General features: G+C 42.7%; 1 protein-coding gene and 1 pseudogene across 3 annotated transcripts; one reads left to right on the plus strand and one right to left on the minus strand.

Moving 5' to 3' along the window:
• Positions 1-1,699: 1,699 nt before the first annotated feature.
• Positions 1,700-3,789, minus strand: LOC147889547 (putative aldo-keto reductase 1; annotated as a pseudogene). Its single transcript, XR_015542862.1, has 7 exons — positions 3,775-3,789; positions 3,378-3,629; positions 3,059-3,262; positions 2,678-2,855; positions 2,351-2,440; positions 2,025-2,179; positions 1,700-1,889 (listed from the first exon to the last, which is right to left on the minus strand). The product of XR_015542862.1 is annotated as a putative aldo-keto reductase 1 (transcript).
• Positions 3,790-24,271: 20,482 nt separating this feature from the next.
• On the plus strand, positions 24,272-44,184 carry LOC147889548 (uncharacterized). 2 transcript variants are annotated; one of them, XM_087391749.1, is made up of 6 exons: positions 24,272-24,633; positions 24,711-24,786; positions 24,875-24,999; positions 25,113-25,183; positions 43,613-43,694; positions 43,876-44,184. In XM_087391749.1, the coding sequence occupies exons 1-6, from the start codon at positions 24,280-24,282 to the stop codon at positions 43,894-43,896; spliced, it is 729 nt and encodes a 242-aa protein (XP_087247875.1). In that variant the 5' UTR covers positions 24,272-24,279; the 3' UTR covers positions 43,897-44,184. The 2 variants fall into 2 exon arrangements, with proteins under 2 accessions (XP_087247875.1, XP_087247876.1); XM_087391750.1 differs by having other exon boundaries at positions 24,917-24,999.
• The last annotated feature ends 27,905 nt before the right edge of the window (positions 44,185-72,089 follow it).

Consider the following 72,089-nt stretch of genomic DNA (forward strand, 5'->3'; position numbering starts at 1 on the left):
CTTCAAGCTACAACTACAATGGGGCCCAGACGATTAAGACAATAATCCATCTCCCCGAGTCCCCAATCTAATACAATTAAGTTGGCCATCCCCAATCAAAAGTCCACAATAGCAACATAGGGCAAAACATCCACCGACTCTAAACAAATAGCACCAACCAAGGGAGGGAAGAAAGAGGTGGCAACTCCGAGCCACATTTCAAGCTTATAGGTCCCCAACTGCCATCATCCTCTCAAAGAGTGGCCAAAAATGGGCACAAGGGTGCACAAATTTTCTTCAAGGTTCATCCAAAGCCACACAATCTAGAGTGCCACCTACTGTCACTAGTGGCACAAACAAAGCTCAAAGGGGCTGGCCAGCCAACACCAAGGCCAAGCTTGCAAGGCCACCATAGCCATCACCCTTGCACCAAAACAACACCATAGCCTTGCCTTTTCCACAACCCACCACATCCTTGCCTGTCCCCATGGCAATGCTAGCCTCACCTCTTCACCATCTAATAGAGGTGGTGCTTGAGGTCAAGCCCCCCCTTCTCATGGCCTTAGCGATCATACTAGTAGCCATTTCTCTTTCCACCACATGACTATGAGCGATTCAAGGGCAGGAGATCTTGCACATAAAGTATCAAACATTAGAGGTAAGGCAAGGGCATTGTCAACCACACCACTGTACCAATCTCCCAACTTTGTATCCCACTCGACTATCTCCCAGTGAAAGCGAGCCTCCCTGACAAGATGAGCCATGACCACAACCTTCACCACAAGAAGAATAGAAAGCAAGAGTAGGCACACTATCAAGAAGGAATATAGAACACCGTATTCAATAATTTGGGACTTTTTTTTAGTTTTGGACAAAGCCCAAAAATACTTTCCAAATCAAAAGTTAACTTTGTGACAATATCCTTTCCAAATCAAAAGTTAACTTTCCTACACTATCATTTTCCAATAAAAATTCTATTTGCTCACACTTTCATTTTGCACTAATCATGCAAAAATGAAGAAACATCATTCCTTCCTTAGTCTATATTTGAAATATCTCAGTTTAATTTTTGGATAAAGATAAAAATTCCTTCTCAAAATCATTGTGCCTCAAAATTTGGATTTTGAGACATAATGAAATCTTTTGCATTTGTTTTCTGTTTTGATCTCCTCGGGCGAACCTCCATCCTTACTCCCTTCAGTTCGTGTTTGTAGAGTTATCAATCCAAATATTTATTTTCTTTATTTTCTTTTTTTAAGAATTTAAAAATAAAAATAAATAAATAAATAATCAATCATCGATAATTAATGACTAATTTATTTCCCTTCCCTCTCTCCCATGTTTGCCCCTAATTTCAATCCTCCCCTTGGTGTCCCATCGTTTTCATGAGACAGCGATTTTATCATGCCAATTATTCGGTATGGGTTGGTTATTTTCTGTGACCTTACTTGTGTGGCTCAAGATTCATTAGACTCAATGGCTACAAGTATCAAAAAAGTGTGAAGTGTTTGGTTCCTAGATCAAACAAATAAGAGGCACCCATGATATTATTGTTATGAGAGAAATACAAGGGAAACCTACACTTAGGCCCTCAAATCACCATAAAACCTTGACATTAAAGGGGAATAACAAAATGCAATGTATCAATCTTACAAAAAAGGTTGTATGATATGAGACAATATTATTCCACTCAAACCTAGGCAGAATCACATCTTGTAGGTCAATCAAGCCTCAAGCTTTTAGAGGTGGGTGTTGGCATACTTATAAATCCTAGTTCAAAATCTCCCCCATATCTTTTCCCTGCAACTTCATCGAGAGGAACGCACGCTGCCACCTCCTCCACCTCCTCCTTAGATAGCTTTATTTTCAAGGAGCCAAAGTTCTCATCAAAGTTTTTAATCTTTGTTGTCCCTGTAATTAGGAAAGTGTTCCACGCAAGGAATCAGATTGACGTACCTCAATGCTGTGAATTAGTATCACAAAGCCATAAGAGAATGAAAATGTTGATGCGGGATGAGCATTTGTATTCTTGCAATGAAAACTTTCCTGGGATGGGCACAACATCTTCTCCCTGATGCAGAACCCAGGCCAAGGCCAGCTGACCAGGTGTGCATCCATGCTTCTTGGCCAGATTCGCAATCCGCTCGTAGAACACCTTATTCTTTTCCAAATTTTCTCCTTCAAACCGAGGCAATGATACCTGCTAATTATCCGAGAATCCAAAAACGGATTAATCAAGCTCGGAAATGTTACGGAATACCAGAAAATATACATTTTGAGTATGCATCATTCCGATCTACTTTCCAGTATTTCAATCTAGCTTCAAGTGAAACAGAAGCCATGAAGGAACGGAACGCTATCGAAAGGCCACGAATCGGAAATCAGTTTTGTCCAGACAGCTTTTCCTGAGAAAAAACCACGTCCAAGGGGACTGTATGCCACTATTCCAATACCTAGTTCCCTGAAAAGCAAACAACCAAGGTCAACACCAGAGAATCACGGAAGCAAGGTCAATAAGCAAGGTCAACACCAGAGAATCACGGAAGTCGACCTAACACGAAATGTCAAAGTTTGTGTGGACTTCTGGCAAGGTTTGCCAGAAGATCTTCGCTTAAATTCTGTTCAGTTGCCATCATATTTTTGCATGCGGCTTATCAAAGAGGAGGTAAGCTAGTGACCATAAATCAGCAGTAAAAACCTGCAGGTTGGAATCACGTCTTCTGCAGGAGGTAAGCTAGTGACCATAAAGACCATTCGAGCTGCACAGCAGTGATTGGATGAACAGCATGCGCTCGTCTAATGGTGTCGACACTGGCTTCAGACAGGCCGATGTACTTGATTTCCCCTTCTTCCACCAGTTTTTTCAGTTCTCCCAGCTGTGATCTCCACGAGAATCTCCACCCATGAACAGTCTAAAAGCAATTGGGGCGTCCAAAGAAATAGGGAAGTGATCTAGCGGTTGTGATCTAGCGGTTGTGCCGTCCTAAGAGATGCGATCAATAGGAAAGCTATTCATCATATGTTAAATCTTGTAATCCAAACAGTCTAATTTAGAGCAGAGATGAAAGATAGAACAAACCGTTTCCTCAATGGGGACAGTTGTGCAGTCAACACGGTGCTGATAATAGAGATCGATATAATCGACATACAACCTCTTCAAACTAGCCTCGCAGGCGCTACGCACGTACTCCCGTGACCCTTTCACAGAAAAAATGCCGTTGTCCAAGATGTTTCCAAACTTAGTGGCGAGCTGGATCTTCTCACGCGGGAAATGTTTAATGGCCTGGTAGGGAAAGCAACGTTGCCAAAGAAATGCTTCACTGCTGTCCTTCAAAGCAGGTGAAGGCATGTCTAAGAAGTAGAGTGCAGGATGAGATGAGATGATGCATGCAGCACACCTTGCCGACCTCGTTGGTGAAAGGGCCATAAGCGTGAGCAGTGTCGAGAAAACTGGCGCCGGTTTGAATAGCGTGCTGGATGACAGCGATGCCGATCTCGTGAGGCAGGCGGGGGAGCTGGGCCGTAGGCAGTGCATGGAGGGAAACAAAAATAATCAAAATGGGAAGCAAGCCTGGGAGAGAAAGGATGGCAAAATGGAGAACGGATGAAGGCGCGTTTACCTTGGGAGCCGAGGGGGAGAAGCATGGTGGCTATGGCGAAGAGAGCAATAACAAGAAAGTTGGTAACAATTGTGAGAGCCCAACACCAAAGTTGACAATATGAGAATGAACGTTGACGAGAAAGTTGACACTACGAGCATGAAATATGCTCACTTGCATTAGGGTGGGTTCACACCTTGCCCTTGGACATAAAGGCGTGCTTCACTATTGGGCCATGAAGCCTCCCTACTACCCTGTCCTCCTCGTTTTGCCCATGTACAGGTGGGTGGTCTAAACCCACCCTTAGTAATGATTGACCAAGAATCTTGTAGGTCTAATTGCTAGAAGTTCAACCCCCAACCAATGCATTTCTCACCCTATTCTTTTCTTTGACCAACTCCTTTCTTTTCTTTGGCCAAGGAGTTGGTCGACCTACTGCAATCGGACACTACTTTTTTTCCTCCATGTCTAACTTGTCTAAGCTACTACTGGTCCAAGTAGGAATAGGAACTTGTCCTCCACCTTTTCTCCATGTCCGAGTGCATGGTGTGAAATTAACCCTCCCTAAATGAGAATAGCTCTCTCCTCTCCTTAAACTAAATGAATGGATTACAAGAGGACTCCACCATGTCATTCATGACACATGTTTGTTACCCTTTTTTTTTTAAATCCTCTATGTCATCTGTGACATCTTTTTGTCACCTCACTTGATCTCCCACGATCATCCATGCTTCATAGATCGATGCTTTTAGGAATTTCTATCGATCAGATACAGTCACTTTTGCTAATAGCCTCTCCAACAAAATGATTTTTCTTAAAAACTTTAACATTTCCTTGGTTGTAATTGTTAAAATGGCAAAGTGAAAGTCAATCTAAATTTTGGGAGGTCAAAATTATTTGGCAGTCAAATCTCAGGCTGGCTCCCATTCAATGCTCATCATACATGTCACTTCCTCACACATTCACCTACCTCACACATGAAGTTATCTCTTCCCACTTCAGCTCCCATAAAACATTGCCAATTACATAAAACTTGAACCTCTTTGTTTAGAGAGAGAGAGAGAGAGAGATTTTTTTTTTTTAATGAGTGGCTTTTGGATTATTATTTTTTGTACCGCTCTTGGAAAAATGAACTAAAACAAAAAAGTAAGCTAATTTTGAAAGCTTTTCAAACCAAATAAAATTAAACATAACATTTTACATAGACTTCCATATCCTTTAGGAATAGCATGACATCAAGAGTGACATCAAAAGCACTTGTTAAATCTCAAAGTATTTAGTAATGGTGTTAATAAACACCTTCCAATAGTTACAAGAAGACTCCCAATTATAGTCATTGGAAGGCATTAATATTAGCTATATCTATCTGAGAAGCAACCAACCCTCTGCTTCCTGCATCTCTTCATTGTCAATATAATTACAACTAATGAAAAGAACCAAGGAATTAAAGATTCTTTCTCGATAAGCCCTTTGTTGGTTGTGTGTGACTCGTGCTTCATCTAGTAGAAATCGCCCATAACAAGTGCTAGCTCTTCTCTAGTTGAATCCAAAGTTCTTATTTCTTCTTTGCAATGATTTATTTTCTCTCTCTCCTCCTTCACTAGGCGCTTCTAAGACGCAAACTCATCTTTTGTCACCTTGTGTCAGTGGAGTGTGGTCTCTCTTTCTCTTATCTCGCTTTGCTTGGTTCTCGGCAATCCAATCTAAATTGGTACTTATTGAAAGCTCCACGAAAGATATGATTCTCAAAAGATCCAAACGTACATAAAAAGGATGTGAAATAATACAAAAAAAGTGTAGAACTGCAAGGCGAGATGGAAGAAGGAACGAGAGGAACTTCTTCAATAAGGACAAGGGTAGGAGAATGCTAATGAGACCAGTAGTGCAGAACTACAAGGCAAGATGGCAGAAGGAACAAGAGATAAAAAGGAAGTTTGAAACTCTGATGTGAGATGGAAGAAGGAGCAAGAGGAATGGCTTCAGCAAGGATGAGGATGGGAGAACACTAATGAGAGAAAGTGTAGAACTTCAAGGCAAGTCAAATGGAAGAAGAAACGAGAGATTAAGTTCTCAAGAAACGATGAGCAAGGGAGTCAACGATTTGAATTAAAGTGTGAAGTGAAAGATTTGGAAGAAAATGTGAAGTGAAAGATTTCAAATAAAGTGATTAAAGTGAAATCTTTTTAATAAAGTGAGTGAAAGATTTGAAATACAGTGATTTGAGATAGGATTGATATAAATATTAAAAAATGGATTGAAAGAGTTGGCATGCGGTGGTTGAGGATAGGATTGATATAATTATTATATTCCCATCATCACACATTTATTATAGTTTAAAAACCATCGTTATGAGCTCAACATTCATATAATTATATAATTTAAATATATCTTAAGTTTAACATACTTTTAAATAAATACTAATTTGAATATAACTAACCAACTAATCACATGTTGGGAGCCTTATGAAGAAATAATTTAATTTTTATTTGAAAATTCTTAATTATAAATTAAAAGTTAAATCTTGAAATTTAAAAATTTAATGCATAGTAGTACAAGAACGTATGGGAGATCATGCATCGCTAAAAGAAAGACTCTACCAATTAGAGAAGCATACAGAGACCAGATTAGTTGCCTACCATGCCATGACAACATAAAAATGAAGAAGGAAGGCATGGTTTGATAGAAACCTCAAAGACAAAGACATCAAGGGCCCACAAAAGAAATAGGCACTCTTAGCACATGGCACTATATTGGCAACTGTCAAACTGGGACCCGATTCATGTGTGCAATAAAGAGGCAGCTAAGTTTTTGGCTGACATTTTCAATCATACAGGAGTGAGGAAAAACTATATGTCAGTAAAAACTCTTACACTCCTTGGTAGAGTAAAACTACAAGACTAGGCTCAACACATATCCTTGCTGCTAACCAATCATGTATCGACTACACATAATGGCAAAAGCTGCATTGCCCATCTATTGGCCATAATAATTGGGTTTGCAATAGAGCAAGAGGATGACTCTACACCCCTCTCAACACAAGATATAGAGGACTTTGAAACATTGATATTATCGCCAGAATGAGAATTAAACCCTCCACCTACTCTCAATGCGAATAGCATGGATGGGCAATAATCTAAACATATTCTAGAGAATGACAATGTAAAACTCTGCCAAAGAATACTACAACTCAGTTCAGTCTTGTACCCGCAACAGAAGGACTCGAGAGTGGAAATTCAAGAGGATACCATGCCACATAATGACTTTGCAAGAGAGCCAAATGGCAGGCCTCTCCAAAAATCACAAGTCACCAACGTTGATGGCTCCACAACTCTAGAGTCACAACCCCCAAATGTCTCTAGTGGCACCATACAATAGACTATTGTTCAAGAAATAGATCAAAATTCCACATGGGCACATGAGAGGCAACTGTATGTCCAATACAAGCAAGGCCATAGCACATTCTAGATCATACAACATCACAGCCAACAGTTACAACAATGGTCTCAATTATTTGCTACCATGGCATCAAATGAGCAGGAAAGAGAAATGGAAAGACAGATGCTCCCATCACTCCAATCCAAGTTGCAAAGTGCCGAGACTGAAATTATGAAGCTCAAGGAAAGCATGGCAGAAAAAATGCAACAACTTGCACAAAATGCTCTAGCAGAAAGTAGAAAGGATGCCCTACAAGCCACGGTTTCTCTCCAAGAAAAACACCTACAACTATCTTATGCCTTGCACCAAAAGGAAAAGGTCAAGTTATCCCTCTCCCATATGCAAGCCACTTGTGATGATATCAAGAAGGAATTGGTGCACTTAAATGAAAGATTACTACTTAAAGAGGATCAGCTCCATGCCACATTAGACACAAACAATGAGTTGTAGAACAGCCTCAAAGAAGATAAACATCAAATTCAAGCACTTGAGAAGGAACGCATGGCATCAAGAGAGATACTTGTGCACACCTAAGCAAAATTGGATGCTCAAGAGCAAAATTGGAATGCTTAATTATCAATTTCTAGGGCATACAAAAGCAGCTCAACAATTCAATTGTCTAAAGCTTGCATACACCTCCGCATTGGGTAAGTATAAAGACAAGTGCATGGAGTGGGAAAATCAAAAGGCAATAATTTCCAAGTTGGAAATTCAACTACTAGGTCAAGCCACTGACGATGCAGAGGGGTCAGCACAAGATCTTCTACTACAAGGCATCACTACATTATACCACAATAACTTTTTGCAATCCTCCAGCAAGAGGATCACCTTGAAGGAAGAATACACATACTCTGGAAACACTTGCAAATCAAAATGTTACATGCAGTATCTGGTCTTGATTGGACCAGATTAGTAAACACCAAGACTCTTTGAGATCTGTGCCTTGCATATGGATGAAGACAAGAAGAATGTGTTCTATCTCTCAGTGCATGCAAATCTCATATGGTTAAAAGCTGATGCAATACTACTATATGAATGCTTGATGGGAAGCCCCCCTCTTCGGGTAGTAGCCAGACTCCTACCTTTACTGCAACAATCACCAGCAACTTCCATGGGATATAACTCCCATAAAAATCCAAAATTAAAGTTGTCAATGCCTACTAGAAGCGACAGGGATCTGCCAGAGGAATATGTGGTCTACCTTCAGTCTAATCTCCCCTATCTTGCCACTCTCTATTCTGATCCCCTCACATCCCTACCTAACTCCAGTACTATCCTCCATACCTTTCGAGAAATCCATGCTAATCCATATTCGTTGCCATGCCTCTTTGCCCATGCCTCTCAACACTATCGCCTAATCTAAGAATCTAACTCCTATCATCCAGTTACACCTAACTTTTTTCCAACACCCATCCCTTGAGGATTATCAAGTTGCTAAATCAATTTGCCCTACTCTCCCTCCACTTTCCACCAACATCCCTACTTCTACCTTCTCAAATTCACTACTTTCTTCGACATCAAGCTTTTCCCCTATAACCTCTTCCTCTCCCCCAAGACCACATGTTCCTCCAATCTCCCTTGAGTTTTCAATGGAAGACACCATTAATGATTCCATCAATGAGCTTCAAGAATTGGATAATCCAATTCGCACACCCACAAGGGAGTTGCAACAAGATACAAATAGGAAATTTCCCATGCCTGGTAATCCCATTGGTGATTTTTGGAGGCAATACCCAAACATGCAGTCAAGAGGAGGATGGGACCTCTCCGGGATTTCAATGAGTATCTGCCAAGCACAAATCACTCCAGACATCAGCATGAAATTAGAGCCACAGCCTGCTTGGCGTAGACCAAAGCTGCTCAAAGAGAAGTACCTCCAAGCTCCATCCTCCTTTCGCATGCATCCCACATTTGATGTGGTACCCTGTCGCTACCAATGGGATGCAAATCATCATGATCCAGATAATGCAGATGCTCCTCACAATTGGCTGTTAATCAATCGCAACTCTAAAATCAAATGGACAAGCCAAGAAACACTCATCAGAGCCTTGGACAAACATGCATCCAATTATGCAAGGCAGTTATGACAAAACACTCAAGGAAAGTGCAAAATACAGTGAATCTTTAGCAGTCATCCTAGAGGTGGCCCTCACCATTGATGACCATTTGCCCAACCTTGGCTTCAATCCAAATCAATAGATAGATGCTTAAACAATAAGTCGCCTCTTTCAAAGAGCCATATCTCTTCAAGGGCGTTATGTGTGTTTGTTTTAAGAAATGGTTGAAAATGGCTTCTTAAAAACTGAGCAATCAATCTACGGTGTTTGTGGATTACAAGTAAAAGATCGACAACAAGCTCGCTCCATCTATCACTGCCACTGCCATCTTTACCATACTCATTGGGTAAAGACAACCGCAGCACAACATCATCTGCAGACTCAACCATAACTCGAGGATGGGTAATCATATTGGTCCAGGGGAGTTAACCCTGTGGCAACAAGGGCCAGAAGTGCAGTCTAGGACAGCAACTATGAGAGCATTGTGTGTGTAGAGTAGTGGCAATGCTCCACTTGTAATATCTCGAGCCTAAAAGATGGTATGATAAATCTTAAAGGATGAGGATAGCCAAAATCCTCTCCAGGAAAGATCCAATCATAACTGCAAAATCAGGATCTAGAGAGAGAAATACTAAAAGCCTACACTTTCTAGGTCCCTCCACTTTGTGTAGAGACCCCAAAGATCCCTCCACTTTGTATAGAGACCCAAAAGGTCCCTCCACTTTGTGTAGAGACCCAAAAAGTCCCCCCACTTTGTGTAGAGACCCAAAAGGTCCCCCCCAAAAGTGGAGGGACTCCTGTCCAAAAGGTCTCCTACAAAAGAGGTCCCACCCCGGAGGTACCTACGGATTGTGTAGATACCAACATGTATAAATATATCTCAATGGAATGAAGCTCCCACTCTTTGGGGTTCAGTGTTCAAGCTCACTATTGTGTTCATGCGATTGGTCTCCATTGTGTCCATGCTCTATTACACTATCGTGTTCTAGCATGCCCTTACCCTTGCACTCTCTACCCTTGTAGTCCCCCCTCCTCCTCCTTCCTTCCTCTTCCTCCCTCCTCCTCCTCCTCCTCCCTCCTCCTCCTCCTCCTTCCTCCCTCCTTCTCCTCCCTCCTCCTCATCCTCCCTTCTCCTCCTCCTCCCTCCTCCTCCCTCCTCCCTCCCTCCTCCTCCACCCTTACCCCTCAAATCCGTGAAGGTGACTAGCTCTCCACTCCTCAACCTTGGACTCATCCTAAACCCTGCAACCCCCTCTGAACCCTAGAACTCCTAGTTAGCTCTCTCAAACCTGTCCCCCTTTCAAACCCTGAAATCCCCTTCTAAACCCTTGAACTCCCGTGGAGGCGAGAGCCTCATCAATCCTGATAATCAAGACCTCTTTATCATTCATGCACGCATGAGATCTACTTTCCACACTTTAGCCTCCACCTCTCACTGGCCGAGGACCTATGCTACACTTGTGAACACCTATGCTACAATGAGCAACGACACGACTGTAGGTGACCAACACCCTCGGAACCTGCAAAACAGTGACAACAAGCCTAAGTGGTTGTAACAAAAGAGAGAGAGTGTGTGTGTGGTACAAGGAATAGAATTGGCCCTCCCTTCAAAAGGTGACATGTATAAAAGGCCAAGTGGTTGACTTTGGTCTTCATTATTATATGCAACCTTTGAGAAATACAAGCTTTCTTCTTGCTCATGTGTGGAGATTGAGGTTTTCTTGCTCTTCTTGTTTGCCTTTGGTGTGTTTGCCACGATTCCTTTGAGAAATACAAGCTCTCTTCTTGCTCATGTGTTGAGATTGAGGTTTTCTTGCTCTCCTTGTTTGCCTTTAGTGTTTGCCACAATTCCCCTTCGCCTTTGTCTCCTTCTCCATCCCCATCTATTCTCCCCTCCCCCTCCTCTCTCTCTTTCTCACCTCCTTCTTCTTGTTGGAAACCCCATTGCAACAATCTGATAGGCACTTGAGTGACACAAGTGAAGGCTTCACTATGCAAGGCTCCCACAAGGAATAGCACGGGAGTTAGGAGCTCCATCAGCACACTTTTAGCATCCCCATGACAGTCTCCATCAGACAACATAGTTTATATTCAAGAAGGAATTTCAAGGTGATCAAAATTTACAAGGGCCTTATTCAAAGTTACTCAAACTTACAGGTTTAGGATGCATGGTTTTTAGGTTTAGAATTTAGGGTATAGGGCCTACGGTACAGCATTTAAGGTTCAAGATTTAGCATTTAAATTTGGAAATATTAATTCCTATACAAAGTATCATGTCCATCAGAGATAAACGCATAGAATAGAAGCATTGCAATGATTTTTTCACACACATGCATGATGATGGTGAGAAACAAGGAAATATGCATGCCTAATCAAGAAAAAGATATAAGATGGGTATGATACTTATCATGGTACTTAAAGTGGGTAATTTTAAGCCCCTTTCAAAGTATCATAGCAGGCAAAGATAAAGACGTAGCTAGAATCACGTCGATGCATTTTTTTCACACTAATGCATGACACGTGGTGAGAAATAAGAAAAAATGCATGTCCAACTATTTAAATGATATATGATGGGTATGATACTTTGAATGGTCCTTAAAGTGGTAAAATTTTATTTCCCTACAAAGTATTATACCCATCAAAGACACACACATAGGATAGAGGCACCTCCATGCGTATTTTTTGATGCTCATGCATGGCACATGGTTAGAAACAAGGAAATATGCATGCCCAACCATGATATCAGAGAGTTGTGATAATTTGTACAAGACTTAAATTGGGTAATATTAAGGTTAGTGCAAAGTATCATACCCATCAGAGACATGCACATATGATAGAACCACCCCCATGCATATTTTTAATATTCATGCATGATGCATTGTGAGAAACAAGGAAATATGCATGCCCAACCATGAAAATGATATCCTAATGGTATGATACTTTTTGTGGGGCTTAAAGTGGGTAATTTTAAGGCTTGTGAAAAGTTTCATACCCATCGGCAATACAACATACGATAGAAGCACCTCGATGCATATTTTTTAACACGCATGCATGACGTATGATGGGAAACAAGGAAATATGCATGCCCAACCATGAAAATGATATCTGAAGGGTATAATACCTTCCACAATTCTTAAATTAGATATTTTAAGTCACCTAAAAAGTACATCGCCTACAAGAATGGCAATGCATATTTTTTAGACTCACATATGGCACGTGTTGATAAATAGGAAAATATGCATGCATGAAAAAGATACTTGTTGGATATGACACTTTCAAAGGGTCTTAAAGTGGGTAAGAGTAAGGCCCTTGCAAAGTATCATATCCCACGAAGATAAACACGTAAGATAGAAGTACCCCAATACATGTTTTTTTCCACTCATGCATGACTCATGGTGAGAAATAAGCAAATATGCTCTCCCAACCATGAAAGTGCATCCGATGGGTATGATACTTTGTATGGTCCTAAAATTGGTAAGTATTAAGGCCAGTGCAAACTTTTATTTAGAGTATAGGATACAGTTTAAGATTTTTAGTTTGAGGAAATATGGTTTATTGTTTAAGTTTAGAGGTTTAGAATATAGGGATAAGGGTTTAGGGTTTTAAGTATAAGGTTTAGAGTATAGGGTCTATGCACTAAGCTTCTCAAGATTAGACATGAAGCTTGGAGAGGGGAGAGGATGGAAAGGGGAGAGCAAAATGGAAGGGAGAGGGGGAGGAAGGGAGGGAGAGAGGGAAGAAGAGAAGATAAGAGGGGAGAGAACATAGGGTTGTGTGTAAAAGGGAGGGAGGGAGGAAAGAAACCCTAATTCCCCCTAATTCTATAAAAGGTCTCCTCCCCTTCATTCATTCTCCCATGAATTCATTGAAGCACAAATAAGGAAGAGAGCAAGAGGATTGCTAGTTTGCCTTTCTATCAACCTACTCCCCAAACCTTTTCCAAGTATTTAGAATTCTTTTCTAATTCCTTTTCTCAAGAACTTTGAAGTTTTTTTTTTTTTTTAAGGAGAAGGAGAGAGAGAGAGAGAGAGAGAGAGAGAGAGAGAGAGGAGGGGGGGGAGAGATGAGGCACTCGAGGCCTAGCGGTTATGGTTGCCAAGCAGGAGGGAGAGGTGAGGGAGGGAGAGAGAGAGAAAAAGGAGAGGGAGAGGTGAAGGAGGGAGTGGTCGTGAGGGAGAGGTGAGGCAAGGAGCGACCACAAGAGAGAGAGAGAGAGAGAGAGAGAAGGGGGGGGAAGAGAGAGACGTGAGGGAGAGGAGGAAAGAAGGGAGAAAGAATGAGAGAGACAAGAGAAGCTAGAACAGAGAGAGATAGAAGGGAGGGAAGGGGGGAAAGCTTCAATGGGGAACAGAATGGAGAGAGGAGAGAGGAGAGAAGGGAGAATAAAAATGGAGAGGGAAGGAAAGCGTTTGTACCTAGGTAAAGAAATCTCTAGAAGATGAGGATAAGAACTTGCTAGGAGAATGTTGTGGGGAATGTCTAGGAGAATGTCATACTATTCTTTCAATTTCAATTTAATTTTGTTGCCTTTTAAAAATATTTAACATTTTATTAAAGAAAAAAAGGTACTTGTTTCTCAATCTAAATTTAAATTTCCATCCTTTTTTTTAAGTTGTAAAATTTATTTTTATTTAAATTAAATCTAGTAGTGTCTTTTTTTGAATTAAAATTAAACTTTATTTTTTCTTTTAAATTTAAATTTCAAGATTTAACTTTTAATTTATAATTAAGATTTTTCAAATAGAAATTCAATCTTCATAGGGCTCCCGACTTGTGATTAGTTAGTTAGTTCTATTTAAATTAGTCTTTATTTAAAAGTATGTTAAACTTTAAATATATTTAAATTATATAATTATATGAATGTTGAGCTCATGATGATGGTTTTTTAACTATAATAAATGTGTGATGATGGGAAAATAATAATTATATCAATCCTATCCTCAACCACCGCATGCCAAGTCTTTCAATCCATTTTTTAATATTATATCAATCCTATCTCAAATCACTGTATTTCAAATCTTTCACTGACTTTATTCAAAATATTTCACTTCAATCACTTTATTTGAAATCTTTCACTTCACATTTTCTTCCAAATCTTTCACTTCATAGTTTAATTCAAATCGTTGACTTCCCCGCTCATCATTTTGTGAGAATTTAATCTCTCGTTTCTTCTTCCATCTCACCTTGAAGTTCTACACTTTCTCTCATTAGCATTCTCCCACCCTCATCCTTGCTGAATCCATTCCTCTCGTTCCTTCTTCCACCTCACATTACAGTTTCGAACTTCCTTTTGCTCTCTTGTTTCTTTTTCCATCTTTCCTTGCAGTTCTGCACTACTGCTCTCATTAGCATTCTCCTACCCTTGTCCTTGCTGAAGTAGTTCCTCTCGTTCCTTCTTCCATCTTGCCTTGCAGTTCTACACTTTTTTTGTATTATGTCACATCCTTTTTATGTACATATGGATCTTTTCATAATCATATCTTTTGTGGAGCTTTCAATAAGTACCAATTTGGATTGGATTGCTGAGGACCAAGCAAAGCAAGATAGGAGAAAGAAAGAGCAAGCTCCACTGACACAAGGTGAGAAAGATGAGTTTGCTTCTTAGAAGCGCCAAGTGAAGGAGGAGAGAGAGAGAGAGAGAAAATAAATCATTGCAAAGAAGAAATAAGAACTTTGTATTCAACTAGAGAAGAGCTAGTATCTTATTTGAGTGATATTACTTGTTGTGGCACTCATCATGGGCGATTCGGGGGGGGGGGGAAGAGGGAGACGTGAGGGAGAGAAGGAGAGAAGGGAGAAAGAATGAAAGAGACAAGAGAAGCTAGAACAGAGAGAGATAGAAGAGAGGGAAGGGAGAGAAGCTTCAATGGAGAACAGAAAGGAGAGAGGAGAGAAGGGAGAACAAAAATGGAGAGGGAAGGAAAGTGATCGTACCTAGGTAAAGAAATGTCTAGAAGATGAGGATAAGAACTTGCTAGGAGAATGTTCTAGGGAATGTCCAGGAGAATGTCGTACTTTTCTTTCAATTTCAAATTAATTTTATTGCCTTTTAAAAAATATTCAACATTTTATTAAAGAAAAAAAGGTACTTGTTTCTCAATTTAAATTTAAATTTTCTATCCTATTTTTTTAATTTTGATTTTATTTAAATTAAATTTTAGTAGTGTCTTTTTTTGAATTAAAAGTAAACTTTATTTTATGTCCTTTCCTCTTCATAAGTTGCCCCCCCCTCCCCTCCCCCTAAAAGAAATTCACACGTCCCTCTCTCTTTAATGCCCCTCCCTCTCCCCCCTTTATTTAATTAAAGCCCTCCTTCCTTTATCCTTAAATATTTAGCCCATCATATACCACTCCGCTCTCCCCCCACACCAACTAATTAATTAAAAGGTTTTTTTTTTTGTCACTGGGGTCCCTATTAACAAAATTCTAGTGGGACCACAACTTCAAGGCCGCATACCAATTGAAAACGTGTATTTCCTGTACTGACCTTGAGTGTGGTTCTGTATGCCCATAAGGCTGCATTTAGTTTCTCTGCCCAGTCAGAATGCTTTGGTTCTACTACCTTGGTGAAGACAATACATAAAATTTTGTTGGTGAATTCAGCTTGTCCATTCCCTTGGGGGTAGTACGGTGCGCTCTTTCTATGGATCACCATAAAGCTAAACAAGAGTTCTTGGATGACCTCATTGACAAAATGTGTGCCTCTACCTGACACAATTTCAATGGGACATCCAGATCGAGTGATCACATTCTCGTACAAGAATCTTGCTGTGCTTCTGGCATCTGCCTTTCTAACGGCTTTAGCTTCAGCCCATTTGGTAAAGTAATCAGTGGCCACAATGATGTAGCGTGCCTATGTTCCCTTTGTTGCTGCTGGATGGATGGGACACACAAAATTAATCCCCCATTTTTCAAAGGTTTTTGTGCAACGATTGTTCTTAGGGGATTGAAGTCTTTGTGTTGTGGTTTAGTAGTTCGTTGGCATACATTGCAGCTTTTGACATATTCATAGGCATCTGACCAAAGTGTTGGCCGCCAGTATCCTGCGAGAAGGAATTTTCTTACTATTGCTTCCCCTTGGAAACGTCCACTTGCAATGCCTTCATGTGCTTCACTGAGGGTTGGCATGATCTCATGTGGCATCACACATCTCCTTAAAACTTGGTCCTTGCCCATCTTGTATAGTTGTCCTGCAATGAGTTGATAGGGTGCAGCTTTTAGAATTAGTTTCCTAGCATCCATTGCTTTCATTTCAGGAGGTGGTCTTCATGCCATTAAGTACCCAATAATATCTGTACACCAATCAGGCACAGTGTCTATTTGAAATAATGCGACATCTGGTAGGTCATCTTCTATTCCTTCCAGCTCTTCTCCTGTCCTCAATCATGACATGTGATCGGCAATAAAATGTTGAGCTCCTTTTCTTACCACGATTTTGAAATTGAATTCTTGTAGCAGTAGAAGCCATCGAGCGATCTGGCTTGTGGTCCATGGCCGATTGGCTTGATGATCTGTGAAGAAGATAAAGTTAGTAGCCAATAGATAGTGTTGAAATTTCTTCACATTGTAGATCATTGACAAGGCTTCTCTTTCTGTTGTGGTGTAATTCACCTTTGCATCATTTAGCTGTCTGCTTGTAAAGTATACTGGGTAGTCTTTGTTTTGTTTGCCAAGTTGACATAACACAATCCCTAATGTATAATTGGAACCGTCAGTATGTACATGAAAGTCTATGTCCCAATTTGGTGCCATTAGAACAAGGGCTATGATCAATCTCCACTTGAGGGGGGTTTCGAATGCTTGTTCACATTCGTCTGCCCAGATGAATTTGACTAGGAGCTTATATAGGGGCCTTGCAATCATGGCATACCTCAGTATGAATCTTCTATAGTATCCGGCATGTCCCATGAAGACTTGGATTCCCTGGCATTTAGTGGGGGGGGAAGTTCCATGATGATCTTTATTTTGTCCATGTCAGTTGCAATCCCATGTCGAGAGACTATGTGTCCCAAGACTACTCCATGTGTGACTAAGAATTGGCATTTTAGAGGATTCAAAGAGATTCCATACTCCCTGCATTTTTTAAGAAGCTCTTCAAGGCATTTCAAGTGATCCTTTTTTCCTAGAGTGTACGCACAAGTCATCGAGGAAGTCTTGTAGGAACTTGTTGATAAATTCCTTGAAGGCGGTGTACATTACCCTTTGAAAAGTAGATGGCGCATTGCATAAGCCAAATGGCATGACTCTGTATGCAAAAATGCCCCATTCTGTGGCAAACGTTGTCTTTGCCTGATCTTGAGGTGCAATTTGTACTTGGTTGTACCCGTTGAACCCATCCCACAAGCTATACACTTCAAATCCTGCTACCCTTTCTAAAATTGTTTCAATCAATGGTAGGGGATAATGATCTCTGATTGTTGTTGCATTGACGTTCTTGAGATTCACACATATTTTGAGCTTCTTGTTTTTCTTAGGAACAATCACAATTGGTGACACCCAATCGGTATGCTCGATCTCATAAATGAAGCCAACATCCAGTAATTTTTCTAGTTCTTCATAGACATGGGTGCCATACTTGCGATTTGTCCTGTAAGGTCCACATACCTTTGGTTTGGATCCTTCCCTTATTGGTATGGTATGTACTGCAACTTCTGGGGAAATCCCTTTCATTTCTTTGTAGGACCAAGCCATGCAATCTCTATATTCCATTAGCAATGCTTTCAATTCTTTTTCTTCTTCTAGAGTGAGCTATTCATCAATGTATACAGGCTTTTCTTCTTCTCTGTCCAAGGCAAGATTCAGTTTCCTTGATACCTTAACTGGGCCTAGGCATTGCTATTGTTGCTTCTCCTCTAGTGTAGTTTTTAAAGTAATCGAGAACTTCCCTTAGGCCTTCATGGCACTTGAGGTGCTTGCTTGGCTACTAGCTCCACTGGAAGATATTTCGTCCAATTCACATGTGTTCCCTTGTTCTTTTTTGTTACTATTCATCATTTCACTCTTCATTCTCACATTAGGTTTGAACTTTGTAAGCTTTTTGCTTTGTGAGACCAGTGATGGATTTTCAATAGGAGTCACACTCCCAAGTAGTGGTTCTTTGGCCATACAAACACCTTCAAGCCCTTTAGGATCCCATTTAAAATTTGGGGACTTAGGTGCTTTTGTGGTCTTCGTTAAGTACAATTCAACCACTTGGGTCTGCATTCTTTCAAATTGGTTGAAGTGCTCTATCTTGTCCTTTTGGCGCTGTACACCCTCCTTTTTTTTCCTAGATTGATTGCTATTGGGTTGTGTTGGAGGGTCGATCTTGGGGTATTCAATGGCCATGAGTGCCTGTAGGATTGCCAAGTCATTGTCAAATACTTGGCCTTCCAAGGTTGCATTATTAGCTTCTGTTTCCAGACCAATCTATGTCAGCACCGTAGCCTTCTATTATGGACTCTTCACGGTCACTATCCCATTCGACGCCTATCATGAAGACTGACATTTCCACTACTTCTGATTCATCGTCCCAGATTGGTGCTTCTAGTTGTATCATTTGCGCATCCACATCTGGCAACATTAGATGTGTTGTTTAACAATTATCTATTGTAGCCAACGTCTGTATCCAATTATTGATGTCACTTTGTGTATCCACTTCTATGGGCTTTAGTGCATTGGTAGGTACAAGAGATGCATGATTGGTGGCTATAGTGGAAGAAGTGTCTTCAACATTTCTAGGAATAGTGGGTTTGATTTCCCCAGTTCCCAGATTTATCTTGACAGCGGTTTCTCTATTTTGGATAGTGATCCTATTGGTGCGGAGTACCAACGCTTCCCAAAGCCATGGTCTTCCCAGCAATATCTAGTATGCTGTGGCGCCCTTGGGGAGATCCAAGATAGTAAATTGGAGCGTGAATCTTACTCCAACAATTTTTGTTGACACATTGTCAACAATACCCAATGGCTTCATTTTCATGTGGTTAGCTAGGCAGATGTTAAATGTGCCCATTTGCATTGGAGGTAGGCCCCATTCTTCATATAGCTCTCTTGTGAGAATGTTTACTCTGGCTCCACCGTCCACTAATGCCGGGTATTGACCAAAGGCTTTATGCTCCAGCGGGATGGTTACATTTTTTATGTCATCCCTAGCACCAAATTTCACTGAAATTACATTTTCCTCTTCTTCTAGTGGGGGGAAGTATTGTGAAGATTCGATCCATCCCTTGAAACTCTCCCCCCTTGTAGGGCAATTTCTTAGTAAGGCCCCAATTGGCATTGTGACAGGGCAGCTTATCAAGCTTGCTAATGCGGTGCCATCCAATTGGGGATGTTTTGCATGTTGCTCTATTACCTGTTGGAAGTTGTTGGGATCAATCACCGTGTCAATGCTGGGTGCTGATGGTGCTCTAACCTCTACTGCTGCCATCCTGTCTGCCTCAAAATTTTCTTGTTCTTGTTGAACCCATTGCTTCAAGGCTTGGTAGCGCATCTTTTTCAGTTTCAGTATTGGGGTATGCTTCCTTGGCTCCTTGGGTGGCACTTTCAGTGGATGTGTTAGGCATGGTCTCACTGTGTTGTGGGATTGGCATGGCTGGTTTTGCCAGAGGGCTCTTTGCTTTTTGAGCGGAAAGGAGTTTTTGCCATGCTCCTTCTTTCTATTGTCTTGTTACAATCAAGACTGGCTGTGATGCCACACTTTGTGTTGCCTCACTATGATTTTCCACACTTATCATTCCCAGGGGTACATCAGGTTTTACTTCCGTGGTTGGTTGAGGCTTTGTTCTTAGTGGGCAATCCATGCAAGCATGCCCAACTGCACATTCCCTGCACACAGGTTGGAATGTAATGGGGTTACCCTTGTGTGGGCATTCTACTATGTAGTGGTTTTCTCCACAACCAAAACACTTGATGGGTGTTCGATATGTGGTGGGTCTTACTTGATTTGCATACACCGGGATGAGTCCTTCAGCACCATCCATGTAGTTCTTTACCAAAAAATTTGAATTCTAGGATAATTTAAAGGAGTTCCTTGTCTTCTTCACAACACAATATCATCATTTGCAAAGCATCAAGCATACAATTGAGCTTAAAGTGGATGCTAAGCCTGTAGTGTAGTGATATATGTGGCTTGGTCCAACTCAAACCATACAAGTTGAATTGCATAGGCTAACTGAGGACAACTTCATCATTTCAATATAGAATGTTGTGTGGGTGTCTCTTGCAGTAGTCACTTTGAAGAAAAACAAGTTGAGGGTGTGCATCAACTACAAGAAGTTAAATTTGCAACCAAGAGATATCATTTCCTTGTTTTATTCCCAAACCTCATTCTTGAAAATGTGAATGGTTACAAAATATATACCTTCTATCATAGGCATTTTGGAAGAGGGACATCATGAAGACAACGTTCACCACACCCTAAGGCACTTTTGCCTTCAAAGTCATGCCTTTTGGAATCACCAATTCCCCAGCTACATTTCAATGATTCATCTAGATGGTTATTTCTTTGTGTCTAAGAAATTTTCTAAGATTTGATAAGGAAACTTTTCACCACTAGACATGAACATGTTGCTAAAGTCTGGTTGACTTTTCAATGGATGGATTAAGCACAAGTCATTCTCAAACTAGAAAAATGCACCATAGGTTCCACCCAAGTCTATACACATGAACAAATTGTTTTAGCAAAGGGAATCTTCCCTAATCTAGAAAAGTTGAAAGCAATTCTGAAGCTCCCTTCTCCAAGTGCTTCAAGGTAGGTCTATGCTTTTATGAACATAGCTAGATATTATCACTACTTTAGGGGGCTTATCATTCCATGACTGGTTGTGGGATGATGATTATGTGTATGTTCTAAGAAAATTAAGGAGTATCTTTCCTTGGCCCTAATCCTTTGGAACCCGGATTGGCAAAGACTTCTTTGTCAATCCTAGGTTTGGTACACATACTCTAGCTAGTATTCTGGCTCAAGGTTTCAAATTTGGGATTTATCAATTCAGAGTAGGGGGTTTATGGAACTTTAGTATTATAAGCACATTGGTGCAAAGTTGGGGGGAAGAAAGAGGTTAAGGAGAGAGGTAAGGGGAGGGGGGGGGGGGGGGGGAAGCAGGAAAAGAAAAAGGTGAGGTAGGGGGAAGAGGGAAGTGGGGAGGGGGAAAGAAAAAAGTAAGGGGGGAAAAGAGGTATTGTGGGAAAGAAAAATACAAGGGGGAGAGAGAAAGGAGAGAGGGGGGGCACGGTAAGAGATAAGAGAGGGGAGGGTAGGAGAGAGGGAGGGTAGGGGGGGGAGGTAAGAGGTAAGATGAGGTAAAGGAGGGGGAGGGGGGGCGAGGTAAAGAGGTAAGTGGGGGGAGGATGAGGGAGGTAAGGGGGGAGGGCCGGGGGGCGGGGAGCAAGGGGGAGAGGTAAGAGGGGTGAGGATAGGAGAGAGGGAGGTAAAGACGGGGACAAGAGAGGTAATTTGGGAGGCGGGGAAGGGCTTGGTAGCCACGGCCACAATGGGGGAGAGAGAAAGGAGAGAGGTAGGGAGGCTTTAGGAGAGACATAAAAGGTAACGGGGTTGGGGGATAGGAGAGAGTTAAGTGGGGTGGGGGAGGAGGGTGGGGCTTTTAGGTGAGGGGGGTGGGGGAGTTTAGGAGGTTTGGGGGGCAAAAAGGGACATGGCAGCCGCTAAGGGGGAGGGGGGTTGTCTTGCAATGATTCTTTATGGGCTCTTCAAAGGGAGCTACCATCATGCCTCACGTACAACTCCTAGTATATCCCCCCTCTCCCCTCCCTCCTACCCTCTCCCCCCCCATCCTCTCTCGCTCTTGCCCCCATCCCTTACCTCATACCCTTCCCTACCTCCCAGCCCCCTTAACATAAACCTGCCTAGGTCAAACTTCATGTTAACTTTATAATGTTTTATAATGTTGAATCTAACAGTGAAGGTGATGCATTTTCAACAGATAGTTGAGCCAACACATGGGAAACATATGTGTCGTCTTGGCAATGGTTCAGGTTGGGCTGATAAAATTGTTGGACACACCATGAAGGTGGATGGACCTTTCCATGCCTACGTAGACATTATAGGAGCCCATTGACGTCATTGGTCAAATCACACGTTGTCACAAAGCTTTCATGTGCACTGGCTTGTGGCAACACGGTGGTCATGAAACCTGCAAAGTAGACTCCCCTGACTGCTCTCTTCTATGCACACCTTACTGTAGAGGTCAGTCAGCTGGTTTTTTTAAATTCTTCGGCCCTTCAAATTTGATATCCAGAGCTTCGAGCTAACGAAGTATTGATGAAATGGCAAAGCCCTAGAAAAAAGAGAATCTCCCCAACACCAAATCGATTTCGTCAAATGAACTAGAAAAAACCATTTCCCCATAGACGCAATGCATTGTGCCACATGAAACACCCAACTCGAGATTAAGCTAGCATATGAGCTTTTAAGTGAACAAAGAAAGTCTTGAAGAATCTTTGTCTTGATATCATGTGCACATTTGATTACATCAAGAGATATCCACATATAATTAATCGAATATTCTAAATATCTTTCACCCTATTAGGGGCCTAAGGATGAGTCATGTATTCAACACAAGGTTTAACTTTTTGGAAATCTTCAAATTGAGTAGGTCTATCCACTTTGCTTGTCCTCCATTTCTTTCATTGTCACCTACTCCATCGACTTTGCTTCGCTACCTCTTCTCCTTCAGTTCAATTGATTAATGTTAGCTCATTGTCCTGCTAACTCCTTGTGTAGCTTTCTCATTTGCTGCTTCTCTACCTCACTTTCATCAGGTACTTGGCCTCTTGTAATTCTCTGTCATAATTCTCTTCGTCACTCTTGCCATCCAGTGTGACACTGATGCATTGAGCTCAAAGACACAGATGGAGATGGATCTCTTGCTGCTCTTGCTTTAGTCCATTCCCCTTCCTCCTTGATGGTCTCCTCTGAGTGGGATGCGTCAATTTTATGAGCAAAAACCTATGAGCACGTTTATCCAAGCGTGTTTTTCAAGAGATTTAAACATTGTATTTCTTTAGGAAACATGGTTTTTACACTTCAATTTTACATAACATAAATTTTCTCATTCATAGACATCCTTTGTACCCCTATTATTACCTTAAAAAAGTGTTGAAAAATAATTCCTTTAAGAAACATCCCTCATAATAGCTCTCATAATATTATACGTATATAACTACTTATTAAACACATTTATATCAATATGACAAGAGCTTTCTAGTGTTTTAATAGAAGACATTTATGGATATGTTTCTTAAAAAGTTTACATTAGTACAAATAAGCATTAACTTGGGCTTATATATCACTCTCATAAAATACATGTAATATTTAATACTACATATGCAAGCTTTTCCAAAATATAACCCCATAGATGTGCTCAAATGGGGTTTTCTAATCAATTTGAGTGGTTGAATGACTATATTTGGTGAAAGTTATGCCACTTAAAAAAGTGTTGTCCATGGTAGTTTTGCCACACAGTAGCGGCGAAACTGCCAATCTCCCAAGAGCTCCTAGGAGCATGTAGTGACATGGTGCCACTCTATTCAATTTGGAAATTGTTCAAGGGATGGAGGCCTCCACCCACTACCAAAGCATTGTTCAGCTCCTGCTATGGGTAGAGTTTGAACCAGCCAAATAATGTTTGAGCAAGAGTAGTAGTTGTGTCTTTTGCCCCAAGGGTGGGGACCATATGGACATCGCGAGTGTCCAAGAGCTCATAGGAGCATGTAGTGACATGGTGCAAGTCGATTCAATTTGGAAGTTGCTCGGGTAGGAGGCCCCGTCTGCCCCCACGACCCCCACCTCGTCGGGCCAGCTGTGGTAGAACCAATTACAGGTGAGCAAGGGTCTAAACCAACTAGATAATGTCCGAGCAAGGGCGAGCAGTAGCGGTGTGCGTGTCGTCTAAACATGAGACGTAGACAGACGTGCTCCGAAATCGACTACTCTGAGGGGGCAACACGAGGCCGACGGTCCGATCGGTCTGAATGCATGCTTCTTTTTTTTGTGGCGTGGTGCTGAAATTGAAAGTGCCAACAACGCGCCCATACGAGGTGACCAAGATAGGATCCTGAGCTGCCCCTGGGGCTTGAACTCAGGACCGGCATATACACATCCACGTGTTGTAGCCGCTTGGTCTAAACGGAGTTGGCAAAACCTGGGGCTACTAGTGACTAGGAACAAGGCGAGAGAGAGCTAGCATTGCATTGCATGGGTGAGAGTGATGGAGTTGTTCCTGAGGGCTTGTCCTCCTACTTGTTATTCTTCTTCTTCTTCTTCTTCTTGTGCCTTCTCCTCCATCTTCACCATCACCACTGGAACTCCCATCTTATCATCCAAGCTTTGGCTATGGCGACCTCTTGCTCCCCTCCGCCTCTACATCACAGCCTCTTCTTCCCTTCCCCCTTCCTCCTCACCTCCTGCCACCCCTCCCGATTACCTTTCCCTCTCCGACAAAGATCTCTTCTCTCAGTGCTCCATGGATACCTTCCGCGCTTCCGGCCCCGGTGGCCAGCACCGTAACAAAACCGAGAGCGCCGTCCGCATCACGCACCTCCCCACCGGCCTCGTCTCGCAGGTAGCCTTCCATTTGCCTCTTGGGATTAGAATTTACAGCCACTTTTTGTCATTGGTTACCTGGTTTTCTTTTGGCAGGCTGCAGACGACCGCTCTCAACACAAGAATCGCGCATATGCACTTGATCGACTTCGCCATGTTATCGCCGCCAAAGGTGCCCTTATTTGGATTCCTTCTCATGGTTTAATTTGGCTACTCCTACTCAGCTCACTCTTAGTGCCGCCGTCGGTGAATGCAATTAGTTAGGCGACCCGTTGATCTGGATGGGTACACGCCTCCGCCAGAGCTTGTTCGGATATTGCCCGCAGGGAAAGGACAGAAGATTGGAGGTCAGAAGATAGGACCTAACCATCCCGACTTTCCCAAGGTAGTTCTGTCGGCCTCCATTATTCCTGAGCACACTTTTGGACAAGCAATTGCTCTTGAACTTAGCAATTTGGTTTCGCACGAGATACTTATGAAGTTTTTAACTTTGCGCAGGGAGTGCAGTGTCTGCTAGATCTGCTTTTGGCAACAGAGGGTTCCGTTTCTGCCGCTTCCGCCGTACTTGGGTAATTTTTCTGTTCTGGTTCTTGACTTGCTAATTGACACGTTCCGTAACCTCATCACGGTTTGCTCGATGTTTAGTCTGTACACCGGGTAAAGACCAAAGAAAACTTTGGAAACATCATTTTAACTACAAGCTTTCGGTGATTTCATTCTCACAGTATTGAGTAGTAGTTTGGGAGCAGTAAGTGAGAAGGGAGGATTTGCTCACTTTTGCATATATTCGTCGATTTCAAGCAGCCCTTACACTTAGAGACCCACCTTGACAGTGTCGAGGTGGTGTCTGAGCCAACCAAGTACATAAGCTCACCAAAATGAGCGACTATTCGTAGCAGTCATGTCTTACTAGACTTCAGTCTATTCTTTGTGTAATATGGGCCTTTATGTAATAGAGGGGGAAATTGGGCTAATTAAGGGTTCAGCACTTTTTGCATTAGTAGTCAGCCCTCACGTGCGTTGTACCTCACGTTCTGATGTGACATCTCCATTCGCTAATCTAGTCCTGCCTGTGCACTTTTTGCCCGTTTCCCTGCCTCCCCGCTTCCTATTTCCCTCTTCCCCATTATACCTGCCCTCATTGCTATCCTTGCAACTTGCTCTAAACTTCTCTTCTCCTTTTCTCACATTGGTATCAGGGCTGTTCCATCATATGTTTGGCCTCAAATGAGAGGATTGGAGGAAGCTAGTTATCTTCCTAACGAAGTGAGAAAAAAGCTCACAATGCATTAGTTCAAGTGTGAAACTCAAAGTCTAATTTAGCTTGACGTGTGGATCATGAACCTGGAAGATTCCTTTCGCTTCCATCCAAATTACAACAAGGACAAGATCATCTATGCTAAGGTCCATTTGCAGATTATGCCCACTCTTGGTGGCATTAGTCCAGGGATTCGATAGGGTAGCTATCATGGTGGCCCGCTTTAAGAACTTATGGTGAACAGTTTTTTTTGTCTGTGCTCATAGCGCAGCAATTTTTCGCCAACTGTATGCATTATCTTAGACTGACGAGATCTGAGAATTGCAACAACATTTATGGAGATTCTCCCTTTTTGTGCGGTCCATTTCTGACAAGCAAATTACTGCTGAACATTCATTAGTTGTACTTTTGTTTGGTATTGAATGTGAGAGCTACGGCCTCAGTCCATTTGGGCAGACAGTAAAGCTTGCTAAGGTCTTGCGCCCAAATATGTTGAGTAGTATTAGCCAAGCCTTATGGGAGCACATGCAATGCTCAAAAGAAGCTGAAGATGCTTGAATGGCATGACACGGAGGAGGCAGCAGCCCCATTTCCCAAGGATTCAATTTTTATGGGCAGCATTGACTTATACCAAACCAGACTGCTAGGTGCAAATTTTAGTGACAAGATTAATGTTTTGGAAAGGTCACCTCCCCATCTATAAGCCCTCAAATGAGGAGAGCGTGGGGGAGACCTAGGGCAGGATATGCCCAGAGAAGAGAGAGAAAGGGGGCTGCCAGTGGCCACATGGGCAGCACCTCACTTGTGGAGGAGCCATGGTGGCTGCAACAGGTGGAGCCTATGAACAGGAAGATGGCGATGCATACACAGCATGGATCTGGCCTGGAAGAGGCAGATCTGGAGCAGCACTAGAAGGCGAGATGATCCAGCAATAAGGCGCAGGAGTGGAGCTGGTTAGGGCAGACCATGGGCTGGCAGGAAAGCAGGGGTGCAGAGCATCCAATGGGCCAGGTGCTGTAGCAGCAAAGGGAGGGGCTGCAAAAGGGCAGCACCCTGCCCTTATATAGGGCCTCTGATAGGCTGGTCGGCTGGCCAACTGTGTCGGTCAGCACAAAGCCCTATAAGGGTTATGGGGCTGCCCACAGCCCATAAAGGGGATCTGTGGGGTGGGTTGGAGGGGCAGTAAAGTTGCCAGCACCCTGCTGGTCTGTGGACTTTGAGGAGCCATCTGCCCCTATTAAGGGGCCCCTTGGGGGGCAAAAACACATCCAGCAGCCAGCAGATTTTGGGAGCAGCAGTACGCACACCCTCAGGCCTACGTCCAGGAGGAGTCCAAGAGTTGCTGCAGACTGAGCTCATCTAGGGTTGGAGCCTAGGCTGTCTACAAGGGCAGCAAGGTGCTGAGGTCTTTGGACGGAGAGTCTACATACGCTTGAGGTGGAGCAAGCGGGCTCAGTGATCTAGAGATATCCGGCAGATAGTAGAAGTACCTTGTGGTAAGATCAGAGGACCACATCCTGGTGGGACTCTAGATCTATCTTTTGTATAGTTTTTTGGATGGAAATATATTCTTGTGGTGGTTTCTATATTTGGCTGGATCATTGTCTATTTACTAGTCTGCCCTTCTATTTGAAGCACATAAAGTTAAGAAGTTTGCGATTCCACTCACCACACAGTGTGTGTGAGCTCTTGGGCTATTCTATCGGTCTTCCACCATGCGTACCCTCAGTTAGTTGATTTCTAACATGGTATCAGAGACCAAGTAGGGGCTTACAAGTGTGGGAGCTTGAAGGTAGTGACCTTGCTGAAGGATGACTCTGATTTAGATGCTCTAGGGAATTGACTTCCACGACTGGAGGATTGTGCCCTTGCGAGAAGGAGGGCGACTCATGTTCAGTCAGGTGTGTACATAGTTCTTGTCTACAGACGATTGAGTTTGATTTTTGATTTTGCTATGTAGTTTAGTAGCAGAAATGTCGATTTTAGAATCAGAAGCCTCTCTCCCCCTTCCTCCTCCCCAATCGTGTTCCTTCTTTCACCATCCCTAGCTTTGGAGAGTCCAGGAAACTGGATGGTACTAACTATCCTATCTGGAAGGTGAAGATCTGGAGTTATTTAGTGGCTTAAAAACTGTGGAAGCTGACAGTAGAAGCAGAGGTGAAGCCGCAGATGGAGAGGAACTAGAAGCATGTGAGGATAGAGATGCTCACGCCTTGGCATTGATCATAGGGGCTAGATGACTGACATGCTAGTGAAGCGTGGGCCATTGTGAAGGATGTGTATGAGACAGATAATACATCATGGATCTTGACTCGTTAGCATCAGCTCTACAATATGGATATGGATGAGGGAGATTCGTCGGTACATGGCCTCTTGACGAAGGTCAAGGTGGTAAGGGATCAACTAGCATCGGTTGGTCAAAAGGTAGTCTCCGACCAGTTGGTCTTGATGGTACTTAGGACTACCACAGAGTTTCAAAAGCTTCGTAACGTATAGGATTGGACCTGGAGAGGAGGAGCCATTGGTTGAAAAGCCATGAACCAAAATCGACACTGGATTCCAAAGGGTTCCATCATGGGAGTTGCTTGGGCAACGCCATCGACGTGTTGGCATTGGGCCGAGATGTGTCGGTGAGAGGGGTGTTGGAAAGGTCACCTCCCCATCTGTAAGCCCCTAAATGAGGGCAGGATATGCCCAGAGAAGAGAGAGAAAGGGGGCTACCACATGGGCAGCGCCTCGCTTCTGGAGGAGCCATGGTGGCTGCAATAGATGGAGACTATGAACAGCAACATGGTGATGCATACACAACATGGATCTGGCTTGGAAGAGGTAGATCTGGAGCAGCACTAGAAGATTTACTATATTTAGAAATGTGCTAAGGAACAGAAAGGAGACTGAAATAGCAGAGAACAAGGAATAAAATTATTGCTTGAATGTCTGTAGGGTATCTGTAGTGTCATCCATACAATTGGGCCTCTCTTATATAGAGAGTGAAGAGTCACACATGAAAAGGTGTGTACTCCAAAGTGTATGTGCATGAAGAGGTGTGTACCCCTTGTGAAGGGTGTGACCCTTGATGAAAGGGTACATTACAATAGGAATGTCTCTTCAATAGAATGTCTCTTGTGAAGGGTTGTGCCTTGTCGAAAGGGCATAGAGTTGTGCCTCATAGAAGTGTCCCATCGAAAGGGCATACCCTTCCACAAGTGTCCATTCATCAAAGCATCCATAAGTCTAGAAATAGAGAAAGGAATACGTCACAGATCGTGACATCCCCTCCCACTCAAAATAAGACCCTGGTGGAGAGAATGAACTGATGTAGAAAATACCACGGTAAATTTTGAAAATATTGCTGTAAAATGTCAGGGTACTGCTGTAAGTCTTCATTAGATTGCCAAGTAGTGTCGGAGTCGTCCAGATCTCGCTACAAAACAAGGAATTCTATGATAAGCCGATGTCAAGTCTCTTGTTGTCGATGGTCGAGAATACGTTCAGGAATAAGGAGAACATAATCGTCTTCGATTTCTGGAACATAATCACCTGCACGAGGAACTGCTTCATCGCCTGGAATGTACGTCTTTAGCCAAGAAATATGAAATGTCGGATGGATTTTACCCCATGATGGTGGTAATTTCAATTTGAAACTTAAAGGTGAATTTTTCTTGACGATTCGGAAAGGTCCATAGTATCTTGGTCGCAACTTAGGAAACACAAACTTAACCGTCTTATAGCGATGTGGGGCTACAAATAATAGCATCATGTCACCAGTGTTAAATTCCAGGTGACGTCTATGTTTGTTGGCAGAGCGTTGATACCGCTCTTGCGCTTTTCGCATATGATCCCTGACTTGGAGTAGAATGTCTTGCATTTCTTGAACCAGTTGATCAGCTAGGGCCACTCGATGTTGAAGTACAAAATTCGTTGGTACAATCGGAGTGTGTCCATAAGCTGCTTGAAATGGAGTCATGCTGATGGCACTATGGAAAGAGTTATTATAAGCAAACTCAAGGAGTGGTAGATACTCTTCCCAAGCTGCTAGGCGTGACTGAATATAATGTCGAAGCATTTCTTCCAGAACTTGGTTGACTCTTTCAGTCTGGCCATCTGATTCTGGGTGGTAGGCTGAACTGAACAGTAGAGTTGTACCCAAAGATTCGAACAGTGAAATCCAAAAGTGATTGGTAAACTTAGGATCTCTGTCGGATATGATATTCTTGGGCAATCCATGGTGTCGGAAGATGTGTTGTATGAAGAGTTTGGCTATGTCTGGAGCCTGTGCACTGCTTTTGCAAGCAACAAAGTGTGCCATTTTGGACAATCGATCAACAATTACCATAATCTGAGTGTTACCTCTGGCGGATCGTGGTAGTGTTGTAATGAAATCCATGGAAATACTTTCCCACCTTTCAGTTGGAACTGGAAGAGGCTGAAGAAGTCCTATTGGAAGTCGTCGGCTTGCTTTCATTTGTTGACAAGATAAGCAAGATGTAACCATTTTGATGACATCGCTTTTCATCTGAGGCCAGTAGTATGTTGCACTGAGTAACCTATAAGTCTTGTTGACATTCATAGTGCAGTGGTATCAGAGCAAATTTCGCTCCTGCCTGTAGGAAATGCCCCCCACCTTTCTAGCGCATATCTAATACATTTCTTTCCGCTAGAAGGATATCCGTGCACATTGTGCATTGGAAGAGATGGAGAGAATGAACGTAAAAATTTTTAGCGCCAACCCTGCCTAAAGTCATCAATGGCCTCTCCATCTCCCACACATCACGAGTTGATGTGAATGGACATGATAAAAATCGTGTCTTTTCATGTGCTTGGGTTGTCCCAAAACCAAGGGACGCACCTTTTCCACCATCGGACACACCTTTTGATGAAGAGTCTCGACTCCTCACCCAAGGGACACACCCCATCGTGGCAAAAAGGACACACCTATTCATGTGGGGACACCCCTTTTAAAAACCGGGACACACCCCTTCATGAAAAGGTGCACCTATTCCAAGGGACACACCCCTTCGAATAGGCACACCTTTTGGCGCCAAGCACTTATAAAAAGGGTACCTAGACGGGTTAAAAAGGAAAAACCCAGCCCCAAACTTTAGGTCTACCCTAGGTTACCCAAGGGTCAAATAAACCCACCTTTTAAAATTTTTTTTGGGCAACTACCCAACGTAGGCAGCACAAACGAAAAAAGGGCGCACCTTTTCAACGCCCATACAGATTTTCGTCAAACAGGTTGGCCTCGCTGCGCAGCCCCTACCCTCGCCATTTCGCTGCCAGCCCCTAGCCTCGCCATTTTGCTGCCCTGCTCCCCTCGCCATATGCAGCCCCTAGCCTCGCCATTTCGCTGCCCTGCTCCCCTCGCCATATGCAGCCCCTAGCCTCACCAGTCTTTCGGCCTGGTTCCCTGCTTGCAGCGCCAGATCAGCGATAGCCTTGCCAGCCTGCAGCACTAGATTCAGCATCAGCCAGCCATTTCTGCCGCAAATCAGCCTGCAGCCTTGGAAGCCAGCCATTTCTGCCGCGATCCAGCCTGCAACCAGTTTTCGCCATTGACAGCCTGCCTCCCCCCTTCTGTTTCGCCAGTCTTTATTGACATCAGCAGCCTGGTGCGCCAGCCCCCTATCGCGATCCAGAATTGGGTACTTGCAGCCTGTTGCGCCATTGACAGCCTACCCCCCCCTTGTTTTCGCCACCTTATCTGCCAGTTCAGCAGCGGTTCAGCCCTCCTCTCGCAATGAAGACAGCCTGTTAATTGCGCCCTGTTTCTATTTTCCAAACCGGACCAGCCAGGCACAGGACAGAAATCTGTAGGCCTCTTCTACGCAACAAATTGGCAGATTAAATCAATGCCAGGTGGATTCTTTCCATTCTACTTTTAAGGATTCTCTTGTCATTATCCAATTACAGCAAATGAAAGAGGCTCCCTTAAAGCATGGAAACCCTAGGTAATTCACCCGGCCTTTCAAGGACACCTCAGGCATCATCTACCACACAATGTCGTGTTCAGATTGCACAACCAGCCCATTTCGGAGCTTTTGCATCATGGATCTTCTGTGTCACATGCCCTCCTAGTGATTTGGACCACATCCTATACCTTCTGCGTGAGGCACCTCAGTTACATTACTTCCTCAGCACAGTCCAGGTTGTGTTCCACGAGACACGAAGATACCCAGAACTCGATATTCCTCAAGAGTTTGATGTCCATCTTTGGAGAGAATCTTACCCCTCACCTTCGGCATCTCCAGGGTACTATCCACCTCCTTCAGCTCCCAGATATCCTCCTCTACAGGTTGTACCTTCCCCAAGACAGTATTTACACTCTGAAGGCACTCCTCCTGAATATCCTCCACTTCCGACAGCAGCTCCCTATCCTTTCTCAGATCCGTGGACTCTGCAACCTACTCTTGTACTCTCACGAGCAGTAACACCCATTTCGGCATCACCAATGTTACCTCAGACAGGACCTCCTTTACCAGATTTCCACGGGTGGTTCCATCCTGCCTCGCCTGTCCCCTCCAACATGAGCAACCTCAGGGAGCAGCCCGAATCTTCTTCCAGGAATGATACAAACTAGAGCGCAGGTTCGTGCTTTTCTCACGGGGACCTCCGATATGTCGCGACGCTCGCGTGTAGTCTCTCCAGAGATCAAAGACTCAGGTCCAAAAAAGACCCCTGAAGTCAACGTATAAGGCGAAACACTACTGTAACTTCAAATTTCCCAACTTCAGGACAGCATCTCCGACTTGGTCCAGAAAGTCCAACAACTCCAAGATTCTCGCAGTATCACACATACAGAGGATGACGTGATGCAACCAGACGACTATGCGGATTCATTTCCACCTGAGGTAGAAAACAGTGAACTACGTGCCCTCTACTGTTTACTTCAAGCTTCCAAAACTAAAAGACTTGACATCAAACTTCCGGAAGCCTACACTGGTCAACGCAATTGCCGAACAGTTAACCAATGGCTCGCAAAAATGCGCATGTATTTTGATACTGTTGACCTCACTGAAGGCAGAAAGATCGCCTTGGCAGCCTCCCTCCTCAAGGATACAGCTTTTCTATGGTGGCAAAGACGCTTAAGGATGGTAAAAGTGTGTTAACATGGGAACGTTTTGAACATGTGCTCCGTAAGCAGTTCATACCTGCCAATGCGGACTTCCAAGCACGATCAAAACTCCGACAGTTGGAGCAAACAGGCTCCCTGTCTTCCTACATCTCTCAGTTCACCACATCGGTGCTGGAGATTGATGGTTTAAGTGAGGATGATCGCCTTCATGCTTTCATCTCAGGCCTAAATCCCTCGTTACGCATTGATGTCCTTAAAGATAACATCACCACCACGGCTGGCGCTATTGCTTACGCAGAGCGCATTACAGATTTCCAAAACACAGGGAAGCAGAGTGCTAATCGCACACAGAACTCTACTATGGCCAAAGGTGCTCGCCCTCAAGATAACACCAGGTTTCGAAAAAACTCCGGTAATCAAGGTGAGTGACAGTCTCAAGATCCCCAGAAGTCTCAGAAATCGTATGCCGGATTCCAACAGAAGCACTCCTCTAAGGATCGCGCCTCTTCTTCTTCACAAAGTCATTACCGTCATCCCCTACATAAAGGTGCGGCCACTGACAAGAATAACCGCAGCACAAAAGGACTTTGTACCATCTGTACAGGCGACCATAGATGGTTCGATTGTCCCAAGCGACCAAAGCAAAATTCCAATATGGAACCTAGCACTTCCCAAACAGAAGATGCTACCCCAGCACAAGACAAGAAAGACAAAGCTGTTCGAATGGCAAATACCATCCATCTGAGCCTTGCCAGCAACCCCGAATCTTCCCTAGCCACTCAAGTACTTTGTGTTCAAGGATCGATTCGTGGAACAACGGTTACTATCCTCATCGACAGTGGTTGCTCTCATAACTTCCTAGCTAGTTCTATGGTCGACAAACTTCGGTTGACCACTAGTCCTAGTCTCATGGACTATCAGATTGAACTCGCAAACGCAACTACCTTCTTGTGTAACACTAGGATCAAAAACTTGTCTTTTTGCATCCAACATTATACGGATAAGTTGAACTTCGACATCATGCCTCTTTCTCGGTACGATGTCATACTTGGACAACAGTGGTTCTACGACTATGATCCATCAATGAGTTTTCGCAGCCATACTATCTAGTTTGTCCACCAAGGAAAACTTATTGAGCTAATTGGTTCAAGGGACTCTCCTTCAACCCCAGTTGCCTCTGCCCTACAAGTAAAGAAGTGGGTTCGTAAACGTCAAGTAAAGACTTCACTTCTGTTGGTTACGGCAGTAGAAGAGACACCAACAAAGGATCCTCCTGAATACCTCAACCAACCTTTTTTCGAGCCCTACCTGGATATTTTTCCACAGGAATTGCCAAAGTAGTTACCACCTCGACGACCAGTGGATCACCCAATCGAACTTATTCTCGGCGGTAATCCACCGTCGAAACCTCCTTATCGGGTTTCTTACACTCAAAATGAAGAAATCCAAAGACAGGTGACCGAGCTACTTGACAAAGGTCACATTCGGCCCAGTCGCAGTCCTTTCGGATCTCTTGTACTACTTGTGGAAAAAAAGAATAAGTCAATGTGCCTGTGCATCGACTACCGAGCCCTCAACAAGCTCACTATCAAAAACAAGTATCCATTGCCTCGCATCGATGACCTCTTCGATCAACTTCTACATGCAACACAATCCTCAAAGATTGATCTTCGTTCAGGTTATCATCAAATTCGCATACGAGAAGGTGATGAGTACAAGACAGCTTTTCGAACAAAGTATGGACACTATGAATGTTTAGTCATGCCTTTTGGGTTAAACAATGCTCCGGCCACATTCATGACACTAATGAACGACATCTTCAGGCCAACGACATCTTCAGGCCTTTCCTCGATAAGTTCGTCATCGTTTACCTCGATGACATCCTCGTTTTCAGTAGATCCCTACATGAGCACAAACAACATCTTCACCAAGTTTTTGAAGTTCTCCGCGCAAATTCTCTCTACATCAACATTGAGAAGAGTGAGTTCTTCAAGACCCAACTCGAATATTTGGGACATATTATTTCAGCTCAAGGCATCTCTGTGGATCCCAAGAAGGTCGAGGTTTCGGAGCCATTGGTGAACTGTTCGGTGATTGCGTTGACCAGTGTAGGCTTCCGGAAGTTTGATGTCAAGTCTTTTAGTTTTGGAAGCTTGAAGATGATGCCGAAATGGGTGTTACTGCTCGTGAGAGTACAGGCATAGGTTACAGAGTCCACGGATCTGAGAAGGGATAGGGAGTTGCTGTCGGAAGTGGAGGATATTCAGGAGAAGGAGTGCCTTCAGAGTGTAAATACTGTCTTGGGGAAGGTACAACCTGTAGAGGAGGATATCTGGGAGCTGAAGGAGGTGGAGAGTACCCTGGAGATGCCGAAGGTGAGGGGTAAAATTCTCTCCAAAGATGGACAGCAAACTCTTGAGAAATATCGAGTTCTGGGTATCTTCGTGTCTCGTGGAACACAACCTGGACTGTGCTGAGGAAGTAATGTAACTGAGGTGCCTCACACAGAAGGTATAGGATGTGGTCCAAATCACTAGGAGGGCACGTGACACAGAAGATCCATGATGCAATAGCTCCGAAATGGGCTGGTTGTGCAATCTGAACACGATATTGTGTGGTAGATGATGCCTGAGGTGTCCTTGAAAGGCCGGGTGAATTACCAAGGGTTTCCATGCTTTAAGGGAGCCTCTTTCATTTGCTGTAATTGGATAATGACAAGAGAATCCTTAAAAGTAGAATGGAAAGAATCCACCTATCATTGATTTAATCTGCCAATTTGTTGCGTAGAAGAGGCCTGCAGATTTCTGTCCGGGGGTCCATGTTGCAGTGGTTGGCGAGGAGTAGATCTATGCCTGGCTGGTCCGGTTTGGAAAATAGGAACAGGGCGCAATTAACAGGCTGTCTTCATTGCGAGAGGAGGGCTGAACCGCTGCTGAACTGGCAGATAAGGTGGCGAAAACAAGGGGGGGGCAGGCTGTCAATGGCGCAACAGGCTGTAGGTACCCAATTCTGGATCGCGATAGGGGGCTGGCGCACCAGGCTGCTGATGTCAATAAAGACTGGCGAAACAGAAGGGGGGAGGCAGGCTGTCAATGGTGAAAACTGGTTGCAGGCTCGATCGCGGCAGAAATGGCTGGCTTCCAAGGCAGGCTGATTTGCGGCAGAAATGGCTGGCTGACGCTGAATCTAGTGCTGCAGGCTGGCGAGGCTATTGCTGATCTGGTGCTGCAAGCAGGGAACCAGGGCCGAAAGACTGGCGAGGCTAGGGGCTGCATATGGCAAGGGGAGCAGGGCAGCGAAATGGCGAGGCTAGGGGCTGGCAGCGAAATGGTGAGGGTAGGGGCTGCGCAGCGAGGCCAACCTGTTTGACGAAAATCTGTATGGGCGTTGAAAAGGTGCGCCCTTTTTTCGTTTGTGCTGCCTACGTTGGGTAGTTGCCCAAAAAAAATTTTAAAAGGTGGGTTTATTTGACCCTTGGGTAACCTAGGGTAGACCTAAAGTTTGGGGCTGGGTTTTTCCTTTTGAACCCCTCTACGTACCCTTTTTATAAGTGCTTGGTGCCAAAAGGTGTGCCTATTCGAAGGGGTGTGTCCCTTGGAATAGGTGCACCTTTTCATGAAGGGGTGTGTCCTTGTTTTTAAAAGGGGTGTCCCCACATGAATAGGTGTGTCCTTTTTGCCACGATGGGGTGTGTCCCTTGGGTGAGGAGTCAAGACTCTTCATCAAAAGGTGTGTCCGATGGTGGAAAAGGTGCGTCCCTTGGTTTTGGGACAGCCCAAGCACATGAAAAGACACGATTTTTATCGTGTCCATTCACATCAACTCATGATGTGTGGGAGATGGAGAGGCCATTGATGACTTTAGACAGGGTTGGCGCTAAAAATTTTTACGCTCATTCTCTCCATCTCTTCCGTGCACAATGTGCACGGATATCCTTCTAGCGGAAAGAAATGTATCAGATAGGTGCTAGAAAGGTGGGGGGCATTTCCTACAGGCAGGAGCGAAATTTGCTCTGATACCACTGTAAGAAATCCTAGATTTACTATATTTAGAAATGTGCTAAGGAACAGAAAGGAGACTGAAATAGCAGAGAACAAGGAATAATTGTATTGCTTGAATGTCTGTAGGGTATCTGTAGTGTCATCCATACAATTGGGCCTCTCTTATATAGAGAGTGAAGAGTCACACATGAAAAGGTGTGTACTCCAAAGTGTATGTGCATGAATAGGTGTGTACCCCTTGTGAAGGGTGTGACCCTTGATGAGAGGGTACATTACAATAGGAATGTCTCTTCAATAGAATGTCTCTTGTGAAGGGTTGTGCCTCATAGGAAGTGTCCCGTCGAAAGGGCATAGGGTTGTGCCTCATAGGAAGTGTCCCATCAAAAGGGCATACCCTTCCACAAGTGTCCATTCATCAAACTATCCATAAGTTTAGAAATAGAGAAAGGAATACGTCACAGATCGTGACACTAGAAGGCGAGATGATCCAGCAAGAAGGTGCAGGAATGGAGCTGCTTAGGGTAGACCACAACTGGGAGGAAAGCAGGGGTGCAGGGCATCGAATGGGCTAGGTGGTGCAAAAGGGCAGCACCCTGTCCTTATATAGGGCTTGATAGGCTGGTTGGCTGGCCAACTGATTTGGCCAGCACAGCCCCGTAAAAGGGGAGCTGTGGGGTCGGTTGGAAAGGCAGTAAAGTCCTACATCCAGGAGGTAGAGTCGTCCAAGAGTTGCTGCAGACTGAGCTCATCTAGGACTGGAGCCTAGGCTGTCTACTAGGGCAGCAAGTTGCTGAGGTCCTTGGACGAAGAGTCTACATATGCTCGAGGTGGAGCAAGCGGGCTCAGTTATCTGGAGATATCCGGCAAATAGTAGAAGTACCTTGTGGTAAGATCAGAGGACCACATCTTGGTGGGACTCTGGATCTATCGTTTGTATTGTGTCCATAGTTTTTTGGATGGAAATATATTCTTGTGGCGGTTTCTATGTCTGGCTGGATCATTGTCTATTTACTACTCTGCACATTTATTTGAAGCACATAAAGTTAAGAAGTTTGTGATTCCACTCACCACACACACTGTGTGAGCTCCTGGGCTATTCTACCAGTCTTCTGCTGTGCATACCCTCTGTTGGTTGATTTCTAACATAATGTTTCACCGAACATATTAGAAATGAGGACTATCGCGGATAGCAAGAAGGTCAAATTTAAGCTTTAGATGAAGTAAAAGATGGACATGTTGACAAGGAGCTGCAATTCTGTGATGCTTAGACAAAACTGTACATAATCTCCCGGGATGTGTTGATGGATGCCTACATTGATTCAAAGGAAATCAATGGTAGGACTGCTTTTAAGCTAGCTCATTACAGCTGTACCATAGTTTCCTCAATACTCGGACCTTGTATATAGAACTTGCAGCCAATGAGTCTACCAAGGGTTGAGATTTGATGTTTGCCGATCCTTGTAATCATTAGTGTCATCCTCCTCATGATCATTATTTGAAGAGTGACTAATGCATGATGAAGAGGTCCCGAAGTCTCCCTCACTCATTGTATTTCCGTCATTGTCATGCTTGTGCTCCAGCTCTATCGCATGTTCAAGTAAGTGTCACGGGGACGTGATTTTCTATGTGCAACTAAACCCGTGGATACTGAAAACCCTAAGGTTTGATGTGAGAAGTAGGGTCTAATCCTAAGTGCACCCATTAAGACAAGGAATTAAGGGGTCAAAAATATGGGCCCAAGGGACAGCTTAAGTGTGTCATTGGTAAGAGGGTTAGAGGCTTTAATGAGCCATGTAGCAGTCTTTGGTGTGCTTGTGCTTGCAAGTGTCGACCTTTCTCTATCTAGCCTTGGCCCTTGGGAGTTGTAACATGACGTACATAATTTCTCTCCCTCTCTAGTGAGCATTAGCAGGCATTTTGAGGTGCCTTCATGCATCCCAAGGATTGGTACGGTTGCTTCTCACACATTTCAAGGACGTGGCTCGCATTTCAAGGCTGTCATCGCCTGTTGTACGGCCTGTCATATGGATTGTACGGGCAACCTTGCATGCAAAACGAGACTGTGTACGGATTGCTGCAGGTCACTCGAGATTGATCCATCTGTTGTACATGGGTGTAAAGCCTATTTGGCATGCAACGGCTATTGTCATTGTGAGAACAAAGAGAGCAAGAGTGAGCAAGACAGTGAGCTGAACGTAAGTCTGTTGAATAGTGGTCTGGAATGAAGTGAGTACAAAAGAGAGATGAGGGGTTTTGTCTAAGTGACAAAACCCTATCTTATCCACTAACTGTAGTTAGGGATTAGACTGTGGTTAGGGGGACAAACCTTTAAGAGGGAAAAGTGCCCCTAACCCACTTATTACATTACATTACATTGGCCACTGCCTAGAATATAATAATAATTCTAACACCACCCTGTAGTGCCAATGTGGTGTACGAGGTAGTGATCAATCACCAAAAGGAGATAAGTTTAGGGTACGGCGAAATGCTTCAAACTTCTCATGTGGAAGTGCTTTGGTGAAGATGTGTGCAACATTGTCATGTGTTGACACATAGATCATACTGATCTCCCCGCATGCAACTTCTCTCTGACATAATGATAATGAACCTCAATGTGCTTTGTGGGAGCATGAAACAAAGGATTCTTTGCCACTGCTATAGCACTCTGACTATCAATGAGAATTGGAGAAGGACCCTCCAATAAGAGACGAAGATCAGCAAACAAACGTCTCAGCCAAACACATTCAACTGTTGCTGTGAAAGCTGCCCTGTACTCAGCTTCACATGAGGAAGAAGCCATTGTAGATTGCTTCTTGCTCAGCCAAGAAATGCAACCTTTGCCCAAAAAGAAACAATTACCACTAGTGGACTGTCTGGTATCATAGTCTCCAACCCAATCTGAATCATCATAAGCATGCATCTGCAAGTCACCCCCCGTGGGAAACATTAAGCCATAAGACTTTGTGCCTTGCAAATAACGGAAGATGCGTTTTACAGCCTGCCAATGTGCTGTCTTTGGGTTGTGCATATATTTGCTCACTTGAGATACTGCATATTGAATATTGGGCCGTGTATTGCACAAGTAGATGAGGCATCCAACAGCCTGGCTGTAAAGTGTGACATCCATTGATTCACTTGCATCATACATAGTAAGCTTCATCCCCGGCTCCATGGGAGTGGCTATAGGCTTATGATCATGCATGTTGAACCTATCCAAGAGCTTTTGCACATACTTGGATTGAGACATAACAATGCCACGCTTGTCTTGTATAAACTGGATCCCCAAATAAAAATTTAACATGCCCAAATCTGTTAGGTCAAATTTAGCTTTCAACTCAGCTTTTAAAATATGCAATTATTTCCTCATTTGACCCTGTGAGCAGCATGTCATCTACATAAATAATGATGACCAAAATATCCCCCTCATCCTTCTTGATGTAGAGGGTGCTTTTCGTGGGACTATTATATAGCCCCTTACTTGCTAGGAATGCATCAATTTTGGCATACCATGCGGGCTTGTTTCAGCCCATATAAAGCTTTGTTAAGCTTGCAAACCTGAAAGTGCATTGCCAAAAAGTTCAAATCCAGGAGGTTGTTTGACATAAATCTCTTCCTGCAAGTCCCCATTAAGGAAAGCTTTTTTTATGTCCAATTGATGGACATTCCAAACAAAATTTGCAGCCATGGCAATAACTGACCGTATGGTGGTCATCCGGGATGTAGGAGCAAAAGTCTCCTCATAATCTATGCCCTTCTTCTATGCATAGCCTTTGGCAACCAGCCTTGCCTTGTACCTATCAATGGACCCATCTGGCTTCCTTTTCACCTTGAAAACCCACTTGGTACCAATGGCATGCTTACTTGGTGGCAAATCTACAACATCCCAAGTCTGATTTTTCTCAATGGACTGCAATTCATTGTGCTTGGCATGCATCCAATGCATATTGTCCTTTGCTTCTTCAAAAGAGTCAGGTTCTTCTTCAGGAAGAGTACTTGCATAAGCTGTGTCAATTGAAAGAGCCCCCCCTGCGTGCCTTATTGCACTACGAGTCCTGCCAGGCAATGGTGCCTCAAGCCTACTCTCCCTGAGAGTCTGTAGCAACCAATTCGGGACTGTTTTGGTTGCGTGTATCTCTTGAATCTCTTGCCTGACGACTTCATCCACACCTTGTGGGATACACAATCAGCCTGTGGCTGAATCGGGGCATGTGGATGAGGAGGAGGTTGCTGTAAATTTTGATTTTCAGCATGAGCCTCAGGTAGGGAACCAAATGCTATAGGAAGCATCCCCTAAAAAACATCATCTGAAAAAGCTGGAATAGTAAATTCAGCATGTGTACGTGCTGAATTCTCTAAAAATATAACGTCTCTACTCACAAAAATCTTGCGAGAAGCAGGATTGTAGAGTCAATAGCCTTTGCTTTGTGCACTGTACCCAACAAAAATGCATTTAAGTGCCTTATCTGACAACTTGTGTCGAAACTCCACAGGCACGTGGGCATATGCAACACAACCAAAAACTCTGAAGTGATCCACTGAAGGCTTTCTTCCATGCCATGCCTCATAGGGAGTGATTGTCTTCAAAGCCTTTGTGGGACCCCGATTCAAAACATAGTTTGCACACATGAGGCCTTCGAGCCAAAACCTGTGAGGCAACTTTTACTGGTAAGCATGCATCTATCCATCTCCATAAGAGTGCGATTCTTGCGCTCAGCTTTACCATTTTGTTTAGGTGTAAGCCTCACTGTAAGCTGATGTGTGATGCCTTTCTCCTTCAAAAATGCCTCAAACTCATGAGACATAACCCCCCCTCCCCCCCCGCTCTCTATCTGTGCGAAGTGTCTGCGCCTTGAGTCCTATCTCATTCTCAACCATAGCCACAAAGTGTTTGAAATGCATAAACACTTCTGATTTTGCCTTAAGACCATAGATCCAAGTGTAGTTGGTGAAGTCATCTATGAATGTAACATAATAAAGATAACCCCCAAAAGCACGTGTCCTCATGGGACCGCAGACATCACTGTGAATGAGCTGTAATTTGCATGTAGCTCTCATTGCACCATCCTTCTTGAAAGGAAATCTATGCATCTTGCCAAGGATGCAACCCTCACATGCATGAGGAGGAGGTGACTCTAAAGGAGGCAATGCATTAACCATAGGATGCTTCTGAAGTGTCATTAAGATGCCATAGTTCATGTGCCCATACCTGGCATGCCATAACTCCGCATTCTACATCGCAGCAGTGAGAGTGCTCACTGAACGTGCAAGATCGGATCTTTTCTCATATATATCAAGCTGAAAAAGACCCCGATACAAAGGGCCAGACAACATCAAAGCATAGTCATTCTCTTTGTCTCTGACTGCACACTTAGCATCATTGAATACAACTTGAAATCCTCCTCTATTAAGAGAGGACACTGAAAGCAAATTCTTCTTTATACCTGGCACATAGAGAACATCTGAAATTCTGAAATCTATGCCATCACTGGATGTGAGGATAATGTCTCCCACTCCACACACCGAATAAGAAGAATTATTTACACAAGTCACCTTCTTTTTAGTAGGTGGAGGATGCAGAGATGCAAAAAGGCTCTTCTTGGAAGCGATGTGCTTAGAAGCACCACTATCAAAATACCAAGTATTTAGTGTCTCATCGACACTGAGAGAGCATGTATCCTTTGAAGGATCATAACTGCAAGTCAAGAAAGCATAAGGGTCATCCTCAATAGTGGCTGTAGCATTTGAACTACCTACTGAAAAATCTGAAATGCAAGACAAAAAGGCATAGTGCTCTTCCACAAAGTTGGCTGTAACATCTCCCCCATCATGTGCATGAGGAGCTGATGCATTTGACATAGCCATACCTGAATCCCTTTTCTTTTCCTTAGCTTTGTGCTTCTTGCATTCACCAATATAGTGACCTGGCTTCTTGCAGTAGTGACAAATGCCCTTCTTTCTAGGCTTATCTACATCACCCTTAGCCTTATAAGAGGGCTGTCCTGAGCTGATGTGCGGGCTGATTGGCATGTTGCTTTTGCTGCCCTTTTCCCTTGGGCTTAAACTTTGAAAGCATGGCATGCTCACCAGCCCGTGTTGCCATATTTCTTCGTGTCTGCTCTTCCTGCAACAGAAGTCCTACTAACTTGTGAAAGGAGAGAGGATTGCTACCCCCCCTCAATGACAAATTCAGCGAGGTATGGAAACCAAGATAGGACTCAGGAAGAGAATTCAGAGGTGAGTAATCATCTCTGAATCTGGAATAACTTCATCAATATTCAGCAATTGTTCCCTCAAATCATGAAGCTTTGTGAGGTGAGTATTCATGGAATCTTCCTCATCCATATGCGTATATGTGTTTTTTCAAGTGCGAGTTGATAAAAATATCACAAGAGGTGGTATTTTTAGAGCTAAACAGTTTTTCATAGCTCCAACTAGGCTAAAGCCTTCACGTGCGAATAAGATGTATTGTAAGGATTTTTTGGCTTGTCGAATAATGAAAAGTTTTTTGGGTAATGTTGTGATCTGTTGACATTGGGTAAATATTAGAGCTAGTGGATTTCATTTGTATTCTATAGATGATAATTTCCCGTTGGCAAGCTGAAGGAAGGTGGGGAAAGTGTGCCTTGAGCCTCTCGTGATTTCTTGTTTTACAATGCAATTTCAGGATAAGCACAGGAGCATTATCAAAAGTCCTCACCTCGGACAAATCTATTCTGCTACCAACTAATGAGCTCCGAGCATCCAAGGTAAATGGCATAGAGACTGTTAAGCTTTTCTGCTTGTCTGTATATTCTTGTCAGCAACATCTTAAATGAGACCTTCAAGAAAGTATTGCATGCTGTGCTTTGTGGTGTAAGTTTGCATGCTCTTTTCTGGTTGTATTTACATGTAAACAGTTGCCTTACTACGAACAATTCAAAATTGCAGGGTCTGAAACCTCTTCATTGAGTAGAGGCATGCTCTGCGCTCTTGGGATTGTCTTTTGATTTGGGGCCAAAGTTTACTCGATGAGGTTTTACAGATGAGTGCAAGCCTGAGTCTCGTACAGAGTAGTTGAGGGTTATATATATATATATATATATATTAATTGTCCAAGTCACCTGGGGTAAGGTTAGTGTTGAACATACAGGTTCATTTTCTATTTATTTCAGCACAGGTGGTTGCAAAATCTGGGGAGTTTTCCTTTTCAATTTCTCTGATAATATTGGCCTCGTTTAATTTCTGAATTACAGATGAGAAGACATTTTTGCTTTGCTTTCCCATACGTGATAGGAGTCATGCATTCCAGGTTTAATTCCGCCTGTGGTACCAGAAGATAATGAAGGTTGCTTGATAGTAGATTAGCAAAAGCATACAACATGTTGTCTTTGAAAATTTTCTGAAGAACATATAGGCCATGTCCATGATCCTGTATATGGGATGCATTTGAAAGAAAATCCCATGTAGGTGATAGAATAGTTAGATGATGTATTTGCACAAATAGGGAAGTAATGAAGGAGCAATATGAAGAATATATGACTTCCGATATAACAAAAGGCTTGCAGTACCCTGAGACATCAAAGTCTTCAAGTTCTTCCCAATGAATCCAAGTTTGACAAGCCTGCTTCAACATCAAAATTTTAAGATGGATAAGAAAATTGGTGGAAGAAGCATAGGATATTATCAAGAATAAGAAACCTAGACATGAAGTCTGATTGACAAATGTTAGAGAGCCAAAATCTTTCAAAAAAGCAACCCAGCTGGTCAAGGAAGGATATGAAGGCATAACCAAGAACAAGTCAGGGAAAGTTGTAGAACCCCCTCCATATAAACCACATTGTAAGTAGAAGATGGTTTACAAGCAAGGATGTGTAGGAGAAAGATGCAAGACAAAGATGGTTGCAAAAAGATACCCTCAATAGGAAGGAGGGAGCCTAAAAGAAATCAGATTACCTTGTCGCACCTCTCTCAAATCTTGAAAATGCTCTTTCTCAACAACAAAATATAAGAACCCTCACAAATACTCAAGCACACGTAGGCATTTTTTGATAAGAAATGTCGGAATATGTTAATAAAGAATTAGCATTGGTATTATTGTTGGTACCACCATCAATGTGCATTGATTATTCACTTTTTCCACATCTTTTTGGGTGGGATGCGTGCGTTTATTGAGGCTCTGCATTTTTGCAGAGGTCAGCTTCATTGCTACTTTACTCAAACTTGTCTCCATGAATAAGAGTAGAGCTGAAAACTTTTCCTCTCCCTCTTCAAATCTCCTTCCCCCTCCCTCCCTTGTCTTCGTCTCTTGTGTCGTCTCCTTCTTCATGTTCACATCTTCAACTCGAATGTCTTTGCCTTGCTTATGGCTTCCTTATGTTGCCTCGAGAAACTAGAGCTAGAAGGCCAAAAACATTATGCATACACATATCCATCCTTGTGACTAAGAATGTGCACCTAAAAATATTTAATTACACCATGTGGATTTAACATGAGGCATTTTTTAATCTAATAAAATCACTAATCATTAAAATAATCAAATTTAACTTTTATAAAGGGAAACTTTGGGCCATGTATGTAAATGGTGTATGTAGTCTTTTCTAGTCTAGGTCGACTTCTTGGAGTAAATTATTGCACCACTAGCCTCCCTCCATCTATCCTTACGCTCTCCCCTCCCCCCCTTCTTTGTGTGTGTGTGTGTGTGTGTCTCTCTCTCTCTCTCTCTCTCTCTCTCTCTCTCTCTCTCTCTCACGCTCATTGTTGCTTTGTAGATTTTTGCAAAGCTTTCAATACGATGCTGATTGCTCGACTCGTCAGATGTCTACAAAAATTGGGGTATGATTAGGGAATCACTTGGGCATCTGTGGCACTTTCAAGTGGTGATGTTCATCTAGGCTCTTTTTTAACTATGGTAGGATAATTCATTAGGTCATCTTCATCTCCACTTTATTCAAAATTGTCTTTGTGAAAGTACTATAGGTGCACAATAACGGCATACCTCGTCTCCTTCATGTTGAAATCTTCAACATGAATTTCTTTGCCTTGCATAGTGTTGTCCTTATGTTGCCATGAGAAAGTAGAGCTAGAAGGACAAAAACAATATGCATACACACATCCACCCTTGTCACCATGTATGTGCACCTAAAAATAATTAACCATACGATATGGGTTTTACAAGAGGAGTTTTTAAATCCAATACAAAATATTATAAATGATTAAATTTAACTTTTTAGAAAGGGAAATGAATTTGGGTCATGTATGTAGTTTTTCCTAGTCTAGGCCAACTCCTTGGAGTAAATTATTATCACCAGCTTCCCTCCATCTCCCCTTCCAACATCTCTCTCTCTCTCTTATAAAAAATACATCAAGGGTGGATGGTTAATATTGACCCACAAGAGCAAATCTACTACCTTCAACAAGAGATTAGAGAGCTCAAGCTTTAGCTTGTAGCCCTTGGGAGTGATACTTGTCTCCATCGTTTAAGACATGATCTTCGCTCACGTAAGCTCAATCAAGCAAGAAATAGTTGTTGCTGACACCAGTAATAAAGTCAATAGAGCTGACCTTTATGTGGAAGTAAAAGAGCAGGAAGCTAGAGCGTGGAATAAGACGATCTTGCGCATTGGGGGATTGAAAGAAGGATGCCTTCATGATGATGAGGGGAAAAGCATTGAGGACATAATCATATGCCTTAAGAAAGAAGTACCGCAAATCGAATGGGATGAAAATGATGTCTGCAATGTCTGTCAAAATGGCACACAAGCATAGATCTACTGCAGAGGGTAGGTAGCAAGAATCGAAATTCTCAGACAAACACATAAGTTGAAGGGTACAAGGATTTGGATATTTGAGGAGCTCACTCTGCTCCAGCTCAAACAAAGAAACAGTGAACTCACCAAGGTAAAGGAAGTGTGCAAGGTAGGCAAATGGGTGGTTTATTGAGATGGGCAAGCATTGATTAGGGACTTCAAATCCAAACTCAAAGACTCTTAGTCTTAAACTGATGTTATAAAGACCACTTTATGATAGTGTTAGCATGTAGGTAAGCTCTATAATAACGCGGGTGGAGTTGGCCTTGTCCACTCTCTCGTTTCTTTGGCTATCCAGATGTAGTAAGTCATTTGTTTGATGCTGGTACTTTGCCTCATAGACCCGTGAGGTCTTCTGCAGACGTCTCTCTCTCTCTCATTGTTGTTTTGTGCATTTTTGCAAGCTTTTGACACAATGTTGAGAGCTCGACTCATTAGACGTCTACAGAAATTGGGGTACGATTAGGGGATCACTTGAGCATTCAAAACACTTCATGAGAGAGTCTTGGGTAGGGTTCGAGTAGGTGCAGGGTGAACAAGGAGATCATGAGTACTATTGGGACCAAACAAGGTTGCTCATTATCATCAATCTTGTTCGGCCTTGAGTCTTTACACCAGATGCTCCTGTGCGTAGACGACGTGGTCTTACTCTCATCAATAGAGGAGCTTCAACGACACTTGGATACACTTCATACGTTTTCGAGGTAGAGCTTCTGTAGAGCGTTAGTCACCATGCCTATAGAGGTAGAGCTTCTGTAGACTTTAGTCACCATGCCTTGATTGTGGGCATCAGAGGGGCTTCAACGACCTGTGTGCTCCTTGTAGAGCTTCTGTAGACTTTAGTCACCATGCCTTGATACCTACTGTGCTACCTTGGAAGGCACCCAAGGGTGTAGCCCCTTTTTGAGCTATGTCTGTAGTATTCAACTCCTCTTGCTCCTCTTGGATGTAGGTGCAAAACCTACTATTGTGCTGCTCCATTATGCTCCTCAAATGATGCTCTAATCGATGGATAATGAGCCCCAAGGGTTTGTCTTTATAGGCATCAATGGGACCTAAATCTTCCAACTTGTCTAGCCCTTTTTGGCTGACCCAATTATACCACCCAGTTTGTAAAACTGATTGGGTAGGGCACTCTTTTTGAGGCCTTGCAGGCCCTGTCTACAACGTGGCATCCAACCACTAGCCCAGGCAGATCTACCCCTGCCTCGATGTTTTGCGGTGCTTGGGCATGCATGGGTGTTGCAAGTGGAACACACTGTTGGGGTCAACACTTAATTAAAGAAAGTGCTTATCTATAAAGGCTAAAACTTCAAGAAGTATGTCTAAGGTCTCATTGAATATTGCACCATCTTTTAAAATTCGACTTGAATTACCTAATCTCATGTATATTGAATGCCCTCATCGGAGTTTTTCATATTGGCAGTATGTTGCAATTCTTGGTCAATTGAATTTTTCCTCCTTCGGATTCAATGTGTGGACTTCAATGTTACATTATTGTCTCCTTTATACTGCATCATACAATCTCCAATGGATGAACCATATTTGGTGATCGCTTGTTCATAGAGAAACTTCAATGTGCTACTACTTTGGCCTTGGCCCACTTTATAAAATAATATGTGGCAACAATATATTAAGCTTGAGTGCATTTTATAGCTATATGTATGGGTCCCGCATACTCTGTCTCCCATTTTTTGAAAAGGATTGTATGCAAGAAACATTGGCCCTTGGTTGAAATCCTAGCATTATGGCTAAATTGTTGCTTCTCTTGCAAACATCACATTGCCTAGCATGGTCAAAGATGTCCTTGCACGAGGTGGGCCACTAGTAGTCTGATAGGGGGATTTTCTAGAAGTCATTCTCTTGCAAAATGGCCACCTATTTTTCCTTCATGGTCCTCCATTTAGATTATGGGGATTTCATGAGACATTACACACCTTCTTAGAATCATGTCTTTACAAATGTCTTATGATTGATTGATATGAAGTTGATTTAGTATCAATTTTCCTACATACTGCAAGATGAACATTTTGTAGTATCCTATATGACCCATATAGATTTTACATCTTTTCCATTCAGTGGGGGTGGTAGTTCACGTATACCTTTGATCTCGACCACTTCCTCACATGATGTGGCTTAGGAAAACATCGTGTGTTACAAAAATTGACGTTTCATAGGATTTAATGAAATCCCATATTCTTTGCACTTTTTTTAGGACCACTTTTAAGCATGCTATATTTGTTTTTTGATACAAGTGTATGCACGTCATCTGGCAATACTAGCAAGAATTGTTGAGGACGGTTTTAGAAGTATACTTTACTCTTTAAAAGGCCATTGATACATTAGATAACCCAAAGGGCATTACCCTATAAGTAAATACTCCAGGTTCAATTGTAAAGGCAATCTTTAGTTGCTATTTTGGTGCTATCTCTCATCAAGTTTCCAAGATATAGTAGGTCTTAGATTGTGCCAACCTTTCTAACACTATTTTTACTCATCATAGGTGATAATGATCTCTAATTGTGGCAACATTTACATTTTTCAACTTTCTTGTTCTTCTTTGGCATTATGACAATGGGAAATAACCGGTCAGTGTGCTCTATTTCTTAAGCAAAACCGACTTCTAGTAGGTATCCAGTTCTTCATAAAATAAAGTGCCATTCTAGGGATTATCTTGTGTAGTCTACATAATTATTTCTTGGCACCTTCTATACTTGGATAAGTATGCACCAATACTTTAGGAAACATCCTTATTTTCCTTGTAAGAGTATGCTAGCATTCTCTATATGCCATTAGAAGACTCTTTAGCTCTTTTTCTTGATCGTTGATTAATTGATGACTCATGAATATTGGATTTTCCTCTTCACTGTCTAGCACAAGATTCATCTTTCCTACTTTTGCTAGGCCCTCATGGAATGGAGGCCCTAGTGCTTAACAAGTTTGGGCATTACTATTAGGGTGTTGCCACATGTGAAGTTCTAAAGTAATTAGCTACTCCCCTCAAATTTGCATGGGAGTGAGATGTGCTAGCTACATCTTCTTTTTTTCTTTCAAGATTTCCCTTGTCAAGAAACTTTTTCCAATGAGTATTTAAAGGGTCATGTTTCCTTTAAAAAAAAAATCCCCTCCTTCCTTGTTCATTTTCATAGTTGAATTGAACCTTTTGAAAATTTTCCTTTCTGTAACTTGATGGTCATGAATATTGTTTGTTGAGGATCTTCTAGAAGGGGTTTATTTGCAACGTAGATTACATTCAGTTTTGATAACTCCATCTTTCACCACATGTATAATTCTATCATTTGTTTAATCATGTACAGTTCTACCATTTGTCCTTGCATTTACTCAAACTCGTCAAAATGTTTTCCTTGCAACCCTCCAATTTTTTATAGACTTCTAAGCTATTTTTGTAGACTTTAAAGCTATTTTTTAATCTTGATGGATCCAAGTTTTGGAATTCTTGTTCCATGAGAGCTTGTAGTATGGCTCGAAAAATTTCCCACACTTGTCTTTCTAATTGGCATAAGTGACTTTAATTTCTCTAGGTCCCATATCACATATGCTTTGTACCTTCTTATGATGGCCTCTTTTGGGTCACTATCCTTCAACCTCCTTCATGAAAGTTTTATCTTGGGTCCTTTAGCCTCTTCATCCTAACTAAGTGGGGTTGGATATACAAATTTAGCAGTTACCTTTGGTAGGGGATTATAAGTCTTATAGTTCTCAATTGTAGTAGCAAGAACTTATATCCAATAACTATATCACTGACTATGTCACTAGCTAATGCTAAAAGTTATATGTGGGTTAATCTAGAGTACTAGAAGAGGATGTGTCATCCAATTTCTGGGGGTCTATGGATTGATCTCCTAATTTACAAGATTTGGTTGAATTGTTGCCTCTTTGTTTTGTATAGTCAATTTACTAGCTCCTCAATCGTGGAATATTGATATTTGTCGTAACCATGGCCTTTCTAGCAATACTTAATATCATATCATATTCTAATATAAATCTAGTATAGTAAATTAGAGTGCAAATGGTACACCTACCACTTTCATTACTCTTCCATTAGCACATTATTATCAACAATACCCAATGGTTTCTTCTATTAGTGATTTCCAAGATGGATGTTGAATAAATAGTATGATCACATTAGCTCCACATCTATTGTAATTGGAAGTTGACCAAAAGTCCTATGTTATATAGTCAATGCCACATTCTTGGTGTCATCTTTTTTACCATTTGATATTTCATCCTCCTCATCTAGTAGATTCACCATCCACCCATGTCGGTATATTTTTGGATAATATCCCTATTGGTATGTTTATAGGAAAATTCGGTAGATTGCTATTATTTTCCCCTCTAATTGAGTTTGAGGAATGTTTGGATTCAATAATTATAGATTTATTATTGGTGGCTCTATGCTTGTATCCTTAACTATTTGTTCAAGCATCAAATGTTTTTGTTGGCTTGCTTTTCATCTCCATATAATATCTTTTATTATTCCTATTAACCGATTGGTTAACAATATGCCACCACTAGTTAGTGATATGATTTGATGGATGGCAAGTCCATAGAGCCAAGATTATGTCTTGGAGCTAGATGGGCCCATGAGAATGGTAAAAGAATGAGAAGAGAGAGTGGTATAAAGAGATTAGGGTTGGCCCTCCCTTCAAAAGGTGACTGGTATAAAAGGCCAAATGGTTGACTTTGGTCTTCATTGTTGTATGCACAAGTTTGGAATACAAGCTCCCTCTTCTCTTCCAAGAGTGTCTTTGGGTGCTCTCTTGTTTCCCTTGTAGTGCCTTTGTGTTTGTCACTCCATTCCCCTTCACTCTCCTCTTCCCTTCTCCTTCTCCCTCCCTTCTCCCCTCTCTTCTCCTTTCTCCCCCTTCCCTCTTTCTCTCGTGGAAACACATTGCAACAATCCGGGAGCCGCTTTAGTGACACATGTGAACGGCTTGTGTTTTGCATTGCTCTCACAAGGAGTAGCTTGGAGTGGAGGCTCCACTGGCATTCCTTCAAGATCCCCACGACATGTGAGTCCCCATTGGGACTACACATCTTTGGCGCCATTTCCAGGGACTCACGTGTCATGGGCATCATGAAGGAATGCCGATGGAGCTTCCACTCCAAGCTACTCCTTGTGAGAGCAATGCAAAGCACGAGACATTCGCATGTGTCACTCAAGTAGCTCCCGGTGTTGCAATGTGTTTCCATGAGAGAAAGAGGGAAGGGGGAGAAGGGAGAAGAGAGGGGAGAAGGGAGGGAGAAGGAGAAGGGAAGAGGAGAGTGAAGGGGGATGGAGTGGCAAACACAAAGGCACTATAAGGGAAATAAGAGAATACCCAAAGACACTCTTGGAAGAGAAGAGGGAGCTTGTATTCCAAACTTGTGCATACAACAATGAAGACCAAAGTCAACCATTTGGCCTTTTATATAAGTCACCTTTTGAAGGGAGGTCCAACCCTAATCTCTTTATACCACTCTCTCTTCTATTCTTTTACCATCCTCTTGGGCCCATCGAGCTCCAAGACACAATCCCAGCTCTACGAGCTTGCCACTGTCCATAAAATCACATCACCAATCAATGGTGGCATATTGTTAACCAATCAGTTAGCATCCCCCCTTCCTAATATCGATCCAGTCCTCTGGATCGTGCAACGTTCATGGTTGTTGGAGTGTTCTCAATGAAGATAATGCAAAGTAGTCTTTTGTGTGCACTAGGCTGAATCATCCTTTGGTCCATTGTAGCAGAGGGATGTAGTGGCTCCTTATTATGGAATGCTTGCTAGAAGTATGGATGAGTGATTCATTTGGAACTAGCACTTCAGGGTTTGAGTGATCTGAGTTGAGTACTTGTGACCATTCAAAGAAGGAATAAGAAAAAGAAAAGGAAAAGTCTAAGGGGTAAGTTATTAGGAAGAAGGTGCTAGGAAAAGGGAAAGTGGAATGGAGGAGTTGCTCGGTGAGCTTCCCCCTACTGCCCGCGATGGCCTGTAGGCTTCCCGTGGCTTTTGTTTGCTCCACCCGCTTCCCCCTCCTCCTCGTCACCCCTCCTCCCTACCTCACCCTTGCCCTCACTCTGCCTCACCCCTCCTCCCTCTCCGCTCTACCCTCCCCTCCCCTCCCAGCTCCACCTCTGCCGCCCCCCACCCTGCCTTCTCCCACCCCGTGCCACCTCCCCTTGCTACTCCCCCGCCCTGCCTTCTCCCTAGCCCTACCTTCTCCCCCGTGCCGCCTCCCCTTGCTCTACCCACCGCCCTGCCTTCTCCCCCGCTCCACCCCTCCTTCCGCCTCCTTGCCGCCCACTCCCCTCATTGCCGCCCCGCACACCCTCCTACCCTTCTGCCCTCCCACCAGTGCACCCCCCTCGCCACTCCACCTCCCCCCCTGCTTCTTCTCTTCTCCCGCCTCTCCCACCCTCCTTCCTCCTCTTCATTCCTTCCTCCTTCCTCTCCTCCCCTCTACTTTCCCTGCCGCCCTCTCCTTCTCTCTCCTCCACCTTTCCGTCTCACCTCGCCTCGTCATTCTTTCTTTTCCTTTTTCTTTTGCCTCCTTGCAACGGGAGCATTTGTGTTTGTTACGATGAAAGAAAATCTTGGTGGCGACCTTTGGTCTAGCCAAAGGGGCTCTATGGCAGCACCCTCGACTCCCACAGCTACTAAGGTTCTTCTTTCCCCAATTGACAAGCAACAGGTACAATAGGCAGCTCAATCCCTCCAGGACAAGGCGCTTGTGGGCAAAATTGTGGGCCTCACACCTACACAGAGATAGGTGCGACAGGCGAGCTTGACATTAGAGGGCGACCACATCTAGGAGGTCACCATCTATGGACAAGGCATTTTCCTCATCCAGCTGAGCTCCCTTGACACCGCCTCAACACTTGTGGAGAAGAGCCCCATACTCCTTGGCCCGCACCTTGTCTACCTCTTTCCTTGGTATCATGAATTCACAGTGGAGGACGTGGATATGACACACCATGTTCCACGATTTTTGGTTACACTCTGTTTCCTAGGGCTTCCCAAGGAGTATCGAGCCATCCTCCCTTCCATTGGTCGGGCATTTGGCACAGTGCTTGAGTCCCTACTAGAGATGATCGACTCCATTCTAGCATATGATGGAGTCCCCAGGATTAGACTAGTGGTGGAGAGCCTAGAGTCCCTCCTAGAGTTGATCCTTCTCGAGACCCTGGAAGGGGGCACACTTTAGCCAGAGGGTGGAGATCTCTGGGTTACCAGGACAATGTCTTCAATGTAGGCAGATGGGTCACCTCACCAGAGATTGCCCTTGTAGCCTCCCTCATGTGCCTCCTCCCCCTCCTCCACAGAGTAGGCAGAGTCAGCAGGCTCGAGTTCAGTGCCCTCTCAGACAAGAGCAGTAGGAGTCTCAGACCCCATGGGTTACCCCCTCGGAAGGGAACTGGACATAGGTTAAAAAGAAAAAGAAAACAAGCAAGTAGGCTCGCAAATGCCGTAGACAAAGGGCCAACCTTAGGGAGAGGGACAGGGTTGACCGAGAGGCCTTGAAAGAGGAACAGCAGGAGCCTTCCCTAGCAGCCAGCGAGGACCTCTATCCATCCAGCCGATCCTCCAGCTTCGGAAGTCCAGCCTTCGCACCCACCCTTGCAGTAGCAGAGAGGGAGCAGAGAGCCCTAGGAGCTCTAGATGCAGCGATGGCGGAAGCCGTAGCCACTAGCTCGACGAGGGCCGTGGAGGAGCTGATCCAGAGCCCCGACGAGCTTGATTAGAAGGGGGGCTTGAGGTCGCCCTTTTCCCTCCTCCTCCCCCCCCCCTTCCCCCTCCCCCTCCTCCTCTTCACTTCCCCCTCCCCCTCCAGGGTTCCCCCCCCCGTCGGCCCCCCCTCCGATGGTCACTCTCACCACCCGCCCCCCGCCCTCTGTCCCCCACGTCATGACCTCTCCCTCTCCCGCCGCTCCCCACTCTGCTTCAGTAGCAGCTCCTTCTGCTTCGACACCCCTACCATCAGACAAGGGAATGACGATGCCCCCTTCTTCCTCATTGCAGCAGCAGCAAGTCTGCTTAGAGAGGGATCCTGAGGGACGAGCCTCATCCTCCCAGCCAACAACTCCCAACCTCCAGCCTGGGCATCCCTTATCACGGGACTTGTGGAGGTTAGGACCTTGGAACTATTTGGAGATTCTGAACTTATACCCTCTAGCATTGGAGATCATGCTCATGGTCCTTCAGCTTCGAAAGCAGGGTTTGATCAGTGCAGTGGGATCTCAGACACACCCCATTTGGAGATTTCTGTTGCCTCCACAGGGTTGGAGAAGTGGTCCTCGGAGGTGTTTGATGCTATTTTGGGTAATCAGCTTATGCTCATGATGGACGAGTGGATGGGACCATAGGGACTAGATCTTTGGTACGCCCATGGCGTGGAGGTGAACTTTCAGCTGAGCTTCACACACGAGGAGCCAGTGTGTGGTTTAGCGACAGGAGTTATTAGATTGCCAATGGAGGCAAAGGTGGAGCAGGCACACTTCTGGCCCCTCTAGACGTGTGTGGAGTTATTCGGGGTGGAAGCCTCCTTCATGATGAAGTGGGCACGAAAGATCAGTATTGAGCCAGTATCCACAGCCTAGTATGATGCCACACAGATGTTGACTACTCACCCTCCAAACCCCCAAAAAAATCACACAAGTCAGTCTTTCTAGGACAGGTACCCACCCATAGGAGAGCCTTGTTCCTGACTCCCCCGTCCTCATGAGCTGGACCATAGTGAGTTGGAATGTACATGGGCTCCATGACCGTGTTCGTAGCCAGCCGCAGTACCTGTTGCTCCGACAAGATTTGTAGAGGGCAGTGGTAGGGCGTGCAGTGGACTTCATTATGATTCAGGAGCACATGTTTTCAGCAGTAGACATCAGACGACACCATCACTTCCAGGGAGAGGTCCAGAGGAGTGGTCTACTGTAGCAGGACGGAGTGGAGGGGTCTGCATCTCAATCTCACAGACCTTGGCTCTAGAGGTCTATGATCAGGGCGAGCTCATTCCAAGACAGGTAGTTTGGATGGGAGTTCGGACGGGAGAGTCCAGGATTGGAATCCTGAAGGTGTATGTCCCAATGTGTAGACAGCATCACCCGGCCTTTTGGAGGAGGCTATCATAGTGTCTTCCGGATGTTGACTCCAGGATTGTTGGAGGGGACTTCAACAACGTGGAGTTTGGGAAAGACAAGCAGGGTGACGCCTCATTCTCTGAGATGTAAGCAGCAGAGCGTAGTACTTGGGAGCAGTTCATTTTCATGATCGGTGGTGGCAAGGACCCATGGAGAGAGCCAGAGTTTCAGCAGGACTCTTGGCAACCTTCTCTTCTCCTTTGGACAAAGGAGACACGATGGATTGCTTGAGAGATTAGACCGCTTCTATGTTGGGGACTGGGCATTACACAGAGCGCCGCTACCATTTTGGCAGGTACCACAATGTCCGACCACTCTCCAGTGGTACTTCACTTGGATCAGCCTCACCGAGGTCTCCCCCAGAAGGGGGTCCGCATTCCAGAGGACCTCTTGCAAGACGAGGAGATTCAGTAGGTTATGGCAGAGATCTGGGAGCACTCAGAGATGGCACCGAGTGAGGGCTGGGCTACGTGGGTTTTCGATGCGATTCAGAGGAGCAGTGCAGAGCTGCAGGCTCATGCCCTTAGGTAGAGGAGGACCCTTCAAGAGCGCGAGCGGGCTTTGAGGAGAGACCTCGCCTCCATTGAGAGGCTCAAGGAGTACGACCTAGTGTCTCAGTGGCTTAGTGATAGATTGGAGAGTGTTGAAAGAGCTCATCAATGCGAGGCATAGGATACTTATTTTTTATGGTGATTTTATTCAGTGCTCGGTAATCTATGCATAAACGCATAGTACCATCCTTTTTCTTTACCAGTAAAACTGGTGCAAACCAAGGTGAGCTTCTTGTTGGTTGGATTTGGCCCTTCCTAAGATATTATGTTAACTATCTTTCGACCTCACGTTCCTCCATTTGACTAAGCCTATATGGGGGTTTACAAATAAGGGTAGATCCAAGAATTAAATCTATTTTATGATCTACTTCTCTCTCATGATGTAAACCATCAAGAAAATCAGACGAAAAAACATCTTTAAATTCAAATATTAAATCATTGAAAGAAGATTTATACTTTTTAACATTATCAAAAACAATATTACTTATTTTCGATGCAGAAGACATAAAATTACCGATAAAAGTAAGTTCGCAGAGATATACCTCGCATTCTTCTTGGTATAGTAGTCGTTCCAATTCCATCGAACAAATAAGAGGAGAGTTAGGCACATCATGTTCTCCTTGAATCTAGAAGACTCTACCCTCTTTTTCAAACATAATGGAGTTATTAAGATAACTCCACTCTAAGCTATGCCCAAGACTATACATCCATTCTCGACCAAGCACTACATCTGTTCGTTCGAGATGCATGATTTGGAAATCCAAGGCATCTTGATAACCTTGAATATCCACCTCTACACCATGTATCATGGTGTCCCAAACTTTCTTATCACTACCCTTTGCCAAAAAGACCACATATTTATGGGCACTGGGACTCTCAGGCAATTTTAATTTCTTAACTAGTGAGTAGTTCAAGAAATTATGTGTTGCACTATCATAGACCATTACTCTTACTCTTTGCCCCTTATTTTTTCCATGCATCCTCATTAAATCATGAGGACCAAAGGTGGGCTACCACATTGCCGATGATAGTCAACACATGTGGGTGCTATCCTCATGATAGATCTCTACCTCAGTGTACTTTTCAATACCATTAAGCGACAACACTTGCACTGCATGCACTTGTTTTTGTGGAGGTCTATTTGGGGCTTTAGCTTTTGCTTATTTATTTTTAGGGCAGATCCAAGCAGCATGGTCTTTGCCCAAACATTTGAAGCAAAGATTTTCTTGCCTAGCCCTTTCATAATCCTCTTTCTTCAAGAGAGGATAATTTTGTGTTTGAGGTTTCTAAGGTGGTACCTGAGGAACCCCCTTCTTAAAGTGCCCCTTCCTTTTCAAATTGGAAAATTTGTTGAACTTTGAAACAAAGCTTGTTTGCTCTAAAGTTCCAACTTTGAATTTCTCCGTCGTATCATCGTATACTTGGGCATACTTAATGGCTTACTCAAAGGTTTTAGGAAATTTTCTTTTCACCTCAACCTTATAAGTGTCTTTGAGACCTCTTACAAAACCCCTTATCTTTTGGAATTCATCAATTCCCTTCAGCTTAAGGACTGCCTCCCTATAGTTCGCTATGTACTGGACTAGAGTGTTTTTACCCATAGTGCAATTGTCCCAAGCCTCCCACGCTCTTTCTAATTCATTTTTCGATAAAAACTCTTTTAGGAAGGCTTGTTCAAACTCAGTTCAACATCTAGGAATTCTATCACTTTCCCTGAGGCTCATCCACCATTTGTAGGTTTTGTTTCCAAGGGAAAGACTTGCTTCCATGACTTGATTTTTAGTAGGAGTATTCCTAAGTCGATGGAAGTCTTGCCACTTTTGCAAGAACGTATTAATCGCATCTTTATTACGCTCTTTTTCTTCCCCATTGAATATTGGCGGTTTCAAGTCTTTAAGGATATTAGAGGTTTCTCTAAGTCAAGAGGTGGACCTCTCAACTTGATTAAGAGGAATCGGTGATTTTTCAATAATAGTTACCGATTGAGAATCGGCTAACTTAATTATAGCTTCAGCTAGGGTTTTCAATGCATCACTGATAACTCCTAGCTGTGTTTCTATATTTTGCATTTGAGTTTCAAGTTTAGTGAATTCCCTATATGGAATTCTGTAATCACCATAGGCTATGTCCTCCATTTCCACATTATCCTCTTGAGTTTCAATTTGTACCTCCTCATGTGTTTCCTCTCCAACTATCGCTTTTCCTTTTCTAGCTCTTTCCTCGGCCTCTCTAACCATATCATCCCTTTCTAGAGTTGTCATTTAAAGATGTGTATTTTCCCAAAATTAGAAAGCAAAGCGCTTTATGTCAGAGAGAAAAATGATGCCCACTTCCTTGATATTTGTTCAAAGTTTTGGATATGTCTTTTGAATTCAAACCCGCTCTCATTGCACCACATAAGTTATAATTCTCCAATCCTGATCTTCGATATCCTATGCCTCGCATTGATGAGCTCTTTGATCAATTGCAAGGGGCAAAATATTTTACTAAAATTGATTTGAGATCAGGGGTCACCAAGTATGAATTAGGGAAGAGGATGTCCCTAAGACATCATTTCATACTAGGTATGGGCATTATCAATGTAAAGTAATGCCATTTGGATTAACAAATGCTCCAGCAACTTTCAAGACACTTATGAATAGTGTCTTAAGGCCATATCTAGGGAAATTTGCTATAGTATTTTTAGACGGTATCCTTATTTATAGTAAAACCAAGAAAAAGCATTTGGAACATTTGTGAAAAGTGTTCTAGCTGGTTAGAGATAATTCAGTCTTTGCTAAAGAATCCAAATGTGAATTCTTTACAAAAGAAGTGAAATACTTGGGACATATAATATCCCAAGAAGGGGTTCGTATGGACCCTAACAAAGTAAGGGCCATATTGGAATGGCCACATCCTACAAATCTAGAAGAATTACAGATATTCTTAGGTTTGTTAGGATTCTATAGGAGATTCATCCAGGATTATGCTAGGATTACTGGATGGACTAGCTTAAGGGGAAGGGAAGCACCTTCATATGGGATGAACCTCAAAAGAGAAGTTTTGAAAAATTAAAAGTAGCTATAGCAGTAGCTCTTGTCATAAAAGTAGTGGATCCCAAAGAACCATTCGTGGTTGAGACAAATGCCAGTGATATTGCTATTGGGGCGGTACTTTTACAACAAGGTCGACCAATGGCTTTTGAAAGCAAAAAGTTAGATCGTGCCCAACGGAATTACTTGGCATATGAGAAGGAACTATATGCTATAGTCTATGCTTTAAAAAAGTGGAGGCACTACTTATATGGTGCAAAATTTGAGATCATCTTTGATTAGGAGAGCATTAAGTGGATTTGTAATCAGCCAGAGCTTAAAGGTAGAAAAGCTAGATGGGCTGAGTTAATGCAAGAGTTTGATATACAATTGACATATAGGAAAGGAAAGTTCAATGTGGTAGGAGACTCTCTTAGCCGAATGCCAATTGTTAATGAATTGAGTTTTACTCAATTTTAGAATGATTTCTTAGAGTCATTAAAGGGGAAATGTGAGTTTGATCCTCATTTCTCTAAAATATGGAAAGCAATTAGAAATAGGGATCTAAACAATCGAGAGGCTTTCACTAAGGAGTTGCATGGAAATGGTGACACAGCACAAGTTGGTGAGATAAAGGACTCAAGTGGAAAAAATATACTATTGAAGATGGCTACTTGCTCTACAAGGGTATAGTATGTGTCCCGGATAATAATGGCATTAGGTGCCAAATTCTTTTTGAATGTCATGATAGTAGTCCGAGTGCTAGACACCCAGGAATTCAGAAGGCATAGGTGCTTCTGAAAAGGAAATTCTTTTGGCCTGGAATAGGTAAGGACGTCCAAGATTATGTATTGAAGTGCCAAAAATGCCAGGTCAATAAGGTTGAATGCCTTAAGGTAGGAGGTCTCCTACACCCATTGGAGATTCCATCTGGCAAATGGGAAAGCATCTCCATGGACTTATTGTGGGATTACCTAGGACACAAAGGGGGCACAACTCAGTGTGGGTAATTGTGGATCGGTTGACCAAGATGGCTCATTTCATTCCTGTTAATGAAGATGTTAAAACTCCAGCATCAGCCAGGCTATTTGTGGAGCATATCTATAGACTGTATGGGCTACCAGTCGTTATTGTTAGTGACCAAGATAGCAAATTTAACATCCATTTTTAGAGGGTTGTGTTTAAGAGGTTAGAAACTTCATTGAATATGAGCACCGTGGATCATCCACAGAGTGATCGTCAAATTGAAAGGATCAATCACATCAGTGAGGATATGCTTCAAGCATATGTAAGTAAATAGCAAACTAATTGGGAACAATATTTGCTCATATTAGAATTTGCATATAACAGTGCCAAACATTCAGCTACAAGTTTTAGTCCATTCATGATGATGTATGGATTTCAACCAAGAGCCCCAATGGAAGTGGGACTCGAAAAAGAGAAGGTTCAAGCAGCGAAAGACTTTCTTGAAGATATGAATCAAATGCTTAAGCTAGCTAAAGATAGCATGAGAAGAGCTCAGGATAGTAGAGCACGAAGTTATGCAAACCCCCATCGTAGAAAGTTAGAGTTTGAAGTAAATGAGAAAGTCTACCTTAAGGTACCTGAGTCTTCAGAATCTCTAAAGACAGGTAAATGTCCGAAGTTGTCTCCTAGGTATTGTGGACCATTCACAATACTTAAGAGGATTGGAGAACTTGCTTACAAATTGGCCTTACTTGAGGGATGTAGAGTACATCCTGTTTTTCATGTTAGTAGGCTAAAAAGAAAGTTAGGAGAGGATGATAATCTCATTGGAAATGAAGTCCTGGTTGAACTCATTGAACCTGCATCTTTACCACATGAACCAGAAAGAATTTTAGATGGACAAGGAAAAAGAATGCAGCTCACAATATGGCAAGAATGTCTGGTTAAGTGGAAAGATAGACTTGAAGAGAGTTCAACATGGGAAAGGGTAAGAAATCTCCAGAGGAGGTTTCCCAATTTTGTTGTCGAGGATGTAAACCATTCTAAAGGGGAAGGGAATGTTACATTAGCCATAATTTCAGAACCATGTGTTGTGTTTGTGGTAGGTAGGAAACCTGAGGCCTAGAGGGTTTAGGTCTAGGGTCACGCCTAGGCCTAGACATTAGTTAAGAGGTGCAAAGGGGAGCCCATGAGAGGGCTAGAAGGGTAAAGTCCCTTGTGGGACACATGGCACCGAGGGAGGAGGCCACTTTGCAAGCATTGGAGAAGGGGGATGTTTCCAAAGAGAGATCTCTAGGGTGATGAAAAAGGAAAGAAGATTATGAGATGGGGATCACGAGAAACTGTGGCTCGGAGGAATGAGCAGTGAAAGCCCTCAATGAATTAGATGTTGTAACACATTTTCTATGGGGAGTAACATGGAATGAAGCACCGAAATAGAAAATCCAATCCTGGGAATATACATCATCTGAAGTGGTAAGCAAGTCTGCAAGTAGACTAGAAATGAAGAGAATGTCATTGTCACTATTATTAGTGACTGCACTGATCTCCTCGATCTTCATTTTTCCATTGTCCTCCCTTGGACCCTCTTCCTTCTTATTTGCACTCTAATTTGCATTCTTTTTCTTATCCTTTTGCTCTCTTTTTAGCTTGCAGCAATCCTTTTTCATGTGGCCCTTCTTGCCACAATGGTAACACTCAATGCTCCATGCCCTGGCTTTGCTACAAGACTTCCATATTTCTTAGGACTTCCCCCTGAACTGTGATCTGCCCCTTTGCATAGTTAAGGCTACATCTTGCTTGATGCCATCCATAGACTTTCATCTAATCTCCTCAACCAACAAGCTACCCACAACATCATCAAACTTCAGTACTCCACCAAGTGCAGAGTTACTGATAGCTGTACGGAAGGTATCCCATGAGGATGGCAATGAACACAAGAGAAATATTGCCTTAGTCTCCGCATCAAAATTCATCTTCTGAGCTTGAAGCTGGCTGAAAATAATATTGAATTCATTCAAGTGAGAAGCAATGGAGACCCCTTCCTTCATCTACAGCTCAAACAACCTCTTCATGAGTTAAAGTTTATTACAGGTAGTTTCCTTCTCATAAGTGGCACATAATTTCTCCCACAAATCTTCCGTAGTCTACTCATTTCACTACTATGAAATAAACTGACTCTGCAAGATGAAGTCTAATAGTAAACTTTGCTAATGCATCCAACTCATTCCAATCATCCTCAAACATAGTTGCAAGCTTAGCTGGAATCCCTTCCAAGGGTTTAATCTGCTTCTTTTGGATAAGCACATCCCTTATCTGTTCTTTCCACAAAGAGAATTTTGCCCCATCAAAAATTTTAATGCTGAAAAAATGTTTTTCAGACATGGAAGAGGATGCCATGATGCAAATAAAGCAAAATCCCAAATGCTAGTGCCTATAAGAAAGAATCACACCAAATACCAGGTGCACCCAAATATGTTTGCCACACAATGGAGGGTAATATCACCAAAAACTCAAAGCTGAAAGCATCAAAATTCATCTGACTCATGTGAATATAGTATGCATCCATATGAGCAAATCTGGCTCAAAAGAAAATGATGACTGCAATGGCAATCCAAATGCCAGTCAAAGTGTAGCAGTCTGTAGCAACATTTCCCTGTTTTGAACAGCCAATATATTTTAAATGATAACTCGAATAACTTTCAATTTACTACAGATCCAAATTTCTTATGGATTCTCTAATATTAACTACTAAAAAAAGCCTCCTGCTCACTTTTTCTAGTAGTTGTTGTCAGAAACTGTCGAAACTATAAATCATGGGCATACAAGGCATCATAATGTTTCCTGAAAATCTCGGATTGAAATGATTTTAAAAGAAAGATTGTAGCTTGTCTAATGATCTCAAACTATTTAGTTCATACCCATACCAAATTCTTCATAGTTGGAAAGATATTCAAATTAGAAATAGGCTTCATATGCTGCAGACTGCAACTTTTTGTTGTTTTGCAAGTCTGAAAACTTTTTATAGATAATCCAGATCAGAAAACATTCAAAGGAAAAGTTGTGGCCCTTAAAAAATTCTACACTTTCTCTGTTTAACTCAGATTCTGAATCCTCAAGATTTGAGATATATTATCTCCTAAAAGTGACTGTTCGAACAATTTGCAATAGAAAAAATAGCAGCATAAAATCCTTCACAATTCACTTTGCAATCTCCCTCTGCCTTAGCCAATCATGGACATAATGCATAAGTAAAAACAATGCACAAAAAAATGAGAAACCAATGCTCTCTTGCGCTCGAGCAAGTATGCACAGTGCACAAGCACAAATCCTATAAAATGTCTTGCAAATCAGAGAATGCTCAGCTCCCAATGCGTAAATGCATCACTGGCAACCTCCTGGGCATGAAACCATGAAATGACAACATTTGGCACTCGTAGTAGCAAAGTTTCCTTTAAAAACAAGTCGTTTTTGCTTCGCATGGCTAAAAACCAGTGTAGCACAGGGTGAAACCGATATATAACAGGTCGTTTTTGCTCCCAAAGGATGAATATATGACTTTCCCATCTTAAAACAAGCAACAAACTCTTCGAAAAGATAAAGCAGCCTACTGTATACACCCCAAACAGAAAAAATGACCTACAATATGTTAAAATATAGCTCCCACGGACAGTAGGAGAGTCCACGCAACAATTACTACAAAGATAACCCTTCCTAGAATGGAAACAAGTAAGAAACAAGCTCTAGGAAGCATGCAATAGGCTAGAAATCACTGCTGTAGCAAGAAAAACGAGATTTCCTTCCTCCATTTTGGAGCCACAAGCAAATAGAAGCTCTCCCGCAAGCTTCCACAACAATAGGAAAGCAGTGGGCGGCAAGAGGGCAAGGCTCTGATACCAGTTGAGAGATCTCAACAACAGAAGCGGAATGAAAGAAGGTGAGAGAGAGAGAGAGAGAGAGAGAGAGAGAACCAGGAGAGAGAACCACACAAGTTTTGGTGGGTGCAGAACACCCTAATCTTCTATGTCATCCATATATATATGTGTTTTAGTATTGTACATAACTAGGGTTAAGGTACAGTGGCCTTTAACACCCACATGAAGCCCTTTGATCATTTTCACTTTTTTTGGATAGACTATAGTCCCTCAAATGCTGATAAAGTGTCCTAGTAACATCGCATAAGGGACTCCAAAAATGAATTTCTTGGGGTCGAGTGCAATGAAGGGGTTTTGACAATTAGCCAAAACTTTCCTCAGCCCTTGGAATTAGATAAGACTTGAAGGTGTCATTCCCACGGTGAGGTAATTCTAATTTGATAGGTCAACATATAGAGCTCTAGATCAAGTTCTCATAGAGTTACATGTAGCCCACCCCCAAAATCAGTGTCTTGGGCAAGATGCTCCAAATGTGGTTAAAAGTTAAAGGAGCTCGCGGAGGTAACAAATTTTTTTCAATGTGACATGGTCACCCTCATCAGTCTCATAGGGTGCTAGGGAAATATAGAACATCATACATAAGTGTAAAAGCCATTCAAGCTACATTGGTGGTAGAGCAAGGAAGAATTCTAATAGAGTTACACATGTTGATTGTGACAAAATGTTGAATGTGGTGCACATAGACAAGGCAAAAAGCATCGAGATGAGTTTTATGTTTGTTGCCATTTAGGATATTTGGATACTATTGATCCCATTCCCTCCTCCCCGTATTCCAAAGAGAATATGACCCAGTCAAAGGTGGTTGTCCTTCAATGGGAACATCCTTAGAACCACCGCCATTTAAATGACAATTTCCCTCTCCACACATGTTCAACTGGGAGAAATTCTAGTGTCCCCACCCCCATAGTCATCAAGAGAAAAAAAATTTTCTATCAGATAGAAAATCCCACATCCCATTAGGTATTTTGATCTCTCTCCAGAACCCCTTTTCACCCCATATAGATATGTAATTCCCCCAAGAAAGCCTCTCTAAGGAGGAGGACATGGAGTAGGACAAGTAGGAGAAATCAAGAGCCAGAGACCTTCCATGAGTAGATGGATATGGTTACAGAGATAGATGCTACGACCAAAGAATATGAGTAGAGCATCAAAGATAACAAGGGAGGGGAGACATATGTGATTGAGGAATACCATGCAATAGTGGACAAGTTTGAAAAATACATCAAATAGAGGAGGATTGCTCAAAGACTTTCCAAGGATTCAATAGGTTATATGCAAGGGCACTGCCTCCTTGGATTCAAAAGAGAAAGTAAACGATCATTCAGTTATTAAAAGGAAATCGTTATACATAAGGACGATGCAAACGGGTAGAGCAATGCCAAGCCATTAGGATCACTTGTAACAAGTCAAAACCCCAGTTCAAAGTGCTCATGTATAGAAGTGGAAAACACGATTTAGAGAAGAGGTATTGAGGTTCAAAATAGCCTTGTGAGAGCGTGTCATCAGAGGGCTAAGTAGTAGAATACTCAAAAAATAGCTGGTCGACCATAGAGAGAATCAACAAGAGAGATCCAACCAATCAAAACTTTTATTAGACTAGACCCATTCTCAGCCTAAGGCATCCAAGTCCCATAATTGAGACATGGATCTCATTAAAAGTTAGCTATAGAGCAGGTCCAGTTGGATACTCAATCGGCCAGTGCAATGCTAGTGATCGAAACAACAAAAGTCACCTATTTCATAGAGGAAATCTAGAAGGAAACAAACACTTAGATTCATATCAAAGGAGAAGTGGATTCAATTTGACCCCAAAGGGATGAGGTTAAATAAAAAATTTATGAGTTGAAATCCAAAATATATTTGTTGAAGAAGCTACTTCAATATCTTTCACACATTTTGAGTGACACATCATAGTGTAATGATGTCACCTATGGCATTTGGGTAAACACTATTAGCGTATTGGTGAGCGATCAAATAAGCTAGTCTAGACATAGTTTCTAGACACACCTTGTATACATTAACTGGAGCATGATGTTTCAATTTAGGTTGATGATTTCGACAGCTCCCCACTATAAGCATTGGAACTTACCCAAAAAAAGATCCAGTTCATCTTCTTTGAACTCAAAATCTAGGGTCATTTTGATATGGTAACGTTTTTATAGTTTTCCCCTAACTAGATAGGATCTCTCCCTATATTCATCCAATTAAGGGATTTTAAAAAGTCATGGTCCAATTCCCTCTAGTTCTCCCAAGTTATGTCCTAGTGCTATTCAAAGTGTTTTCATCTTAGTTTTGATGGGTAGGATGCATTCATTTCCATATAATAGGAAATACAAAGTATAACCTATGCCTTTCTTATATGTCAGATTGTATGCCCACACTGCCTATGAGATTTTTAAATCCTAATCTTGGTGCCTAGAATTGACTACCTTTCTAAACACTATTGAATCAACAAGAACTTGGCCACTATAGCTACATCATTCTTTGTAGCGCCCATTACTTTGACAACTTTATAAAATACTCAATTGCTACTAGCATGAACCTCTTCCTGGTGAAGAGTCCGAGGGAATGAGCCCCATGAAATCTATCCCCAGTTTCTCAATAGAGAGGAGATGCAATATAGGAGTAAGTGGTTGGTTTGATTACTCACCCTCTCAGCTCTTTGACGTGCTCATGATAGTCTTTTATGAGTGTGGACAACCAATACCCACCCATGAGGATCTTTTGCTCTATCATTTTCCTAGCAAAGTGTCCTAAACAAGACAACTTGCAGAGTTCCAAACTATCAGGGGGATTTTGTATGTTGTCACATGATATTGATACACTCCCTCAAGGCCCCTTTTATAAACTATGTCCCCTATGATTCTAAGGGGATACTAAACTTATGCGCTTGTATTATTAACTTGCACTTTATGGCTTTGATCATAACCACTTGGGATCCACCAATTCAAAGGTGCTAGGATATGGTCAAATAAATCTTACCTAGTCAACCAAGTTTTCCACTACTTCTTTGACCAAACCTTCTAGGTTCTCATATTGAGCAATTATAGGATGATCATCGACGATTATCCAAAATTCTAATACTGATTATTGGTGGCTTCATTTGAAGATCATGATTAAACTCCTCTAGGATCAATATCAATTTTATTAAGCTATCTAGAGATTTAAGCATATTTATCATCAACTTCATGGCTTCACTTTAAACAAAGAAAACAATTTTTTTCCAATATATATGTCTCAAGTTTTGATTTAGTAAATGATCAACAGACATAACCTCTCTGCTACATTTAACAATGGGGTGATACCATTTTGGCCCATGATGCTGGGCTAGATATCATGCAATGGTCTAGGCTAGGCTCATTATCAAAATGCTCATGAATTTATAAGCCTAGTATTCAATTTTGTTAGGAAACTCCATGCATCATAGAGATCCTTTGATAAGACATTGACACCTATGCCACCATCCACAATGGCTTGGCCCGTAGCATGTGCTTTAAGGATCAAAGGCATGATGATATTGCAGATGTCATCTCTTTCAAGACTACACCATATCATCTCATAGCGGGCTAGCTGTACAAAATAGGTATAGATGTGTCATACCACATGAAATCCCCTCTTCATCCAAAAAGTGCATGAAGGCATTGCAAGAAGAAACTTGGTTGGAGAAGTCGGGAGAAGCCACAACTTGAAAAAATCTTTTAGCTAGCTATTGTTGGCCCACATCGTGGAATGATGCCTATGAGTTCATAAAAAATTGTGATGTATGCTAGAGAATTGCCAAACCACAACACAATGACTTCGATCGAGTAACCACAGTCACATGATGCAACAACCCTTTGAAAACATGGGGAATGGACTTTGTAAGATTCATACATCTTGTTGCTAAAGGAAAACAAGCCCAGTCATAATTGTGGCAACATGCTATTTCACTAAATGGGCTGAGGCAAAAGTAGTATGCAAAGCTGTTGCCGAAGTATTGCCAAGTTCCTTTATGAAAATGTGATCACATGGTATGATTTCCCCTTGGAAATAGTCTCTAACCGAGGAACACACTTTGTCAATGACGTTATTTAGGAACTTCCCTTAGGATTAATGGTTATGCATTGGAAGAGAACTCCCTACTATCCTCAGGGGAATGGGCAAGCAAAATCTACCAACAAAACCGTATGCATTATTCTCACAAAGGTAGTGGAACCCAAATGCTTTGACTGGGTGGAAAAGCTCTACTCTACCTTATGGGCTTGCGTAACCACTTTTAAGGTCAATATAGGTTTTATGCCATTCCAACTAGTATATGATTTGGAGGCAGTAGTCCCGTTAGAATTCGTCATCCCTAGCCTATGAGTGGTAGTATAGGAGTGCCTTGGTGATACAAAATCCCTTGAAGCATGATTACTCCAACTTGAGAAGCATATTGAAATGAGGTTAAGAGCCTATCATGCAATGACATCATAAAAATGGTGAAGGAAGGCATGGTTTGATAGGAATCTCAAGGGATAAAGAGATTAATGAAGGTAACCTTGTCTTTCTCTATAACACCAAAGTCCACTAGGGCAAATTAAAGTATCAAGGCCAAGGATCTTATAAAGTCAAGAAGATCAACCCCATTGGCAATGTGCTCCTAGAAAGTTTGGATGGAGTGCAATTCAGATGGAGGATTAACGGCAGTAGACTCAAATGCTACTATGACAACTCGCAACTCACCCACGACAGCTTGCAAGGCAACATCAACAAAACCAAGGATTTGGAAATTCCAAATCCCCCCAAGTTATATAGGTAGACCTAATTGATTTCAACCTAGGGCTTAGAGGTGATGATGATTGGATCCTAGATACCCTATAAATTCTAGCAAATAAGCATATAGTTAGTCCCTGCCTAGTTGTTATGTCACGTGCAATAACACTAGCATTAATAAAAATTATGTCTACACACTTTCATTTCCACTCTCAAAGCATGCAATGAATTAACAATACACACATGTCCTCATGCATAAATATCACACCTGCATACAAACTCATCTATAAGTTGAATGATCATGGTAAAATCCTATCCAAAATCGATGCAAAATGGGAAGAAATGCCAAACCTCAAGAAGATTTGACAAAAGAGCCCATAGCCTTAGCAACAAGACCCCTGCCAAAGTTCATAACAATCTACCTCTTCTCAACCAAAGTGACTCCAAGCATTTGTGGTGCAAAGTGAGATCTAATGAGGAGTCGATGCATGAAATGGAATCAAAAGAAATACTAATATAGCCCAACTCTCCTTCTAGATGTACGACCATTGATGGAGTAGAGTTCAAGGAACTTTTGTGGCCACCTCCATTAGCATATGCACTTTCCAATGCCACAAAGGCCTTCCTAGAGGAAAGGTGACTTGGTACCTTATTCAACCACCTACAATTCCTTCAAGGACATCTACCATGATAGCATACATCTTGGAATTTCTCCACTCTTATAAATCATAGTCCACTAAAAATTACTCTTGCTATAGTAATCCAAAGGGATTTTTCACTTCCAACTAAAGGGGAAAAATACCCCTCAAGGCCTACCGATGCCAAATTTTGAGAAATTCAGCATCTCCTCTCCAAGGGCAACAAGTTCCATAAGGATGTAATAATACTTCACACAATCATCAACCCTAGACTCAAGGAAGTATAGTTACATTCCTATCCACAATCTTGGGTGTCAAGTGTGTAAAGAATCAATCCCTTCCATTGTGCACATTTGTTTTTCTTAGAAGGTAGCTAAAACAAGACTGGATCAAGCATTTGGACATCTTCTTCACAAAGAAAATCAATGGTTCATTTGGATAAAAATGTAAGATTCCCCACTTATTGGCAATAATCATCAATAAAGAGGTGCAAAAATAGGAAATGGCTCTACCACTGTCGCCAACACCTCAAGGATCGCGACATCCCCCTGTCACCCATGTGGGAGCAATCCCAATCTCTCCTCATGCCACATTGCCCAATGAGGATGCCCCAGAGGAACAACTACCTCTGATGGAGGTAGGGAATGAGGAATTGCCATAGGAGGTACATCTTGGCACACAGTTGCAATCAATAAATCAGCATCAGTAGCAGCAACAAGAGCTAGAGGCTATGTTGGTACAAGCACAACCAGCAATATCTTACCATTCAATGAGTCACAGGGGGATCTACTTCAAGATCAACAACAAGACCCAAGTGTCAGAACTACCAAACATAGCAAACCACAACCAACACTCTAGGGTCATTAGGGTGGATGCATGGCCACCTTATGTATCAAAATTTTTGACAAACCTAATCCTCCTCTACCATCCTCCAACATGAAGCCAACCAGATGCTCCAAATGTTAGAAATATTCACCCACTAGCTTGGCCAAGGAGGAGCATGCCCAAGAATTAGAATGATAAACTATAGTAAAAATCCAAGATCAATTTCATGGAATTGAGATAGAGGTCATAGCACTGTGGGCTTAAATAGCCAAGAAAGTGGTTGAAGAAGTGCAAATGAACCAAACTCATGAGAAAGAAGTGCTTGACATGGCTTCCACCCTCCAAATAGAGCCGAATACACTTGTCAATTGGTGGCAGTTCATACTACAACAATCCTACAGACCACTAATGACCACTTCACCTTAGTCCATGCTTAGCAAATGGAGGAGCTTGTACAAGCTAGGATCACACTAATCCAAAAAGAAGAAGAAATCCTTTTGTCAGAAAAAGCTTGTAGAGATGCAATAGTCTCACACCTTTCACATTCAAAAACTCATGAGGGAATGCCTCTATTGAAAGAATAGCTTGCTAACAATTTATAGGCAACCACTACTCAAGCCCAAAACTTGGAGCAATGGGTCAAGTAGCAATGAATATATTCCTCAACAAGAAAACGTCACCTTCAGATGAAAAATCTTAAGGGTGCATATGCATCAAACTACCATAAGTATAAGAAGAAGTCTAATGAGTTGCAATTCCACAAGGTTACAATGTCAAATCTTGAACTCCAATTTCTAGCACAGACCAATGAGATAATGGATGAAATAATAAGTGAAGCCCTACAATAACTCATATTTGTGCTTAAACAAGATCTTGTGGATGCTCTACAAGCATAAGATCATCTTAGAGGACATGCATTAATCCAATGGAAGTAGCTCCAACTCAAGATCCTATCTACTCATCCAAAAATAGCATGGGAATGTTCCGTAGGGGAAAAAGTGTTGTACAAAATTTTTCAAGACTTGTCAAAAGATGAAAAAAACATTTTTTCCCTATCCATCAATGTAGGGTTTACAACACTTAGGATGGATGCTATTACTGCCTATGTATGCCTCATGGGCAGTCCTCCCCTCAGGGTCATTGGTGGTCTACTTGCCGCTACTACAAAGACTTCAATTATATCTATAGGGAATGACATGTCCACCATACCACTCTTGCAGTAGCAGCTGATGATCCCAACTCATCATAAGAAAAATGAATGTCAAAGAATGACTTGGCCTAAAGTTGCCATATCTTACCACTCTCTATGCCAATCTCATAACCTCACTACCCCTTGTTGATACCACTCTCTTAACCTTTCCTAAGCTCCATTCAAATCTCCATTCCCTTCATTGCCTCTTTCCTCATGCCTCTCACCATTTCCAACTCACCTAATAGTCTCAAAATTATAGCAAAGCAGCAGATTGCCCCCGTCCTTGAGAGTGTTCGGTGCAAGCTTCTCTACTAGAGCTCGGCCAAACTCTCCCTAGCAGGTTGCACCTTAATGGCAAACTAGGTCCT

This window comes from Dipteris shenzhenensis, chromosome 20 (genome assembly GCF_047967505.1).
Source record: "Dipteris shenzhenensis isolate YYH24624 ecotype China chromosome 20, Dip_SZ_1.0, whole genome shotgun sequence".
In the NCBI taxonomy this organism is placed as follows: domain Eukaryota; kingdom Viridiplantae; phylum Streptophyta; class Polypodiopsida; order Gleicheniales; family Dipteridaceae; genus Dipteris; species Dipteris shenzhenensis.

Excerpts from the sequence above, each read along its gene's own strand:
- LOC147889548 (XM_087391749.1), top strand. The coding sequence starts at position 24,280 with ATGGAGTTGTTCCTGAGGGCTTGTCCTCCTACTTGTTATTCTTCTTCT. Across the intron at positions 25,000-25,112 it reads ACCATCCCGACTTTCCCAAG|GGAGTGCAGTGTCTGCTAGA; the intron begins GTAGTTCTGTCG and ends AACTTTGCGCAG. Across the intron at positions 43,695-43,875 it reads ATGAGCTCCGAGCATCCAAG|GGTCTGAAACCTCTTCATTG; the intron begins GTAAATGGCATA and ends TCAAAATTGCAG.